The 72,089-nt window shown below is 31.7% G+C and overlaps 8 protein-coding genes and 2 pseudogenes across 21 annotated transcripts; 4 read left to right on the top strand and 6 right to left on the bottom strand.

The window, feature by feature from the left end:
- The first annotated feature begins 17,314 nt into the window (after window positions 1-17,314).
- Window positions 17,315-17,791, top strand: LOC25499252 (ethylene-responsive transcription factor ERF098). The gene has a single exon (XM_013594434.3). The coding sequence runs from the start codon at window positions 17,319-17,321 to the stop codon at window positions 17,703-17,705; it is 387 nt and encodes a 128-aa protein (XP_013449888.1). The 5' UTR covers window positions 17,315-17,318; the 3' UTR covers window positions 17,706-17,791.
- An 8,718-nt stretch (window positions 17,792-26,509) lies between these two features.
- On the bottom strand, window positions 26,510-27,332 carry LOC25499251 (ethylene-response factor C3). The gene has a single exon (XM_013594433.3). It carries the CDS (start codon window positions 27,212-27,214, stop codon window positions 26,510-26,512), a length of 705 nt encoding a protein of 234 aa, XP_013449887.1. The 5' UTR covers window positions 27,215-27,332.
- A 4,785-nt stretch (window positions 27,333-32,117) lies between these two features.
- Window positions 32,118-34,183, top strand: LOC120576912 (putative F-box protein At1g65770). The gene is given in 4 exon segments (XM_039827579.1): window positions 32,118-32,396; window positions 32,399-32,474; window positions 33,840-33,955; window positions 34,053-34,183. Coding segments are annotated over 3 exon segments (468 nt in total). The 3' UTR covers window positions 33,953-33,955; window positions 34,053-34,183.
- Window positions 34,184-34,500: 317 nt separating this feature from the next.
- LOC25499248 (ethylene-responsive transcription factor ERF098) lies at window positions 34,501-35,246 on the bottom strand. Its single transcript, XM_013594430.3, has one exon. The coding sequence runs from the start codon at window positions 35,016-35,018 to the stop codon at window positions 34,602-34,604; it is 417 nt and encodes a 138-aa protein (XP_013449884.1). The 5' UTR covers window positions 35,019-35,246; the 3' UTR covers window positions 34,501-34,601.
- Window positions 35,247-36,863: 1,617 nt separating this feature from the next.
- Window positions 36,864-40,715, bottom strand: LOC120577081 (G-type lectin S-receptor-like serine/threonine-protein kinase CES101; annotated as a pseudogene).
- Window positions 40,716-41,589: 874 nt separating this feature from the next.
- Window positions 41,590-44,931, top strand: LOC25499245 (F-box protein At4g35733). Of its 12 annotated transcripts, none has more exons than XM_013594427.3 (5): window positions 41,592-41,794; window positions 42,171-42,313; window positions 43,094-43,150; window positions 43,266-44,499; window positions 44,587-44,931. In XM_013594427.3, the coding sequence occupies exon 4, from the start codon at window positions 43,348-43,350 to the stop codon at window positions 44,494-44,496; it is 1,149 nt and encodes a 382-aa protein (XP_013449881.1). In that variant the 5' UTR covers window positions 41,592-41,794; window positions 42,171-42,313; window positions 43,094-43,150; window positions 43,266-43,347; the 3' UTR covers window positions 44,497-44,499; window positions 44,587-44,931. The 12 variants fall into 12 exon arrangements, with proteins under 12 accessions (XP_039683700.1, XP_013449881.1, XP_024626410.1 ...); XM_024770639.2 differs by having other exon boundaries at window positions 41,593-41,794; window positions 43,094-43,166; XM_039827767.1 differs by lacking the exon at window positions 42,171-42,313 and having other exon boundaries at window positions 41,598-41,794; window positions 43,094-43,166; window positions 43,266-43,371; window positions 43,467-44,499.
- A 446-nt stretch (window positions 44,932-45,377) lies between these two features.
- Window positions 45,378-45,901, bottom strand: LOC120576837 (ethylene-responsive transcription factor ERF096-like; annotated as a pseudogene).
- A 1,518-nt stretch (window positions 45,902-47,419) lies between these two features.
- Window positions 47,420-48,149, bottom strand: LOC25499243 (ethylene-responsive transcription factor ERF096). Its single transcript, XM_013594425.3, has one exon. It carries the CDS (start codon window positions 47,974-47,976, stop codon window positions 47,545-47,547), a length of 432 nt encoding a protein of 143 aa, XP_013449879.1. The 5' UTR covers window positions 47,977-48,149; the 3' UTR covers window positions 47,420-47,544.
- A 1,822-nt stretch (window positions 48,150-49,971) lies between these two features.
- Window positions 49,972-51,286, top strand: LOC25499242 (RING-H2 finger protein ATL16). 2 transcript variants are annotated; one of them, XM_039827336.1, is made up of 2 exons: window positions 50,340-50,471; window positions 50,566-51,286. In XM_039827336.1, exon 2 carries the CDS (start codon window positions 50,663-50,665, stop codon window positions 51,179-51,181), a length of 519 nt encoding a protein of 172 aa, XP_039683270.1. In that variant the 5' UTR covers window positions 50,340-50,471; window positions 50,566-50,662; the 3' UTR covers window positions 51,182-51,286. The 2 variants fall into 2 exon arrangements, with proteins under 2 accessions (XP_013449878.1, XP_039683270.1); XM_013594424.3 differs by having other exon boundaries at window positions 49,972-51,286.
- Window positions 51,287-51,793: 507 nt separating this feature from the next.
- LOC25499241 (autophagy-related protein 9) lies at window positions 51,794-58,352 on the bottom strand. Of its 2 annotated transcripts, XM_024769982.2 has the most exons (11): window positions 58,000-58,351; window positions 57,285-57,348; window positions 56,377-57,024; window positions 55,949-56,269; window positions 55,274-55,496; window positions 54,332-54,511; window positions 54,036-54,242; window positions 53,823-53,900; window positions 53,671-53,741; window positions 53,404-53,514; window positions 51,794-52,875 (listed from the first exon to the last, which is right to left on the bottom strand). In XM_024769982.2, exons 3-11 carry the CDS (start codon window positions 56,949-56,951, stop codon window positions 52,041-52,043), a joined length of 2,601 nt encoding a protein of 866 aa, XP_024625750.1. In that variant the 5' UTR covers window positions 56,952-57,024; window positions 57,285-57,348; window positions 58,000-58,351; the 3' UTR covers window positions 51,794-52,040. The 2 variants fall into 2 exon arrangements, with proteins under 2 accessions (XP_024625750.1, XP_013449877.1); XM_013594423.3 differs by having other exon boundaries at window positions 53,671-53,900; window positions 58,000-58,352.
- Between the last annotated feature and the right edge of the window lie 13,737 nt (window positions 58,353-72,089).

Below are 72,089 nucleotides of genomic sequence, written 5' to 3'. Positions count from 1 at the left end.
TGGCGGTTTTGGTGAAGACAAAATACTGGCCTCAAACTCCAAAAGATGAGATGCACTTGAAGACAATAGAAAGAAAGACATTTAAAGAGTAATTTCAACAACAAAAGGAAAAAAAAATCTCTTTTATTTGTGGCTAAACGAACTTTGGGATTAGAGTTTCTATGAATCTACAACATGCATTTGTGGATCACTATGATGAATTAGAGTACAACAAAAATCATATACTTTAGAAAGACGAATTATTTTAAACGTGAGTTTCTATTTTATTGCCCGCCTGGAAATCAACGACAAAATTCATTCTACTAAATCACACCATTGAAAGAGCTATGGCATTCAAATTCAACCCAACCATCTAGTAGTTATTGATAATGAAATTTCAGTACTTTTAGAAGAAGAAGTATCGAAGAAAATGAAGTTATGATTTCCTCGGCACTTAAGTGCCGAAAGATTAAATTGGACTTCGGCAGTTAACTGCCGAAGTTTTTCTCGATAGTTAAATGCAGCCGGTTCCCAACAAATTCGACAGTTAATTACTGAGGGGCATTTGAATAATTTACATGTGTTTTTCAGCCCTATCAAATGTGTCAACAACAATTTACCTGCCATTTTATAATTATTTCATATGTGATTTGATCTTTATTTTTTGAGTTTACAAAGTCAATTTGTTTACACCGATCATATATCTTATAAACTTCAATAATTAAATCAATCAATCAAATATAAATCAATTAAATCAATCAATCATACATATCTTTCTAACTTATAATGTTCTCAATTTTTAAACTAAACCTTATAATTTGATTTTTGTATCAAACTCTGTGATTTCCATAGAGGAAGGGGTCCTTGATAATTTGGAGTTTCAACCAAGAAATAAATATAGTATGGTGAAGAATATTGTTTCACCCATAAATCAAATTTGAGTTCTTCCAAGATTACAATTTATCTTTCAGTAAAGTTCATTAATCACATGTGTTCAATCCCTTAGTTTAAACCCTAGAATTTTAGTAGGTATAATAAAATCAATTTTACGATACCAAGAGTTTGCCCTTCCTAAACAGATTAATTATATTTTTAAGGGAAATGTTAATCAATATCCCTAAGGCGCTAGTAAAAAATATCAAATTAAAAAAATTGTATTGAAAACTATGAAAAAGTGAGTATTTAACATTTTAAAAGTCAAGAAGTTGTTGTTTTCAATAAAAAAAAAATCTATATTTTTTTTTCTTGACTTATTGTCCCAGGATATTAGTTAAAATCACCTATTTTTAAAAAGAGGTAGATGTTTAGCTCCATACCCATACATAGGAAAATGTATTTGTTTCATAAGTGATTTTACGGCTGCAAGGTAAAAAAAACACCTATAATAAACTTTTAATATGGTATTGGCTTTATAGTTCGTTTTGATGGGGAGAAAGTGACAATAGTTTTGTCAAAAAATTTGGATGTTAAATCGCGTTTTTTTAATACAAAAATCATGTTTTTTTTTCTTCTTCAAGTAGACAAGTGTTGAAACTGAGACATTTTAAATGTAAAGGAGTAAATAGTCTAGAGTTCAAACCTAATCCATGAATAATATTGTCGTTGCAACTATCAACTGGGTTGTGCTTACATAACAAAAATCATGTATTTTTAATCAGTCAGTAACAAACAAATAAAATTAAACATTAGCATTGGATTTTTTTACGGAGAACTTTGTAATTTTTTTTACTGATACAAAATGATGTCATTACAATAATAGTAACAGTCTTAATACAAGATGACATATGATCACGAATTCGAGAACTAACATAAGACAATAACACTTGGACTAACAAACGAGTGACATTATTTGTTTGTTTCCTAATAAATCTTGTCTTAAAATTTTGATAAATTCTAAGTGAAATGCTTACACGACGGTTTTCAAGGAATAAGGTTGTTATGGCATTGTGATGTGTATAAGAGGGAGGCAAGGCGAGTATATAAACGCTAGGACAATTTGGTTTCGAGGATTACCACAATCTCGTGAGGCGGAAGTAAGAGGGCTGAAGCAAATCATAAAGTGGTTTGATGGTATGAGTTTATCTAAGGTGTGTTTGAACTTGATTGCAAATAAGCAGTTGACAACATAGCGAAAAAAGTCAACATCAACCCTATATATGACGCTATTACATAGATTTGTAAAACTTCAATTAGAATTTATGAGAACTTTGTTATTTAAAGGTACATGTTGTAGATATTCGGTTCATAAAAAATAGCCTTGGACCGTTGGTCCCATGAGTAAGAAAAAAATAGGGTTGAATGCAGTGTATTTTTTCTATTCCAGTAACCTATCCCTATCTAGACTTGAAACAAGTGTCCACATCAGCCGCCAGCGTGTCCTCTACCTTGCAGATAAAATAACTCAAGTGCTCTAGCAACATTATATTTCTCGTTTGTAAGCCATTTTTGAAATTTGTTTTCTTCTAGAAAATAGTAGTTTATTATTTATCAAAGAGTCGAAGTCTCCCATTTTTTCAACTTATCTTTTTATAGTTTTTATTGGAATAATTTTATTCAAAAATATGTCGGATATTAGATGGTAATATCTCTTTTAATTAGAATTTAAATCTTTTTTTAGTGGAATAGAATTTAAATCTTGTTCGTTATGTTTAGGAGTTTCTATCTCCATTGGTTACTCAATAATAATAAATGCTAATTTCTTCTGCTAAAAAAACTATATATGACACTAACATGATTATATAATATTTACCTGTCCATTTTTTTTAATAAAATAATAATCCAAAATTTAGTGTAATTTAATTAGATGAAAAAAAAATTATAAACTAAATAGGTTAAACAACTGATAAAATTAGAAGGAAAAAATATTAGACAAAATTGTAGCAACTCTTTATATGTATCTACAAACTCACATATGCATCCATATGAAAAAGACTTTCTCAAAGTTACCTTTAGCTTAAACTTTAGGATAAGTTAGAAACCAGGTGCTTGATTTAATTAGTTCATAGGATAATCTTTTGATTTGACTGATACATAGGATAAGTTAGGTGCTTGATTCAAATATGATTTGAACATTTGACAATATATATGAAATGTACGAAATTATCCCATAGATACAATTAACATTTTAAAAAAAAACATTGTTGATTTGTTTTTATCCTCAAACAACATCGTGCTTGAAATCCATGACACTGCATTTAGACCACCTTCTAACTAGTACAGAGTAGTACATATTCAAGAATAACAAATTAAAAGTTCTCATACGTTACTAGATCGACTAAAATAACCGTGAAAATTAGTGCTACTTACATGTCAAGATAATTGTTAACAATACTTGCTCATAAAAAAATAATTTGTTGACAATATTTTATTCCTAGTCTGGAAAATAAATGCGGAAAAATCATAGTGGGTCATTAGAAATACCGTTATGATGACCAAAGATGATAAAGAAAATGAAGACAATAGCCTTAAATGATTAATACTTCAATAGATTGGCATTGTTATCAACTTGTGTACTATAATATTTTATTATTGTTTCTTTCGAGCAACTTGCTTGGTATTATTAATTGTAAATTATAGATACATGCATTATTACATGTAGATGTCGAAGTTCGAACTCCAGACACCCCATTTATTTATCTTGTAAAAGGTGAATTCTAACTATTAGACTACTTCCTTCAAAACAAAACAAAAATATCAGGCTACTTGACAAAAAAAAAAATTATTTATATTAATCTCGTATTTTTTTTGGTCAAGTCGTATTTTTTTATTAGGCTTAAGTCCCCTTATTTTCAAAATTTTTGAATTTTGATCCCTCTATTTCTAAATCAGCAATTTTGGTCCTCCTATTTTGTGAAATTTTGAAATTCAACTCATCCTTTACCACTTGTGTTGATGTGGCATATTAATATACTATGTGGCATTTTCTATTTTAAATAATTAGTGCCACATCGGAATATATTAAAAATAAAAATTGTATTATATTATTAATTATAGTATTCTATTTTTAATTATTGTTATATTATATTATTATTATTATTATTATTATGTTATTTATTCAAAACAATGAAACAACACAGCCCTTTCAAAACAATTAAACGCATAAACGTAAGTGAAAAAGTCATTATGTTAAACGCATAAACCCTCAAGAACCCTAAAATGCCAGAACTCAATTCTTGCGATTCTGAAACAAAAATCGTGTTTCTGATGCTTGCCCAACCTCAAGAGAGTGATTGAAAACGTAAATCTTCATCATCGATTTGTTTTTCCTCAAGTTGTTCTCCATAAACATCTTTCATTTTTCTGCGAATCATCATAAATTTTCCGTGATGAATTCATCTACGAAGGCGAAGGGGGTGGAGAAAGGAGAAGGGGGTCGAGATGCATCTTTGTGTTCATAAAAGATGTCTAATAGCTATATGTATTAAATAAAGACATACACCTTTACAGTAGTAATTGTGACTTTATTTGGAAATTTTGTTACTAATTTTGTATTTTTAGTGTTTGGCTTGATTGATTCTATTTCTGATTTTGCTTTGATATTGGTTTTTTATGCTACTAATTGTTCTTGCTCTATTTTATGTTGTTTATAAGCACATATTTGTCTGTTTGTTTTATACATATTCTCTGATTTTTTGGTATTTATTGCAATATTTATGGTTCTGATTTTTCTAGTATTTAGTGTAATATTTCTGGCAGTTTTCTCATTTTTCTGGCATTTATTTGATTTTTATGAAGTTTTTATTTTTATTTTTATAGCATTTTTCTGATTTTTGTAGCATATATTTGATTTTTCTGGTATTTTACTGGTTTATTGGATTTTATTGCTTTACCAAACTTTTTTTTTCTTCTGGTTTTTAGAATTATTTTTCTGATCTTTTTTTAGTTTTTTCTAAATAATTCCCTGATTTGTAAAATTATTTATATTTTAAATATATTTCGATGTGGCACTAATTATTTAAAATAGAAAATGTCACATCATATATTAACGTGCCACATCAGCACAAGTGGCAAATGATGAGTTAAATTTCAAAATTCCACAAAATAGGGGGACCAAAATTGCTGATTTAGAAATAAAGGGACCAAAATTCAGAAATTTTAAAAATAAGAGGATTAAAATCGCAATTAAGCCTTTTTATTATGTCAAAAAAGAATTGTCAAATATTTTGTAAAAAAAATTTCTATATATGAAAAAAGAAAAAGAAAAGTTTGCGGGACCTAAATCTAACTAAATAGAACAAATAAAAATAAAGATTTTTTTAAAAAAAATATTCTCAAATGAAGATGTCATTTCTACATTGTCAAATATAGTCATTCTGTCCTCGTCAGCTTAGCTCCGTTGATAGGAAAGTGCATAAAATATGTAAGGTCCGGAATTCAAACCCCAACCACCGAAAAAAAAAATATAGTCATTCTCATCACTACATTACTCCAGATCAAACTATACACAAACAAAATGTATTGCTATGTTGATCCTCAATTCATTTTTTGACATGATTCTTTATTAAATCTACAATACGAAGTTGCATTGGAGTCTGTGCATGAATAGTGATACTCCCTCCGTTTCAAAATACATGTCCAATTTTTCCAATGTGCACTATTCACTTGACTTACTTTGACCATACTTTTTAACTAATATATAAATACAAATATTAGCATGTAAGATATTGTTTGATTTGTCTCGACAAATATTTTCAAAATATTAAATTTTTATAATTTTTTACTTTAGAAAATTAAAGATATTAACAGTCAAAATTATGCATTGGCATATGTAAAGTGGTTGACTTGGACATGTATTTTGAAACGCAGGGAGTACATGATAAAGACTTTGACGAGACAAAATTTTAACCAATCTAATGGCTATGTGATCACTCTTTCCTTCATGCATAACATTCTTTTTACACGCCTTAAATCATACTAAAATTGAGGATTTCTACCTCTTGATTTATTAAAAACCCTAGTTTGAGAAACATTTATAAATTAATAACATGATAATTTATACAGTACACTCCAATAAATTAATAGTCAAAAATTTATTTTTAAAAATAAAAATATTTTATATCATTTACAATTTAATATAATTTATTTTTAATAAAATAATTTTTTTATTAATTGTGATATATTCGATAAATAACTTTTTATTCATGGTACATTTCAATTTAAGAATGTACCACAGATAATATACTAGTTTTTTTTTATTTTTTTTAGAGAAGCTACATATAAAAATAATAATATAGTTGTCCCCGTGAGCATATATCATTTGACAGAAATATGTATTTTTTTTTTTTGAAGAAGAAGCTAAATTAACCCACTCAATTAACAACAGAGAGAATCAAACATGAAACCTTGAGGAGAAGCACACTCACAGATTCCAAACCAATACCATTATACCAACCCAAATAGATTAGAACATACATTATTATATGCAGAGGACATAGCTCGAACCTGAGACACATCACTTGTTAACCTTGAAAATGGCATTTATTCACCTTCAAAATGGTGAATTCCCATTAGGCTACTCGAAGAAGAAAAAAATATAGTTGCACCTCTCAAAAACAATAATATAGCTATTGCTAGGTTTATGGGACCCGCGCGACGCCTCGTGCTTTTACGTGACTTGCAACATATACATGCATGTATCTTCGTAAGACTTTCTTTTATGGCAAGTATATCTTCATAGGTCCTTTTCAAAACGGAAGCACTTCTCCGTCCTATAATATTTGATACAGTTAATTTTATTATGCATGTTAATATATAATTTTGAGCTTAAATATCTTGAATAATATATTAGAAAAAATTATGAAAATTTGATATTTTTAAAATACTTATCGAAACAAATCTAACGACATCTTATATGATATTATTTATCTTTGTATATTAGTGGAAAAATATGGTCAAAGTAAGTTAGGTCAAAATTACACATTTTCAAATGGGTCATCTATTGTGGAACGGAGTGAATACCTATTTAACATCCAAAAAATATTTAAAGGGTCCTGTTAACTTGTGCCCTAAGGGTACAAATTAAGAATCTAAAAAAGAAATTAAGATTAAACATAATTTTTATATTAAAAAATAAGTTTTTAAACTTTCAAAACATTGAATGCACAATTTTTAACATAAAATTTCTACATTTGACTTCTAAATTCGTGCCTCAAGGACATAAGTTAACATATCCCGTATTTAAACTATCATGTTAACATATGATCTAGAGACATTGTTAAGGATTATATAAATAATAAGTATTAATTTTATTTTTTTTTAACTTTTTGAAAAATAAATGATACAATTTATTTTTGGTACACTAACACATACTTATTAGCATTTTCCTTATTTAAATACATAATATTTGGCTTATTCAGTAGTTAATTGGTCCATTACATCGTCTGGACTTTCTCTCAAAATTCAAAGTCAAGGGGAAGCTTTTGTTGAATAATATTATGGTATATTCGAAGTTGCTAGTGACAGCGCTGTTTGTTACGAAAACAAAACTGTTGAATTATGTTGCACGAATTAAGTATCTGTTGTTTTGTGCATATAATTCAGTTTGTAGAAATATTATAATTTAGTCTCCGTGAGTATAATTCAGTTGACATGAACATGTATTATTAGATGTAGGGGATGAAATTCGAACCCTGAACCCTCCACTTATTTATCTTAAAAAAATGAATTTTAACCACTAGACTATCTGACAAAAAAAAGGAATATTATGATTTCAAACTTTAGATTTTTTATTACAATGTATTTTCTCATCTGTTATTAGAGATAACTTGCTCAGTCAGTTATCCATTAGTGCAGTGATTCTCTAAGTGTTAGTTTACAATACTTAGCATGGAGAACATCACTTGTATAAATAATCTTGTATTGATTACTTTCATTCTAATGAAAACAAGAGATTCATTCATTTTCTCTCTTCTGATAATATGGTATCAGATTTCTCTCTCATGAGAGAGAAGTTCCGATCCTAACCGTTTTCTGTTACGGTTGTTTCCGCCGCATTCTTCATCTTCTACCTCTGTTTTTCTTCCTTCTTTCCACCATTGTTACTTGTAGAAGCTCTTCTCTTTGCTTCTCTACATTCTCTTTCTTGTTTCAATTGGTGATTTTCATCTCTTTTCTTCTCTTTCTTCTCCTTGAATTCTGCGTTTTTACGCATTGTTTTCTTTTGATTCTTCAATTGAATCATGCCTCCTCGTCAAGCTCCTATCATCATTCAAGCTGCACCGCAACAAGATGTAGAATCGGTTTTCTACGTTCATCTGAGCGAAGGACCGAATTCTGTTACGATCATTCCCAAACTCAATGGCTCCAATTACTTAGCTTGGAGTCGTTCGATGAAGCGCGCGTTGGGAGCGAAGAACAAACTCGCATTCATCAATGGCACTATTCAACAACCTGAAGCTTTGGATTTGAACAGAGCAGCGTGGGAACGGTGCAACCATCTAATTCATTCATGGATTATCAATTCAGTTTCTGATTCGATTGCTCAAACAATTGTTTTTCACGATTACGCTTCAGATGTTTGGGAGGACCTGAAAGAGAGATTTTCAAAAGCTGATAGAATCAGAATTTCTACTCTTCGTTCTTCCATCAACAATCTAAAGCAAGGAGGTAAAACTGTTTCTGAATACTTCACTGAAATGCGTTCACTTTGGGAAGAACTTAATTCACATAGACCTCTTCCTAATTGTTCCTGCGTTCATCAATGTCGCTGTGAAGCTTCAACTCTTGCTCATGTTTATCGAGTTGAAGATCAGATTATGCAGTTTCTTCTTGGTTTAAATGATCAATTTTATGTTGTTAAGACTCAGATCTTACTTATGGATCCTCTTCCTTCTTTAAACAAAGTGTACTCATTGGTGATTCAGGAAGAGAGTAATCATACACCCATTCTCTCTCTTCCTACTGAAGAATCCAACATTTTGGTTAATGCCACTAATTCTAAGAAATCTTATGGTCGTGGTAAAGGATATTATGGTAATCAAAAGAATTCCTCCAGACATTGCACTTTCTACAATCGTTCAAATCACACCATTGACACTTGTTATCTGAAGCATGGATTTCCTCATCCTAACAAATCAGCAAATTCCAATACACTTACTCATGGATCTACTAATAGTGTTACAGTTGAATCTGGAAATACAAGTAACACTCAGCAGGGGAATGGTGATTCAAGTGGTGATTCAAGTTTCAGTATTTCTCAAGACAGATATGAGCACCTTGTGAGTTTGCTTCAACAAGCAACTTTGTTGCCTACAGCTGTGTCTCCTTCTGTTTCCAACTCTAATCAACTCACTACTTCCCAATCCATTCCTCTTGCCACATATCAGTCAGGTATACACAGTGCTTTCTCTTGTTCTTTTCATGTTAATTCTATACCTTCTTGGATCATAGATTCAGGAGCCAATGATCATGTCTGTTTCTCTAAAACTCATTTTACTTCATTTTACAAGATCAAACCTGTTCTTGTTACTCTTCCTAATGGTACTTCAATTTATGTGCATTATGCTGGCAATGTACATTTTACTCCTTATCTTCATTTGACTCATGTTTTGTATTCCCCTGAGTTCAAAGTTAATTTGATTTCTGTTTCCAAAATTTGTGATTCTTTATCTTGCAGTGTCAATTTTGTTTCTAATAAATGTGTTATACAGGATGTGACATCTCAGAGGATGATTGGTTTGGGTGATAAATCAGATGGTCTCTACAAACTGTCTATGCATTTTGTCAATCAGCAATTGCAACTTCATAATAGTTTTAAGTCTTCACCAAATAAAGTGGCACATAGTGCTTGTAATATTTCTACTTCTAGTCTTTCTAAGTCTTCAACTGTTTTTGATAGCTCTAGAATACCTGAATCTGCCTTATGGCATTTCAGGCTTGGTCATTTGTCTAATCAAAGATTATCTACTATGAGTCGTTTGTATCCATCTATCATTGTTGATAATAAAGCTGCATGTGATATTTGTCACTTTGCAAGACATAAGAAATTGCCCTTTCCCCATAGTTCTTCTCATGCTAATAGTAAATTTCAATTACTTCACTTTGATATTTGGGGGCCCCTTGCTATCAATTCTGTTCATGGTCACAAGTATTTTCTCACCATAGTTGATGATCACACTAGATTCTTGTGGATCATATTACTTAAATCCAAAGCTGAAGTACCTATTCATATTAAAAATTTCATTGCCCTGATTGAAAATCAATTTCACATAACACCCAAAATTATCAGAACTGATAATGGTTCTGAATTTCTCCTTCATGATTTTTACGCCTCTAAAGGTATTTTACATCAAAGGTCTTGTGTTGAGACACCTCAACAAAATGGGAGAGTGGAAAGAAAACATCAACACATTTTGAATATAGGAAGAGCTTTACTGTACCAATCCAAATTACCTTTATCATTCTGGTCTTATGCTTTCTTACATGTTGTCTTTCTTATCAATAGGGTTCCTACACTTGTTCTTCAAAACCAATCACCTTACCAATTACTCTATGACAGTTCTCCAGATGTCACTACTTTTAAGGTTTTTGGTTGTCTTTGTTATGCTTCATCTCTTCAAAGTCACATGACTAAACTTGAAACTAGAGCCAGAAAGTCTGTTTTCTTGGGATACAAGTCAGGTTTCAAAGGCTCTGTTTTATATGATTTGCACACTAGAGAAATTTTTATTTCCAGACATGTTGTTTTTCATGAATGTGTCTTACCATATAAATCAAACTCTTCATCTCAGAGTCATGATTGGAAGTATTTCACATCCTTTTCAACTCCTCTTGACCTTCCTTCTGGTACTGATACTTCTCCACATTCAGCCATCACTGACATTGTTCCTTACACTTCACCCACTCCTACTTCCACTTCTTCTATCATTGATATTCCACCTCCTCTACCAACCAGACATTCTTCCAGAAATAAAACCCCTCCTTCTTATTTGAAGGATTTTATTTGTGCTAATAAATCATCTGCTTATGTCAATAGTTTGCATTCTATTTCCAATTTTGTTTCTTATCATAACATTTCTAACTCTCATTCTCATTTCATTTTGTCTCTTCATGCCCATACTGAACCTAAATCTTACACTGAGGCAAACAAGTTTGAGTGTTGGAGGCAAGCTATGCAAGTTGAGCTCACTGCACTTGAAAATACTGGAACTTGGAAAATCATTGATTTACCCTCCAATGCTAAATCTATAGGCTGTAGGTGAATTTACAAAGTTAAGCATCATGCAGATGGCACCATTGAGAGATACAAGGCTAGACTTGTTGCTAAAGGCTATAATCAAGTAGAGGGTTTGGACTATTTTGACACCTACTCACCTGTAGCCAAGCACACCACTATCAGATTGGTATTGGCACTTGCTTCCTTGAACAATTGGCATCTTCATCAACTTGATGTCAATAATGCTTTTCTGCATGGGGATCTTCAAGAAGATGTGTACATGGACATCCCTCCAGGAGTTTCCACCAATAAGCCTAATCAGTGCTGCAAGCTTCTTAAATCTTTGTATGGACTCAAACAAGCTAGTAGAAAATGGTATGAAAAACTGGCTTCTCTGCTAATTGATAATGGTTATAAACAGGCTTCAGCAGATCATTCTCTCTTCATCAAACACAGTGATCATCACTTCACTGCTCTTTTAGTGTATGTAGATGATATCATCTTGGCTGGTAACTCTTTGGATGAATTTACTTTCATTAAGAATACTCTTCACAATTCATTCAAAATAAAAGATTTGGGTCAGCTCAAATATTTTTTGGGTTTAGAGGTTGCTCATTCAAAATTGGGTATTTCTTTATGTCAAAGAAAATACTGTTTGGATTTGTTGTCTGATTCAGGTTTTTTGGATTCTAAACCTATGACCACCCCTTCAGATCCTTCAATCAAACTTTATCATGATGATTCACCTGCATATCCTGACATTCCTGCTTACAGAAGACTAGTTGGCAGGCTATTGTACTTGAATGCCACCAGACCAGACATCACTTTCATCACTCAACAATTGAGTCAATTTTTGTCTAAGCCAACTCAAACACACTACACAGCAGCTTTAAGAGTGCTTAAATACCTCAAAACATGTCCTGGTAAAGGTCTCTATTTTCCCAGATCTTCTCTTCCCTACATTCAAGGATATTCAGATGCAGACTGGGCAGGGTGCAGAGACACTAGAAGATCAGTTTCTGGACAATGTTTCTTTCTTGGTAATTCATTAATTTCATGGAGGACTAAGAAACAACTCACAGTTTCTAGATCTTCCTCTGAAGCTGAATATAGGGCACTTGGAGCAGCTACTTGTGAGCTTCAATGGCTATTATATCTTTTAAAGGACCTGCAAATTACTTGCACTAGAGTCCCTGCATTGTATTGTGATAATCAAAGTGCTTTACATATATCAGCTAATCCAGTCTTTCATGAAAGAACCAAACATTTAGAGATTGATTGTCACATTGTCAGAGAAAAGCTTGCAGCAGGAATCATGAAGCTTCTCCCTATTTCCTCACAAAATCAACTTGCAGATTTCTTCACCAAATCTCTTCTTCCTCAGCCTTTCAGCTCTTTATTGTTCAAGTTGGGTTTAGTTGATATATACAAACCTCCAACTTGAGGGGGACTATTACAATGTATTTTCTCATCTGTTATTAGAGATAACTTGCTCAGTCAGTTATCCATTAGTGCAGTGATTCTCTAAGTGTTAGTTTACAATACTTAGCATGGAGAACATCACTTGTATAAATAATCTTGTATTGATTACTTTCATTCTAATGAAAACAAGAGATTCATTCATTTTCTCTCTTCTGATAATATTTTTTGCTTATTCATTTTAATAGTGAAATTGTAGCAATCAACCTATTTGACTTATAAAACTACTTCTGTTTCGTGTTATCTAGTGTTTGTTTTGTTCAGCTGAGTTAGAACTTAGAGGCGCATGAGTGTTAATAAAAATACTTATAGATCTTTATTAAAGAGGTCTTCACATGGACATTATAAGTTAAACTCAATATGTTACAATTGAGTCAACTTATTACCAACCAAATTAATGCTCCTTGGTTAGGAAAAACAAATTAAAGTTAATTAGAAACTTGATTCACGATCTAGTAGTTAATTCTTCGTATCAATAACTTTATAAGGTATTTTCTATAAGCTGAAAATTAGTAGGAAAAACAAAGTTAATTATAGTTTGTTTTGAGCTATAATATTTGAAAGAAAAAAAAAGCATAAAGATTTTCAGATTCAACACATGTGTATATTTTCACACTTAGACGAATAACACATCATCATATTCGGACGATGAAATTACGAAGACAAGAACTTATAGATTTATATGAAAATCACTTATTTAGATTGAAAATGAATAAAAAGAAGATATAGATTGTTGATTTGAGTCAAAAATTGACATAAAATCACTCCTTCAATAAAGAAAATGGAAAAGAAAATCTAATGAAAGAATTAAGGCCTATTTGTTAGAGAGGGAGAAGCTTAGATAAGAGGGAGTATTGTTTAGCTATTTTAGTAGTTGGTAATAATCCACCACTAATTAATAAATAAAAAATTGTCACAACTTTGAAAGACAAATAATTTTGTTATTTAAGTTAGTATATAATCTATCAAAAGAAAAAATTAGTTTATATCATATTACGTCATTATAGTCTAATGCAATTAATTAATCTCAAACATTTGAAAGGACACTATATGCACATCAAACATTTATTTTGATAACAAGTGTTCATCAAACATTGATCTAATTATCATATTTTATTTGTATATATTGTAATTTTTTCTTTCAATTCACTGAAATAAGGGTTTAAGATAAAAAAAACTAAAAATAATAACTTTATTTAAGGCGACAACAAAATGAATCCCACAAGCAAATAGAAATTATGCGTCACCAAAATTAATTTTAAAAATTTGATTTTAGTTTTTTTTTTTGTTACAAAAAATTATTTTAGTTGAATGTAAATAAATTTATTGCTTTGTCAAAAAAAAATAAATTATATTTACATACATTCACGTGAAAATTCATTAAATACTAAATTTGAGCTTAGAAATCAATTGTAGAGTAGAGATAAAAATTGTAAACATAATTTCAAGCGATAATTAATTTTAAAGTCAAAATCAATTTGAGTAGAAAACATCTAATAAACATTTAAAAATCAATTTATACGTCTCCAAAATGTCCCTTAAAAAAATCTCTAAAATGTATTTTATTTCCTTCATTAATAGAACCTGCTAACATATACTAAACAAAATTATAAGCGGAATGTAATTTGCGGTAAAAATAATCATTATAAGCAACAAAATTTTTAGAGATTGTGGTCGAATCTAACACAATCCCACAAAATCGATTTGTGAGGTAAGGATTGCTCCCATCTGTAAACATATATTCATAACATATTTCCCCTACGACCATCACCATTGGACTTGATTCATGGACATAAACAATGGATGACACGATAACGAAAACCTGATAGCAGATGACTTGACTCGGTAGGTGGACATAAATGGTGGGTGACTCGATAGCAGATGACATAATGAATCTTGAAAAGACTCTGATACCATTGTAGAAAGTGAAAAGAGTCAATGAAACCCACAAAACCGATTTATGAGGTGATGATTGCCTCTATTTATAAACACATGTTCAAACCGTATCTTATTTAAGACTCCTTAACAATGATACATTCATATGAAATAGAGGGGGTACTTTCAATCATTACGAGAGAAGATTTAACAATTGTAAATAAGTAATGAGATCGTTGGCATAACATGTTGACTTCTAGCTTATTAAATTAAAAGAAATGCTAAATTGTGTCTAAGAGCTAAAAATGTTTTAAAAATGTAAAATTGAACATTTCTTAATTTATGTATTTAATGTTATAAAAATTTAAATATTTATCTTTTCTGTGTAAAATTGAACATTTCTTAATTTCATATTTTTGAATATTAATTTCATTTTTTTTAAAGGCTTGATTTCATTTTTAGCACTTGTGGCGCCAGACACCTACCCAACATATTTGGAAACTTGTGAAGTAACTATAGTATAAGGCTTAAATCAGGTCACTAACTCCCTCTTCAAATATACTAAAAAATGTTAGCAATTTGACCTCCAAGCAGTACCTACATGCGGTCTCTGTTTATTTTGAAGTACATGTAGTTGGTGGTATTGTCCCATAGAAAGTAATTATATGGTGGGGCAACTTTTGCTTTTTTTTTTTTTTTTTTTTTGTGGTGGCGGTATCCGAAACTCCGACTTTGCGTATATTAGACTAAATTGTATTTTTGATTCCTTAACTATTTAGGTAGCATCGCTTTGGTCCCTTAACTAAAATTCGATTTATTTTGGTCTCTAACTTCTACCCGTTACACATATTGGTCATTTCTGTTAGTTTTAATTCAAAAACGTTAGATTTTCTTCATCTTCTTCTCCTCTTTTTCATCTTCATATAATCTCCATCAATCTTCAACAACAAGAATCTCATAAAAATTCTAGAAGAAAACCTAACGTTTTTGAATTAAAATTAACAGAAAGGACCAAAATGTGTAACAGAGAGAAGTTAAGGATCAAAATAAATCGAATTTTAATTAAGGGACAAAATGACATTATCAAAATAGTTAAGGAACCAAAATTACAATTTAGTTTATCCTATATATTATGCATTGTCCATACCAACTGAGCTAAGCTCAAAATAACTTTTTCTTGTTTGTTTGAATGTGAGGTCATCGACCTCTCCAACTCACGATGCATGTCGGTGATTTGTAAAAGGTGAGAATAATTAGACCATATTCTTTATTGATGAGGTATTAAATATTTAAAATTCAATATTTATTAGGTAGCTCTATTGATTTAAGAATATCATGACATTTTAAGTTTTGGTATAAATTAATTTTACAATAAAATAAATTTTAAACAAAGTTTTTACCCATGAGATGTTAATATAATCAAATTTTAGGATACATAAGAATTCTCCAAAGCTACAAATTGTAGCTTCCAACTTTCAATTCGACATATACATAATTTACCCACGCCGAAACAAACACAAAAATAATTACCAATATTAATTTCTATAAAAATAATAATTATTGTTATATACTTCTTATAAAACTCAGTTTAGATTATTTGAAATTCAAAAAATATGTTAAGTATATTAATTAATTTTTTTTTCTTTTTAAATTTTTAATAGATAACTTTTACAATTTAGAGTATGAAATAAATATGTTATATTCCATAAAATAAAGTTATGTCATTAAATCTGTTATAAAATATCCCAAAACTAGAACAATTTTTTTTTTTTCATTTTATTGTTTACTAATTAATTTTTTTTTTGAACTACGCTAAGCTAATTTTTGTTTGATGGAAGTATTTTTTTTCTTTCTGACGAGGGAACAAAAAATAACGGAAGTTCTTCGTGCATGTGACGCAGTACCTACATGTGGTCTCTGTTTAAGCAACAATGTTAATGTTTGGGTTAGAAACATTGATAGCAGCAATGTTGCTACCCTCTTCGCGTCAATTATTTGGTGTTGGAAATAACATGGTACTACTTGAGACACAAGATGGTTACAACATATTTTTACTACATGATAATGCTAGCAAAATGATTTACAACATATTTATAACATGTTAAGTTGTGCTTCTACATGTATTAAAACATTTTAGAAATTGGTTTTTAGAAAGAAATTACTATTTCAATTTAGTTTTTGGAGTCTCGGTTGGGCCTCTGTTTCCTAAGTCTTTTTTGTTCAAGAGCCACAAGTCTTACAAAAAAAAAAAAAAGTATTTGAGCATCATCATCATCATGATGCGTGCACTGAACATGCATTACCACTTTCATTCGTCATGCATGAAGTTGTCTTTCTCAATTTAATATATTAATTCGTTCCTAGATTCTCACGATGTCAACTTGGATTAAAAAAAGCTTTTGTTAAAACAAAATTTTAGTTTTATTTTCTAAGTATTTTCTTATAATTGGTTTTAAAGAATTTGTTACTGTACTATTTAATATATATATAAAATCTATCGGAAAAAATCTAAAAATTTATCTCTAGCTACTTATATATGAAGAATTACTAGAGATTCTCCCTAACCTCAAGCCTCCTCTAATCAATATTTGTGTTATAAAAAAAAGTGTTGGCTGACAATTTTTCAGATATCAATTTGGGTTTTTACTCAATTTCTATTATATCTATATAAAAAATAATCAAGAGTTGAAATTCAAACCGTCACTTACGACCCTGTAGTAGGAGGTCAAGCCAAGCTTACCACAAACACTGCATGCAATATAAATACCGGTGGTTATTCTTAGTTTGTAGTACCTATATTCTTAATTACTACCACCTTATATAATTTGAATAAATGGAGGGAGAAGGAAATAAAAATGCAGAAGCACGATACAGAGGAATTCGTAGGAGACCATGGGGTAAGTTTGCAGCAGAAATTCGTGACCCAACTAGAAAAGGCTCTCGTATTTGGCTTGGAACATTTGAAACAGCAGAACAAGCTGCACGTGCTTATGATGCTGCTGCTTTTCATTTTCGTGGTCACAAAGCCATTCTCAATTTCCCAAATGATTTTTCTCATTCTAGTATTAATTATATTCCAAACACTACTTCAACCTCAAATTCATATCAACAACAAGGTGATGATACTTTTGATCAATTGGAATGCTTGGACAACAAGTTATTGGAAGAACTTCTTGGTCAGGTGCAAGATGATGGTGCAGGTGGCTCTAGATTTGCTTAAGAAGAATTAATTGATTAGCTTGCAAGCTATCTACATGCATATAAAAGAGACTGTCTTGCTTTATTTGCATGTAACTAAATTTGTGGTTTCTCTCCTGCAATATTGATTAATTAATAAAGTTTTTTTTACTTTTTGAATGCAAAAAAAAGTATTTTAGTTTCTGAAAAGATTTGCAAATCGAATGCATTTCATTAGAAAGACAAAATCAATATTTTGTCACTGAAAAACAATCGGGATAACTAAGAGTTGTTGGTCCATATTTAAACCACCGTTAGATTAGGTTCCTAACGAAAATTAAAAATCCGGGTTCTTCTTTTGTTCAAGCAACTACCATTCATTAGATAGAAGATCGACGGTTAGACATATAGATGTTATGGTGTACGGATGTGTAAGAGAAAACATGCATGTGTGGACTTGACTGAGATTTCATCATTGTGGGATTTGGGGTCGTGTCTTTTACGGAAGAACAGACAACTCTAAAAGTTGCGTAAAATAAAATCGTCAAACATGAGAAAGCATGTTATGTCAATCAACATGCATGTTTTTATATAATTTGCTTTTGACACTTTTGACTTCCTAACACGAGAGGTTGTTAGAGTTCAAAGGGTCATGCTCACTCATGCATAACAATGTCATGTTTATCAGGTCCATGAATGTTGTGTTTACGAAGATTGGTTTTACCATCCAAAAATGTCTAACGACGCAAATAAGATATGCCAAATAATTGTTGGGGGTTCAAAATACAAAATACAAGGAATTAAATCTCATAGCAACTTCGGTTGTATTAAAACCCTAATGTTGTTGACCTCGTCCAAAAGGATTAGAATGTACATCACAAATATGAAAATTTGATCATGGCTATTAAACACCTTCTTCGTAGAGATTGGTGGTTAAATTACGACATACTTTGCGTAAGGGTAACGTTGCAACAGATTTTCTTGCTAAAAAGGATGTTCTAAGTGATAGTAGCCTTGTTATTTTGAATGAAAACCCTCTTGACATGACCTCTATTCTCTTAATGCCATGGACATTGAGTTAGTTTGCGTCTTCTATTGTTCTTTCCTTTTGTTACCAAAAAAATTCTTCCAAATGAGTATCGAGGGACAAATCCATGTTAAGGCTATGTGGAGCTAAAGCCCCATATCCAACTTTCCTATTTTTTATTATTATAATTAGGGTAATAATTATTTTGGTCCCTGAATGTGTAACGAGTAGTCACAATATTCTATCAATGTATTAAAATTTTAAAATAGTCTCTGATTTTGCATTTTGTTAGTCAAAATAGCCCTGAAGAGACAACTGGTAAGTATATTAAAAGACTAACATGATAATATTAACAAATTATTTTAATATTAGGGACTATTTTGACTAGAAAAGTGCACAATCAAGGACTATTTTAAAATTTTAAACATCGATGGACTATTGTGGTTACTCCTTACACATTCAGGGGTCAAAATAATTATTACCGCTTATAAATAAAACACAATATGTTAAGAATAAGACCAACAAGTCAACAACCTTGTGCAAAACTTATGAAAACAAATAAGCGCAACACATTTGCAATGATTTATAAGCTTTTGAAGTTAGCTTTGCTTTGGTCGATAATAAATGCAAGTGTTAGCAACTTAGATTTTAGCCCCACATGTACCAAATGTCTGGATCAGCCCGTGTGAGCATCGTATACATACTCTAGCTGGAAAACGGGCTTTAGTGATAAATGTTGCCCAAAGGGAATAGATAGAGAAATGAGCAATTCTTTTTGGTCCTTTCAACGTCTCTTAGGCATTTAAAAAATTCGAAAGATAACTCTCAAAAAAAAATTCTTTTTTAAATTTTAACAGCTCTGGTAAATAACTCATGGAGGATACTTTTAAGGCAAGAGAGATATTAAAAGGAGGCTAAAAAGAAATCCTCCAAAGAAATTGGACCACGATTGGGAGAAATTTATCTGTCTAAAGCAAATAGGACTAAGAAGACTTTAGCAAGGTATCGAGATTTTGTTTAAGAGCTGAATATATATAACTATCAATAGTTTTTGAAGGAATATTGTCAATTTACATTCCGTAATTTCCCTTGTAATCAGGTACGTAGGTACGCATGGAAGAAGAAAAATTCCATAGTGTCCTAAATGAAAATTCATAAAGAAGAAAAAGGGTGCGGTTATGGTGCATAAGGAAATCCTTATGCACCTTGCATAAATCCAAAAATGGTTTTGGAGTATAATTCACAGAAACCATTTCCAAAGCAAAATGGTTTTGGCATAATTGAGATGAGATTTATGCAGAGTGCTGAAAACCATTAGGTACATCTAATGGTTTTGGAGTACAACTCACAGAAACCATTTCTGAATTTATGCAGGGTGCATAAGGATTTCCGTATGCACCATAAACGCAGTCAGTTTGAGATACAAAGAATGTACGAGGATTGAAAAATTCAGGAATACTCTAATAAAGTACTGTTATTGCTTACACTCAGTTTCCTTATTCCAGGATTGTAGGAAAAAAAAATCTTGCAACGGAAAGATTTTGAAAGAGTAATGATACATAGACACCCTTTATTTCCATACACCCTTGTACATCCCATGCATTAGGAAGAGAGAAGAGGAGAGAAAAGAGAAAGTGTGCTTGTGCGGGGTCCACGTGACTACGTGTCAGATTTTTGTGTAGGTGTACAAGGGTGTATTGCCACCTAAGGGTGTCTATGTATCATTACTCTTTTGAAAAAAGTGTTACATGTATTGCAGGCACTGGAACAAAGAAGAAGAACGATGGTGGAAAAAGCATGAAAAATGAATTATTCCAAGATTTTGAAAAGAACGTCACACGTATGATCCAGCAATAATAAATAACTGTGTTCTTACTGTAAAATAACAATCACCTACCAAAAAACATGTATGTTAACATTACTTACTGCAATGTCATGTTTTACAACCAATTAGTTATCAAAAGCTTGGCCTATATAGGTCAAGCTTTCATAAAATTGAATGTGGTTCCACAACTCATATGACTTATGACCAAGAGCTTTTCTATGAGTTCAACAAAACTGCTACTTCTAAAGACATTATAACAGTTGAAATTAAAAGCCATTCATGTTTGAAAATAATTCTAAATATGTTTTACATATTCACAAAATTGATCAATTTTTTTTTTTTAAATGTTGCTCAATAGTTGGAGATCAGAAAGGGTACAAAATGTTATTTTAACATAAAAGTTTTGCGATAAAAGAGCAAAATAACAAAGAAATGATCATAATTCCGATGAAAGAAACATGTTTTGCGCTATATTTCATGTAGATTGAACATATACATACTACTGTTAAAGAAGTGAATGGGGAGATGTATGCGAAGAACTACCTAACATCCATAAAAATTGTGATGTTTCTTCCATGTAGCATGCTAAAAAATGTTTTAGCGCAAATAATTTTTGCAAATGTGACAATTATTGTAAAACATTAAAGTGTATTTTTTTTTTTTGAGGTAAAAGTGTATGTTTTTATTGATAAAAGTAATAAAAGTTGTAATTTTTTTCAATTATTTAAAAAATTAAGGTCTGAACCTGTTTACACAAAAGAGAGAAAGGAAGCCAAAGGCTATCCTATAGCAACAAAACGAGTAGCCTGTCATGAAAACGAAGGGCTACATATACCCCAAAAGAATTCTCTAATCAGACATATCATATGTTATGCAAAATACATGAGTATCAAATCTTCCTAATCCTCTAATCACAATATTTGGGATTGCTTTTGATAACACCATTTTTGGAACGAGTTTGTATATGCTCACTACTTGTGCTTTTTGGTGAAACTTGTCTATTTGTCTACTTCTTTTGCTTTTTGTTTCTAGCTGCTGATGTACAAACAAGGCTAGACTCATGCTCCTCATTGGTATAATCGCCCCAAAACTTTTGTAAAATGTCTACACTTCTGAGCTGCAGAAGAACAAACAACTGCAGTATGCACTAGAGCCTTCAAAACAAGAAGCTTGTCTGTTGATAGAGAGGTGTGGTAAGTAGTGATAGGCTGAGGCATAGCACAACCAGAGACATGGTTCTTACCATAAGGGCTTTGAACAAAGCTTTTGACCAACCCTAAAGTCACATTCTTAGCAGACTGAACAACAGGTGTTAAGAAAGCTTCAACAAGATCACAAGCTGAGAGAGAGGACGCAGAGGCAACAACACTGAGGAAAGTACGCCTCTCAGTATTATTGCCCTGCAGAGAGGAAGATGATGATGGTCTAGAGAGTGTCAGCCTCTCAGAACCATGCATCAACACCTATTGTCTTGAATCAACACTAGCAAATTGAGGCTTCTTTTTCAATTCACTAGGTTTCTCGGTGTTGCTAGAGTGAGGTAGGTCAACATTCCCCTTTGAAACATTCACATCAAAGGCACTAAAAGCAACTATAGTATCTTCCTTATCCCCTATATCAGCCTCCCCAACAGGAATAACAATCTCCTCATCAAGAACAGTGAAAGAGTTATGCAGAGCCACAGTAGGATCCATGGACTGATCCTCCAAGATTGTTGTAAAAGCCTCATTATCAATGGCTCTTTCTTGCTTCTGAATCAAATTTAGAGACTCCCTCTCCAATGCTTCTGATTCTGAAATAAATTCATAAGACACTCTAGTGTTCTTGGTTGTCTGAGTATTGTTGGCCAAGACCTCAATGGGATGTTGTTGTGCAAGGGACACCTCAGTTGAAGTCTTCTTCACAATTTTTACGGGAAAATCCTTGTGTAGCTTCTTACAGTCCTGAGTGGAATGACCCAGCATTTTACAGTGAAGGCAAAAAAGAGGTTGTTTCTCATATTGCACACATATAGGTAAAGAAAAACCTTCACTTTCAACAACAACATAATCAAATAATTTTGAGGACATATCTACATCAACCAGAACTCGCGCAAATATACCAAACCTTCTTGAGAGAGTGGCCTCATCTATGGTCAGAGGGGTTCCCAAAGCAGAAGCAATTTCAAAGAGAGTCTTCCTTCTCCAATATTCCTGGGGTAGGTGCATCAGCCGGACCCAAATTTGCGCATGAGTTTGAGCTTGGTTGTGAATTTTGAATGCTCTTGTCCAGCAAGAGAAACGCAGTATGCCTGACTTCAATTTGACAACTCCCAGCGCCCAAATCTTTCTCATATCTTCAATTGAACCAAACTGAAATTCGAAAAAACCCATTCCCAAAGGTAGCACATGCCATTCTTTTAGAGTTGGCCATACGATGCATAACCTGTTCTTCAAAGCCTGAGTAGTTAATGGAGTACCCCCTTTAGCTAGAGTGATTCTTCCATGAAGATTCATTCGACAATCAGAGATACCAGAATCCAATTCTTCTTGTGTAATTTTGATTCGGACAGTGTCACCCATTACTACCTTTGGAGGGAGTTGAGTTAGTGGAATGTCACATGAATCTGATAGAACTTGAGCAAAAGATTTTCTAGGTGCAGATGGCTTCGGAATCGACGTGTCCAGAGAAGCCATAAACGACCAAGGACAGACCATCAGAGATGCAGCAACCACCGGCAAGAACCTAGAGAACAAAACAGGCTCGGAAAACGGAGAAACAACGAAGCTTGGAACAACGACGAGAAAACAAAAGAGCCCTTACCGAAGCATCACCGGAGAGTTGGTAATACGACAGAGAAGAGTCCAAATACAAATCAGAACACCAACAACAACGGAGAACTGAAAGGATCTGCAAAACCCAGCGAGAAAAAACGAAGAAAACGCTTGAACATCACCGGAGAGTAGGGAAAACGATGGAGAAGAGCGCAAACACTAAAAAAACATCAGCAACAACAGAGAAACGAGAGGATCTGCGAAAATCGGCGAGAAAAAGCGAAGAAAACACCCACCGGAGCTTCGCTGGAGAGTGGTTAGGCTACCGGAAAAGTACAGTTGAGGAGAGACAACAAAACATTCCAGCGAGGCATATTTTTTTTTATCTTTTCCCTCTTTATAACAAAAAAGCTTAAGTGAATGGTAAAATTGAAAGTAAAAATGTTAAAACTTAAAATTTATATTTATATATAGACACACCTTTGAAAGTTCTGATTAATTAATTAAAAAGCGTTGCTATTTACAGCGACACAATTTATCAAGAATTACTCACAAATCAATATTAACCAATCAAATGTCTTTTTTCTGGAAAACACGGCAGGTAAAGGGGTTAGAGTTTTATGCCTTCAGCTTACTTTGAACACTCGTGATGTTGTCGCGATGTCAAGCATTATCGTTAATTATTTTAGCGCAAATAATTTTTGCAAATCTGACAATTATTGTAAAACATTTCAGTGTATTTTTTTTTTTGAGGTAAAAGTGTATGTTTTTATTGATAAAAGTAATAAAAGTTGTAATTTTTTTTCAATTATTTAAAAAAATAAGTTATTTGATTGGTAAGAAAAGATAAAATTATAACAAAAAAGCTTAAGTGAATGGTAAAATTGAAAGTAAAAAAGTTAAAAGTTAAAATTTATATTTATATATAGACACATATTTGAAAGTTCTGATTAATTAATTAAAAAGCGTTGCGATTTACAAGGACACAATTTATCAAGAATTACTCACAAATCAATAATTATCCAATCAAATATCTTTTTTTCGGAAAACACGGCAGGTAAAGGGGTTAGAGTTTTATGCCTTCAGCTTACTTTGAACACTCGTGATGTTGTCGCGATCTGTAAATTTGCGATGTCAAGCATTATCGTTAATTAAAAGGAAAAATTAGAAAGAAAGAAGTCACACTTTCATCTTCCAAATGATGAAACTCCTTTGAGTTGGTCGAAAGATGTTGCCTTGAGATCTTGGAGTGTGCTATTCGTCTAGATCTCATGTTCGATGAGTGGGCCATTTTTTTTTTTATAAATAAAATCTTACTAATAATGAGTGGAAAACATTCTTGCGGCGGTAGTATGAACTAGAAACCTTTATCACGGCTCATTCCTATTACGTTCTTTTTTGGGTCAACATTACCGCTATTAATACCACTGTTTTAATTATTAGGACCATATGATCTAGTGAATTTGACCATGTCCCGTTGAGGGCATTCTTCTGCCATCACCTGCCATTTTTTACTTTCATAACAAGTAGTGTTGTTTTTTGCTAAAAGAAAACAAGTTGTGTCGTTTTAAATACAAAAAATGCATCATAATCCAGAGATGATGCAAGAAGAACATCCATGCATGAATCTAGCTACCATATATAATTAAATTATATATTATGATGGTAAACAAAACAATGCACACCCGTGCGAATTAGTAGACACATGCTTTACTTAATAAATAATCGGAAACTTTGGTCATAAGTATTGTGAAATTCATGGTTGAAGACAAGCGGGTTTTCATGGAATGATGCATTGTATATGGAGCAGCCTTTTAACGATCAATGGCGGTTTCTTATCCAATTGATTTAATTATATTTTACTATTACAAAAATATTACTAGCCAGCTACCAGTGTTTTTTTTAAGAAGAATACTAGCTACTAGTAGTTCATTGTATTCAACACTATGAAATACATATTCCTCTCAAAAACTATGAAATACATATTTATTGGATACATGACCAAACAAATGAATGATCAGTGTACCTCTTGTAATATCGTGTATTAGAATTTTTACAAAAAAATCAAAGATTTCATTATCTTTTTGGAACAGATAGTCATTTTCGTCTTTTAATAATAATGAGTAGTCAAAATAGTCTCTTTCATCCAAAAAGGTCTAGCGGCGCAGCTTGTTGCCCGCTTGCCTCCTATTCATATGTAAGTAATATTGATAGTAAATTTAGAATTTTGTTATATTGCAGGACTATTGTGATTGCTCGTTAAACATTCAAGACAGAAATGACTATTCGTATTTATCTTGTGGAATCATTTTTTTAATCTCAAATTGTATGTGTGTGTGTGTATATATATGTATGTATGTATGTATGTATGTATGTATATGTGTGCGTAAAATAAAGGTCATTCTTTTGGTCCTTTAAGTTTGACAAAAATACCGAATTAGTACTTTTAGTTTTTTAAGTTTTAAATAAATCCTTTTAAGTTTTTTTAAGTTTCAAATAGGTACTTAAGTTGTTAATTTAATGAACCTATTTGAATTTTTTTAAGTTTTTAAGCTTCAAACAAATCCTTAAAAGGATAACAATGCATTAAATTAACAACTTAAATGATCTGTTTAAAATTTTAAAAACTTAAAGTACTAACTCAGATTTTTTTGTCAAACTAAAATGATCAAGAGAGATATTTGGCCTAAAATAAAGTAAAAGGTGGTAAAAAATAAAACGAGGGAGATGGAAAGAAGATAATAGGGAGATGGAAAGAAAAAACCTAATATAGTAAATATCTTAGACTTGATGAATCATCCAAAAGAGCTAGGGTTTCATTACCCTCTCGTAAAAAATATGAAAAGACTCCAATAATTTACTCAAAACAACATTCTATACCACTCTAGCTTGTCTCTTTAATTGTGTTTCTCACTCAAATCACTAAGCCGCAATATATCTTGATGCTTGCAATTGTAGTTTGTGTAGTTCAGATTTAAACTAATTTTTTATTTAACTGATGAGATTTGAAAAAACTAAGACTCGTATAAATCAAATTGTCTATACTCGCTAATTAACTATATATGTGACTACAAAAATCATTTGATATTAAGGAATTACATATGAAGAGATAAAAATGTTTGCTATATTATTAACGTTCAACATTATGAACAAGAAATTTGCATGTTTATACAACTTAAAATGAATGAATTGTTCAATGAAACAACTTAAAGAATAAAAACAAATGTAATTTGTTTGAGTTGTTAGCTTTGTATAAAGACTTGATGATTTCCAACACCTTCAAGGGAAACAGAACTCATCAAAAGTTGCTCTAGATATTCAGAACCCAAATCTTCCAACACCAACACATTTTGAGCATTGTTCAACACCATGCTCTTGGAATCCCTTTTTCCCTTTTTACTAGGGTTCTTAGACCTTGTTCTCAACACATGCATCCTTTTTAGTTCTAATAAAGGTGAGCAACCTTGATTTAACAATGTCTTAAAATTCATGTTTTGAAGAGACTCCTTCACAACATGCTCAGAGAAGTTAAGGATAGCCCTATATCCTCGTGTTAAGAAAGCTGCTTGGTCATAAGCTAAAGCAGCTGCTTCAGCTGTATCAAATGTTCCAATCCACACACGAACACCATTTCTTGTTGTGTCCCTTATCTCTGCTGCGAATTTTCCCCACGGTCGTGTCCTCACTCCTCTATAGAGCCTCTTCTCTCGTTTTGTTGGATTCACGTGTGAATGGTTTGTACTTTTGCATGATGGTGGTTTTGGATTTAGGGTTTTTGGAGCAAGTGATGGTTGTGGTGAGTTTTCTTCTTCAACGTGGCCATTGTATGTGAGTTCTTGTAAATCCATTTCACCACTATATGATGAAGAATTGGAGTCAATGTTGTTGAACATAAACAATTCTTCCCATGAAATATCAAATAAATTTGCGGAAGAATAAAAATCCATTCAATAAATATCTTGATCAAAGTATTTTACAGATTTAAATGAATAAATATATTTTATTTAGTAAAAAGCAAAGAAATCTCTCTCTCTCGATTTATGTGTATGTGATAATTTTCGCTTTTTGCATGGAAGATTTGAATGATTTACGCTTGAGTATATATAGAAGGGGTGCATACGTATTGAGAGAGAATAACCAAATAGCTTATTATTAAATAAAACCGTTCAAAATGGAATGGAATTAACTAGGGAAAAAGTTGGTTAAGAATTGGAGAAATTAAAGAGGGTGGCTTTCAATTTTTATATTACAATGGTACTTTTTTTTTATTCTTTCTCTCTTATAATTAGCAACACATGTGTATAGATTATGACAAAAGTTTAAATTAAAATAAACGATTGGACCTATTCATATTTGATAGGATAGAAAGGATGCGCACGTGGAGTCAAACAATGTTTTTTCGAAGACTAATCGTTCATCAATCCCGGCCCAAGATTCAGAACACCAGTTTTAAGAAGCATTTTATATTTCTTGAGAAAAAGAAGAAGAAATTTATATTATTAATTAATTGATATATAATTTATTATTTTATAAAGATTTTCCTTTTTGAACAATTATAAGATTCCCTTCGAAAAAATTATAAAGATTTACTTATATAGTCATGTAAATACAACTCGGTTGATAGTGTTATGAACATTAATATATTAGGGTCAATGTTTGAACTTTGAATTTTACACTTCCTTTTTTTCTTGATTTTTTTTTTTTGGTTGAAGAAAGAAGGGTTGATGATGAAGAAGATGAGGATGTTCATCAATTTTTTAGGTTTTATTTTATTTTTTTAATTAAAGAAGTTCTAATAAATAGGATGATCATATGTGTAACGCCCCAATTTTATTTAATTCTTATTGGTTGATTTAAAGTCTTTTTTTATATATGATTTTATATAATTATGTTGATTATGTGGTGTGTTATATTTTATTAAATGAGTTATTTTACTATTTAATAGAATAAGTGGGAATTTAGAATATTTGGAGTTCAAGGGGCTGATTTAGAAATAAGGAGAGTTGTGTGGGATTAAGTGGAAATAGATGAAGTTGAATTAGGTTTAGAAAAGAAAAGGGAGAAGTTAGAAAGAGTCAGAGAAACTGTTTTCACGTACATCAATTTTGGGAGAAAACAAGAGAAAGCAAGAGAACCAAGGGAGAGCCAGGTGAAGAGAATCAAAATTGTAAAGCTTTGTTCATCTGAATTAAGGTAAGGGTGAGGTTTACTTTCAATAGTATAGATTGTAATTCTGATTTTGATTTAACATGTTTCTGGTAGAAATTGGGAAATTTGGGATTAGGTTTTGATTATTGATTTTTGAATGAAAAAGTGTAGAAACCATAGAATTGAATGGTAGAAAGAGTGGTTAATCAGGTAGGTTAGTGATGGGTTAACGTTTTAATGATAGGGTAATCATATGGTGATGATTATGGATGATTTTGGAGAGTTTAGGGTTAAGAAACGGAGCCAAGGAGGCTCCCATGGTAGAAAATCGCAGAAAATCTGTAATTTCAATATGTCTGATGCTGTCGAAATCATGAGGCGATCCCAGTGATCGTGAGGCGATTTTGACAGAAAATCTGTAATTTCAATATGTCTGATGCTGTCGAAATCGTGAGGCGATTTTGACAGAAAATCTGTAAATTTCAGTATGTCTGATGCATACCCTGTTTCATGTTCTTGCGTCTTTTTCACACGTTTCTGTTTTGAATTGGTCTTTGGTGTGAACATGAAAGTTGTAGATAATTTTGTTAGCTTTCCAATGACTTTGGTTTGACTTGAAAATGATTTTTAGTTTTTGAGATATGATGAAAATACTCCAAGGAGATTTTAATGAAAGTTTATTAAAATGTTGTTGATGTTCAGTGAGTCTGATAAAAGATGGTTGAGGTTGTTAATGTTATGGTAAATTTGCCAATGCATTATGTGGATTACGTATGATGTTTAAGTAGTGTTGATTATCATTTGGTATTGTCATATTTTGGGATGTCTATGTGCTACTAGTGTTGCTGTTGGATCTTAATTAAGATGTGAATGTTGGTTTAAATTGTAAGCGTGCTGGGTTGTACGTTGCCGAATGAGTCATAAGTAAGTTATGCAAATTGTCGATGTTGTTATCATTGTTGGTGTTGTTGTTGAAGTAGTAGTTGTATCCGTTGTTGGTGATTGATCATGTTAGATGTTTTATAAGAGGTGGTGTACTCTTACGTGTCGTCTTTATAAGTGGTGGTGTACTCTTACTTGTCGTTTTATAAGAGGTGGTGTACTCTTACTTGTTGTTTTTATAAGAGGTGGTGTACTCTTACGTGTCGTTTTTATAAGAGGTGGTGTACTCTTACTTTATCGTTCTTCTTAGAGGTGGCGTACTCTTACTTTGTTGTTGTCTATAAGAGGTGGTGTACTCTTACGTTGTTTATGTTGATGAGTATGATGAGGTTATGATGTTACCTATGAGTTGTTAAATGTACTCGAGGAGGGTTATGTTAAGTTGTCTTCTATTCATGAGCATTAAGGGGATGTTAAGAAGAATTATTATTGAGTGCATACGGTGTTGTCATGTCATTTGCATGAGTCGGTGTTGTTGGTTGTAAATGCCATATTGATGATGATGATGTTGTTTGATGGAGTATATATTTATACACATATAATGATGATTTGATTGATGAAGACTTGATTTGATGATGATGTGTTTTATGAAGTATATATTTATATACATATGGTGATGATCTGGTTATATTTAGGGTGTTAGATTCAATTGATGAATTTTAATATCTATATTTTATTGTTGTGAATCTCACCCCTTCTGCTTGAAAATGTTGCCCTTCCTATGGGTAACTTGTAGATGATCCTGAGTAGTTGGTGGTGGCTCAAAGTGTCTAGGGCTCTGATACGTACGGGATGGGATTTTCTTATTGTTTTTCATTCCTATGTATCAAGTTTTGAATATTGCTGACCTAGCCCTATGGTTGTTGAATTTATGTTGATAAGGCTTTTATGCCAAGATTTAATTATGGAGATTTAAACAGTTGTTGTTGTTGTTTTGATGCAAATTTTCTGCTGCAAAATTAATGATGATTTTGAAGGATTTTTATTAAATAGATTTTATATTCTATTTAACAAATTTTGAAAATGTAGTGTGACATGCCCGTTTGGGAATTACTCTGATGCATGTTTATTAATTAATTGATTTTGGGAAACGGGGTGTTACAATATGTGGTGTGAAAACTCAACGTTCTATGAATGAAAAAAAAAATTCAAAACAAAAAATGAATGAAAAATAATTTATTTTTGCAAGTTTTGAAAGATATAAGATTTGAATGAGAAAATAAGAAGGCTTAATTGCATTTTTCCCCCCTATAGTTTGTCAATTGTGCGATTTTGCACCTCATAGTTTTAAACGAACGGTTTTGCCCCCTATAGTTTTCCCCCTTTCTGATTTTATGATCCCCATGACATTTAGTGCTGATGTGTCTGTTTCTTTTATCAATTAATGTGTGTCACGTGTGTAATTCCATTTTTTAAAAAATAAAAAAAATGGTATTTTTCAGATTTTTTGGTAGCTTTGATTTTTCATCATATTGAAGAACGTGACTTGAAGGGAAAAATAAGTGCGTGTTGTGAATGTGATGAATATGAATAAGAACGAGGATTGTTCAAACTCATATCTTTCTGAAGAATTATGGGCAGGGCGGTTTCACCGCCCGGCGACCCCGGGCTCGATCGATAATTAATGGCGGATCTTCCTTAGAACCCATGGTACCGCAATGTTTCTATATATATTATATCGGGCATTTTATTTATATATTTTCCAGTTAGCGCAGTGGAGAAGCAGTTGTTATTTCTCTCAGACGTCGCGGGTTCGATTCTTCTTTCTTGTCCCTTTTTTATATTTCTGTATATATTTACTTTTTTGTCAAAAAAGTTCCATGGTGGGAATCAAACACACACCTCTGGGCCATACTCATGCAAATTAAACCACTACATCAGTTAACATTTTTTATTAATCTTTCAAACAGCTTAATATATATTTCATAGAATTTTGGTACCCTCGAGAAAATAACTCAAGATCCGCCACTGCCGATAAATCCTTCAAACAACTTAATATGACGATCCTTTTTTATTTTTATATATGACTATTTATCTATATATATATATATATATATATATATATATATATATATATTTTTTTTTTTTAAGGAAGGAATTTATATATATATTATGTCACATGTGAATTTGCGATAAATTTTTCGCCCAGACTCTATGTAATTCCTGGCTCCGCCACTGGGCAATTATATTAAAAAAACTGAAAACTACACTTGTTGTTCGATTCCGCAGTACTTGTAGTTCATGGCACTCTTTTCTTCCTCCTCCACCTCTCTCTCACGACCTTTCCATTCCACATCAAGGATTTGTTCTACTACAAACCAAAATATACCGCATTCAACCATCATTGTATGATCACGAACCATCAACTTCTTCTTGTTCTAATCAAGGGTGGCTCATTAAAGTTTTTCAGAAGCCAAATTCCTTCAAATTTTATCTCTTTGATCTTGTCACTAATAAGAGACTCCCATCCAAGGATGAAACTACACATAAAGTGTTGAATTTGATGAACATTCAAGTTGTGGAGTTGTTTGAACTATACACTCTATGTCATAACTTTGATTTTCGGTTTGAACCTGTTGGTAATATTCGCAAAGTAATCTTGTTTTCTGTTGAGGGTCGTCGCATGGTCTTTGCACTATATATTGATAAAAGTTGAAAGTGTCTAATATTGGAAAACAGAAAAATACCTTATTAAAGATGATGGTGGAGAAAACAAGTATTTTGATGATATAATACTTTACAAGGGATGTTGTGGATAAAATGGGAACAATTTTCTGGATAAATAATGCTTTATCCTTAAAGTTGGTTCAGTTTTCACCAAAAAACTTCTTTTGTGGTGAAAAGAGTAATATATGGAAGAATCATGTTGCATACAATAAACAATTAGTAGAGTTTGATGGAAATCTCTGTGTGGTTGATATGTATATTGACGATGAAAGGTTTTACAAATTGGGTCACTTCTTGAAGGCTATTCGTGTGAAAGTATATAAGCTTGATCAAGAATGGGGTAAATGGTTATATGTAAAAGATTTGGGTGATATGTTTCGTTTGTTTTGGGTAAAGACTCAAACTTTGCATTGTTGGCTCGAGATTATTACGGATGTGAAGGAAATTGCAATTTGGCCACGTTTAGCATGGGGCAATTGTAAAACTTCCCCATCTTAGACTCATCTAAATTGAATCATTGATTTAATATAAAATAATGAGGATGGTTGAGATCGTATTGTCTTTTTTACCTGCAACTTGTACGGCTCATCAACTTGAGTACATGGATTTTTAAAAAGTAGAATGGAACACTAATTTGAGGGAATTGGAATGCCTTTCTTTTTCTTTCTTTTATTGTACTTTTATTTTCAGAATTTTTCATAAATGTAATTTCCTTTGCCCACGACTATAACAAAAATATTTGATGATTTTACACCGATTAAAAAAATTATAAAATTAAAACAGAAAGAGTAATACTTTTTATGTATCAGCAATTGCTTTTTTTTTTTTTTTTTTTATCTCCGTGAGCTTAGCTCAGTTGATAGGGATATTGCGTATTATATGCAGGGGTCAAGGTTCGAACCCCGGACACTCTACCTCTCTGCAATTAAATTGTGAGCTTTAGCCACTAGGCTACCTGACAAAAAAAAAACAATTGTTTTTTTTTTTAATAAAATTTAATCATTGAATACTCTCATAATATGTATTTGGGCGTATTGATGCATGGTACGTATCACATACAGGTGTGTCATCAATTTTGAAGTATTTATGCTTCAGAGCAGGTCATACTTTATCATTTTTTTATCGATTTAATCCTTTATAATATAAAATATCAATATCCTTATCACTTTTTTTTTATCAAAAAATATTAAAAAAAAACTAAAAAAAAATCATCTGAAGTTCATAAACAGCCTCAAATCTTCATCATACATTTTTTTTTAGGAGATTCATTATACAAACTTAGAAACCCAAGTTTTATTGAAAAAAAATCTCATAAAAAAATACAATATTGACATGTTATAACATAAATAATAAAATCATAGAAAAAATATTAAAAATGAAAATATTACTTAAAATTAAGTTAAAAGAAATTAGCTAATATTATTACTTGGATGTATCCTATGAATTAATCTATTCTTGGGTTGATACCGAGTTTTTTTAAAAAAAATATACTTGAATATAGTGTAGATAATATTTTAAATAATTTTATAGTAGTTGATTGTTTTTAAAATTTGTTTGTTCTATAAATTTGCTTTTGCTTCTTTGACAAAATCTGGTGTAAATTATTTAGCAGCTAAATAAACTGTTCAGATTGACAAATAGGTTTTCCTTTTTAAAATAAAATAAAGACCCCTTCTTTATTGTTGACATTAACATAACCCAAAACAAACAAGCCGTATGAGTATTTTCTTTCAATTGGAATCATAGGTAACGGCCGGTAAGAAACAAATAAGCCTAAGATGGGGAAATTTCTCAATTTCCCGTTCTAAAACTCGCCCTACTTCTATTGTGAAGACAGGACTTATTGTTTCAACTTGGAGAATTTAGAGGCTAAGCCTGCTAACATTTTTTGGCCTTGTCCAACTTTGTTCCATTCTATCACGAGTTAATTTGTAAGTACCTTATTATAATCAAACTATTGAAAATTGCCATTGATTTTAGTGTCTTGTGGTTGTGTCTTATTTATTTATTTATTTATTTTTGATTCAGAAATGCACACCCTCATATAAGGTACGGAAGAACAACCAAAGTTATTGATGATAAGTCGCAATAGAGGTTCGACCATCAGTACCACCGCAATTGATAGCAATGACTCATTCTGAAGCCCACTTTTAAATAATTGGTATGGAATAAGATTTTGTGAACTGACATGTATTTTGTTCACTTATTGAGTTAATTTTGAACAACGATGACATCTTCTGTCTTGTAGTTTGATGCTTAATTAGGTAACAGTTGACCATGTTATGTCAAACATGTCTTGCTTTGTATGGAAAAACAGATTTTATTTTATTTTATTTTCATCACACTTATTACACTCGTATTTTACCACCTCACTCGTGTTGTGTGAATCAACATTATTATTCAAACATTGTGGTTCAAATGAAAGCCAAAAAAAAAATAAAAAATAAGACCTTATGTAAGTCATGAATAAACACTGTAACAACAAAACAATTTTATTACAAAGTACTAAGTCGACATTAAGTACTAATTTAGGATAAAAAGTAGAACAAGAATACTCCTCCCTAAGTCAAGTAACTCCTACTTGAACCAGTTGTTATTGATGGTATTCTCAGGATCCAAGAGTTCCTCTAATAATTTTTCATCCAAATACTCAAACTCTATAATTTGTTCACCAAGCTCCGATTTAACCGTTGAAGATGATGATGAGGTTGAATTGGATGAAGAAGAGGGATTAGAAGCCACATTGCTTGGAAAATGTTCTTGAGGAAAATTGAGAATAGCAGAAGAACCTCTCATATCAAAAGCAGCGCGATCATAAGCTCTTGCAGCTTCCTCAGCAGTGTTAAATGTACCAAGCCAAACTCGAGCACCATGCCTAGCCGAATCTCGAATCTCTGCAGCAAATTTTCCCCATGGCCTTATCCTCACTCCTCTATACTTAATTTGCTTTGGTAATTCACATTCACTCACCTTTTTCTTTCTTTCATTTTCCATTGTGTGTACAAGAATGTTAACATAATAACTTAGCCTTTTATACTGTGCTACAAAAAATGCACTTATTTGGAAATTTATTCAAGGTTCAATGGATTAGTGAAAATTACCAAATGATTGAGATTGGTAATAGAATTCAATGTATGTTGATCACATACTCTGCTCAATGCTATAAGCCAAGGATTAATTTTTGTTTGGATTATTATTATTATTCATAAAGAAAATCACCTAGTTGGTATATATTTCTAACGACACAGACTATGAGGTCAGAAGGATCATGCATCCAGAGGTTATTTGGATATAGAAAAAAGAATTATTTGTCCTACCAGTGCCACTTGTTTGTCTAAACTGATGGTCCGTTTAGTCAAGTACTAACGATAAGATTATTAATTGATTAAAGGACCAAGACATTATAATACAATCTTATTATTATATGAAATTCATCACGTGGTTGATAGTATCTTCAGGTAGGAAGGTGAAACATTGAACTTCAACAGTTTATCCATATTGTCTTACGTCATGGTTCTTAGATACTGAAATAGAACTTTGGTGGCTTTTTAAATTTTGCAATCTTTGTTATTGATGTCAATTGGAATATTCTTCTAAGATGCATATTTATTATATTTACAAAGTCAAACAAAGAAATTATATTGAGATGAAAATATTGCACTATGATGTACATCTTCATTTTTCTGTCCCTTGTGCCGAATACTTATGTTCTTTTTGAGAATGATTTGTGGAGTGTTTTTAGCACAAACATGTAAAACTATGGAAAATGTTAATAAGTATATCTCAAATGGCAATGTACTATTTAAGGAACCAAATATGCGATATCTTAAAAGTATAAAAAATATTCTTTTTAATATTTATACATTAGTCATTGTTGAATACTTATCTTCTTAATTAGAACTTGTGTAGTCAACATTTCTAAAGTGTAAAAAATATTCTTTTCAATACAAAATTTACTTTATGTTCTTAACAAATATTATCGCAGCACTAGTTAACATTGTCTTAAAACTAATTGAATTTTTGTATGCATTTTTTTTGTTAATCTTTCTCGCTTTTGAACTAGGAGAAAGTCTTGGTTGGGCACAAACCTAACACCTCAATTTTGGGCACACACAAAAGCAATAAAAAGTTAATAGAAAATAAAATTATAATATATCAATTGATATGACTAAATACTTTTTATTTAATTTTGTTAGTTTTATGTGAGTATGTGCTCAAAATTAAGGTGTTGGGTATGTGTCCAAGCAAGACTTTCTCTTGAACCAGATTGTTTAATCGATATAGACACTTTAGGTTCTAGATGCATGACAGCCGTAAAGATAGACACAATTGACTGAATTTTATGAGCAAATATTGTGCATTCTTTATTTGCATTTTGGCATTTTAAGCTTCCTAGTACAATTGGTCAAACAAAAGTTTTACAATATAATATCTTTCTAAACAAAAAATTCGGCATAACTACTCCACTTTTTAATTTTTACAGTTTTTTTTTTTGTGTAGGTTCGAACCCCGAACATTAAATATATTATGCACTGTTTCTGCCAACTGAGCTAAGTTCAAGAGGACACAATTTACACATACAAAAAGGGAAAATATATTTCAGAAATAACAAAAATATTAACTTTGCATTCTCAAAATTTCTAAAAATATTGTAACTATTTCCAGAAGTTGTAAAAGAAAATAGTGTTGACGTAACCTTATATTTCATTAATTAAAGTGAAAATTAAAAACATAAAACATATATGAGAAGTGAATCTGTGCAAAAAAAACCTCGAGCTTCCATTGATAGTCAGGAACACTTTTTCTTTTTTTAAGAACCTTCTAGCGGAACTCATATGCCTAACATAGAAGTGAATCAACTTCTAACATAGAAGGTCTATCTTCCGAGTTCTCTTGAACGCACAAAAGAGCTACTTGCATGCATCTCATGATTTTACAATGCGATGTTGAATCATCCAATGAAGGATCAACAAACTCCATTCATCTCCCTTCCATCCACAGCTCATATGCCTGAAAAATGAAATAAAAAATTGGTTATATGTTTTAACATCAAGAAAATTAGTAAAGATCTTGTGCAAGATTGCACATATATATATATATATATATATATATATATATATATATATATATATATATATATATATATATATATATATATATTATGTGTGTGTATTTTTTTTTAAAAAAACGGAAGTGTGAACGATAACTTACATATTCCAAAAGGTTCATATTTTCATGTGGGCCGTAATATTGTGAAGTTCTCTTTCCGTTTATGATTTGCAAGAGAAGGACTCCAAAACTATAAACATCATACTTCGGTGAGTATATGCCTTTTTTGACATAACCGGGAGGCACATACCCACTACAAAAGGCAATACACGTGGTTAGAGTCATCCAAGGAGCAACGATAACACATTATTAATTAAAATTTACTTACTACGTTCCCACGATCCTGCTTGTATTTACTTCAAGTTCATACTTCTCAAAAAGTTTAGCCATACCGAAATCTAATATCTTTGGATTCATCGCATGGTCTAACAAAACATTACTAGCTTTAACATCTCGGTGGACTATAGTAAAATTTGAGTACTCTTAGAGATAAAGAAGGCCTTCAGTAATCCCTTCAATGACATTCACACGCTTCCTCCAATCAAGCAAAATTGATTTCCTTGGATCTGCATTAAATTCAATTCTGGAAGAAAACTTAATAGGGACAAAGTAATGTTACAAACCAATGAGAAAATGATCTAAGCTTTTATTTGGGAGGTAGTCATAAATTAGAAGCTTCTCGTTCCTTTTTGTGCAGTAACCCAAAAGTCTAACTAAATTAACATGCTGTAGTTTTGATGTAAGTGTGATCTCATTTTTAAACTCTTCAAGTCCTTGTTTTGAGGTTTTTGAGAGTCGTTTAACAGCTATTTCTACTCCATTACGTAATTTCCCCCGACAAAAACAAAATCATAACATTGTCATCAGAGAATTACATATTTCATATTTATGGTCCATAAATATCTACAGTCCTTCCTTCCTCTGAGGTTAAAGTTGTTTGCAAAGTGGAGATATTTCAAATTTTGATAAATTTGCATGATTGAAGAGGAAATTCTTAGAAAACAACTAGACACTACATAACAGAAAACATGGCATAACTAACAACTCTGCATCCATTAAAGTTCAAATACTACAGTGTTGAGAGCAAGCATATCCTCTTAGATTTGGGGTTGAGTCTAATACACCACCTCACACCGAGGACTAAAGTAACATGATGGCGGGTAACTTACAACTACAAAGCCAGTTTATAAGATGATGGATAGCTCAAACTCCCACATTGAATGATTGTCAAGGCTATGGTTATGAAAATTTATCAATATTAAATTAATAGATGTTTTTTCTTGCAAAACTTCACCTGCATAAGATGGAGGTCTGATACATGCACCGATGTTAAATTAAATTAGTTTTTAATGTTAAATTTGCTGGATGACTCGAATGACACTGATTGACGCCCAAGACCTATTCGAGGTCAAGGTAGATATCTATCAGGTCATGGCGGTCCTTCACCCCAACGGCGATTGGATTGGACAGGCCGACACTGACATTGAGAGACGAAAGCTAGGGGAGCGAATGGGATTAGAGACCCCAGTAGTCCTAGCCGTAAACGATGGATACTAGGCGGCTGTGCGTATCATCCCGTGCAATGTTGTAGCTAACGCGTTAAGTATCCCACCTGGGGAGTACGTCCGCAAGAATGAAACTCAAAGGAATTGACGGGGGCCCGCATAAGCGATGGAGCATGTGGTTTAATTCGATGCAAAGCGAAGAACCTTACCAAGGCTTGACATGCCGCGAATCCTCTTGAAAAAGAGGAGTGCCTTCGGGAACACTTGTAGGAATGACATAATGCTAATCCATGTTCCACACACACGGCCAAGGAAGAATAAAAAAAACAAGAAAAGTCTTGCTTGCTTTTTTTTTTTTATAATAGTGGCTCGTTCGTTCATAAATGAACTCGACCACTTGTTAGTCTTGCTACACGACACGAGTCTAGGGTGAAGTTGAAGCAGACACGGTCAAGTAAAGTCGACTTTACAAGTGATTCAACATACCATATCTACGGATGGAAATAAAAAAGGAGAACTCCGTGCCTCTTTACCATCTTATTGATGCACATCTCGGCGAGTTTCGCGAAAGTCGTGCGGGTCTTGAATGGGATTAGGAATCTATTTTAGTATTAACTGAATTTCGGAGGGAGTTCCAATTCATATCCGAGCGTTGGTGCACTTCCCATCTGTTCCCGGGCTTTGACGTAAGGCACTGGACATCATGTAATTAATAGAGTTTTGGGGCTAAAACGAGATTAAAATATCTCAGCAATTTATTTAATGCATAGAAATTGACATAAAAGAATACATCATAACTATCCTTGCCAGTTACCACAGTAATTCCTTTTAAAAAAAAAAGTTACCAGTGTAATTCTCAACTTTGTTAATCTTGAATTTACATTTCACAGTTTCTATTTAGCATGAAATATTTCAGAAACACGTGAATTTCCAAATGTTACCTTGTACACTGCACCAAATCCACCCTCTCCAACCTTATTTTCTTTTGAGAAGTAACTTGTTGCAAGTTTTATTGTGAGATAATCAAATACTATCAAATCAGAACCATTTCTATTGAGATCTTCTTCAGGTGCTGATAAATGTATCCCCAATCTGTACATCATTCTTGTAATAGTAATCACTGTTCCTACCAAACGGTGTGAGATAAATAAAAAGTGAAAATTGTGCACATGTCAATATCTTTATTTATTATTCAATTTTATCACTCTAGAGTGAAAGTTAATTATATTATCCTTACCTTTGTGGTAGTAGCAAATTACCATTCCCAAGAGAACGGTAGAAGTCAAAGTAGTAACTAGAACAATTATCAGCCACTTTCTGTTATGATGATCTTCATTTACTTCATAAGCTGAAGAAAGTGATACAAATGTTAATCTAGATTTAAAACAACATATAAATATGTTGATGTGTCCACCTAAACCAACTATTCTTTATTTATAGGTCAAGAACATGGTATTTAATTTAAATTACTCAAATTAATATCTGAAATTTGACTGGGGAACAAGGGTAGAGAAAGGTCTTATTTGTTCAAAAGTAAGAAGATACAAAAAAAAAAAAAAATAATAAACATACAAGTACCACAAAATGTTTGATCACGAGTTTGGCCAATTGTACTTATCTCTCCGACCAATGCGGCAGCAGTATTTTTCTATTAATCAAGCTTATTGGTATTTTAATACTACAGTAATTTAAAAGATTACAATGAACCTTATTTGTAACTATGAGTCATAACCAAATATCTTTAGCATTTCAAAATCAGTCAGTTGTGTCATATTTTCAGGTTAGATATTTAAATTGAAAAACAATTCAAAGAGGGTACAACAAATTTACCTGCCGTTGAAAGGACCCAATTGTCATCATTCCCAACTTGGAAAACATTGTAACCAAGTAATTCATTTTTCTTTGCATAACAAACTTTTTCTTTAATAGCTTCCACATCATCAAAATTAACCCATGTACTAGTGGATGCAACAGTGAAATAATTCACCACAAAAGCGTCATTATAACATGAAACTACTCCATCACCAGAGCTTCTAATGTAACTTTTCATATACTTATAAGCCACTGAACCATCCATTGTAAAAGCAGGACCAGAAATTGTTTCTAAAATTAAAATTTAGATAATTTGATCAAGCATGTGAGCATTTGATGAATTGATGAGAGACATCAGATTAAAGTTAGATTAATAGTTATGATTTGGTGTCAAATTTGATGGTGTCATTTGATCCTATCCCATTTTTCTATGAGAACCTATTTCTATTATATTTTACAATGATATATTTTAATAGGTTTAAATATGACTTTAGTCCTTGCACTTTCATCAGATTTTGGCATTGGTTCCTATACTTTTTTTTGTTTGGAATTGGTCCCTGCACTTTGTAAAAATATTGGTATTGGTCCCTCTGTTAACTTTCTGTTAAAAAAAACACAAAACTATTGGTATTGGTCCCTGCACTTTGTAAAAATATTGGTATTGGTCCCTGCACTTTGTAAAAATATTGATATTGGTGCCACGCGTGAAATGATTGGACCACGTGGCACTCCGTTGGTTGTTTTTTTTTTAACAGAAAGTTAACAGATGGACCAATACCAATATTTTTACAAAGTGCAGGGACTAATGCCAAACAAAAAAAAGTGCAGGGACCAATTCCAAAATCTGATGAAAGTGCAGGGACCAATGACACATTTAAACCTATTTTAATATGTCAAAAATTAATGTAACTTAATGAAAAAAAAATCGTAAAAAAATGTTTAACACAAGTATAAAATCTAATATGATAATAATAATATTAATGATAATTGTATAAAAATTATTTTGATGTTTACTTAAGTAGGCCAATTTAAAAGTGGATTTTAGGATGAGGGATTAATTAAGCCCCTCACTAGTGAAGCACTAACAAATTACAGTTTGATTTAATTAATGGATCATATTTGTTAGAAAATAAAAATGAGAAAATTGTTCAAACTTCAAAGGAAGAAATCTTGTTCAAAGGAACAAATAATACCAAATATATGAATAAATACATGTCATGTTACAAAATCTTGTTCAAAGGAACAAATAATACCAATTATTAAAAAGTAGGCTCTAGAAGAAAATTGTTATTCTTCATCGGTCAACGGTGGTTCGTACGGCGGTGAACGACGTTCCTTTTTCAGGTACGTATTTGATTCCTTTTTCTTCATCTCAATCGTTTTTCGTTCTTCTATGCTTCTGTTCCTTTTACATTTGGTAGTATTCAAAACTTCAAATGTTAATCGGTTCTTACTTGCTCTGTGGTTGTTGTTTACTACTTGTTTTTGACAATAATTGCTCACACAAACCTCAAATTATCAAAAGTACTCAATGGCAATTAATTGCCCTTTGCATCACTTTTAATTCAGTATAATCACTTTTTAAATCGGTTAAACCAATTTAAAATATGATGAACCGTAAGTGCTTGTGAGTAATTGTCAGGTAACTAAGGAGCAATCCTCTTTGTTTTTTTTTTTTTTTTGGCTAAATTGCATTCTTGGCGCCCATTCTTTGCAAAAGTGGCGTCGCTTGATTGGCCAGGGCATACATGGACACTAAATTTAATGACTAAAATGCCACATGTGTATTATATTGATCGGCTTAATTGCACTTTTGCCCGACCAACTTGCACAAACCGGCGATAAGGTATACACAAATATGAGGTATGAGGTATTATATTGTTCGGCTTAGATTCATTCATTAAATGATGTATGTGGTCCATAATAAGGATTAATTGAATGAATTTAAAATGTAAATTTGATTATAATAGTGACCGGAGGGTGTATATCTTTATTTGACTAGTAGACGTGGTATTTATTAAAAGTATCCTTAATACCTCAACATGGCGCCCTACTTTGGAGAATTGAGTTAAGTTAAACACTCATGGTGTTGCTTATCATTTTACGGGACACGGGCGACGTGTGGGGGCCTGACAGAGCTTTTCGTAAGGGTTTTTAGTGCTAGTTTTTGCTTGTGTTCTACTGTGGTTCTAAGCTTTAGGGTATATATCTAGGTCTGAAGCTTGCGCGTAAAAGAAGATTCTATCACATTATTGAGAGTGACTCTCTTACTGCTATCCACTCTTTAAGTTAGGGTTGTTGAGTGAGTCACCCTTATTATCCCTTTGTCGTATTTTAGCCTTATCTAGAGTCGGTTGTAAGGTTCATTGGAATCATATATTAAGAGAAGCATGGTTTATTCTCTCCTTGCTTTTTCATTCTTTTGATGTTATTCATGCTTTTCTTTGTATCCCCCCTAATGGCTCTGACGTTGAGGGACTTTTCGTTAGCTTTTTCTGTTCGAGCGTCTACCTGTTTATTCATAAAAAAAACATATAATTTAGCACCACATCTTATTTTAATTTTCGAATATTTTAAGTTTCAAAAATACTAGAGATTACTCATACTAGTTTCATATTAAGTATTATTTTTATCCTTTGGAAGGCAACTGATAAAATAGTCGAAGAAGAACGAATGTTGGAGACTTAATAGGAGACAAAAGTATGTATACATAAAGGTGCACAACCCATTTTATTATAATTTTAATTTAAAATTGTATTATGAATTTTCTTTATGTAGAGAGGTTGGTTTATATTATATAATCCATGAATAGCAGATACCAGAAAAGGTGTAAGGGACTAAGTGGAGAATTGAAGAACAAGACTTGAAGAAGAAGTAGAAAAATTAAAGAGTGTGCTATGAATGTGATGGATATGAATAAGGTAGTGGAGTGTTCAAACTCAAATCTTCTTGAAGATTTGTGGGTAATTATATCCAAAAAACTGAACACTACGATTGATGTTGTTCGATTCCGTAGTATTTGTAGATTTTGGCGCTCTCTTCTTCCTCCTCCACCTGCCTCTCACAACCTTTGCATTCCACATCAAAATTATTTTCTACTCCAAACCAAAATATACCACATTGAACCCTCACCACATGATCACAACCCTTCAACTTCTTGTTCTAATCAAGGTGGGATCATTAAAGTTTTTCAAAATTCAAATTCCTCCAAACTTTATCTCTTTGATCTCTTCACTAATACGAGAATTCGAGCCGAGGAAAATACCGAAAAAGTTTTGGATTTGATGAACTTTCGAGTTGTTGAGTTGTCTGAAGTATATACTCGAAGTCATCATGAAGATAAAATTGGTTTTAAGTGTGCATCCCGTAATAATGTTTGCAATGTTTGCAATATTTGCAAAGTAATCTTGTTTTCTATTGAGGGTCGTTGCATGGTCTTTGCACTGCATAATGATAAAGAGTTGACTGTTTCCAATATTGGAGAAAAGGAAAATATCATGTTAAATGATGATTGTAGAGAAAACAAATATTTTGATGATATAATACATTACAAGGGACAACTTTATGTTGTGGATAAAATGGGAACAATTTTCTGGATCAATGCTCTTTCCTTGAAGTTGGTTCAATTTTCACCAAAAAACATGTACCATTGTGCTGAAAATAGGCATATAAGGGTGAATTCTAACATAAACAAGAAGCAATTAGTAGAGTATGATGGAGGTCTATATGTGGTTGATTTATATATCAATGATGAAAGGTATTACAAAAGGGGTTACTTCTTGAAGGCCGTTTTTGTGGAAGTTTATAAGCTTGATCAAGAATGGGGTAAATGGTTAAAAGTAAAAGATTTGGGTGATGTTTCGTTTGTTTTGGATAAAGACACAAATTTTGCATTGTTGGCTCGAGATTACTATGGGTGTGAAGAAAACTGCATCTACTTCTATTATGAAAGCAGGGCATCTTGTTTCAACTTGAAGAGTTTAGAGTCTAAACCTGCTGACAAATTTTGGATTGGTCCAACTTTGTTCCATCCAGTGATCAATTAATTTGTAAGTATAATTATGCACATAAATATTAAATATGATATGTGATTTAATGTCTTGTAGTCGTGACTTTTTTTTAAAATTTACATTCAGGAAGGCGCACCCTCATGCAAGGATACAGAAAACCACCAAATTCATTGAAGATTTGTATTTAAATTTATGGATAACCTATCCGTTGCAGAATTATAGAATTGAACTTAGGTCACAGTAGATGTGAGCATATGTCTGACCATCTCTGCCAATTGTAATTGGTAGTAGTAATCCTAGTTTTTAATTATTGGTATGATTTGTTCCTTTGGATATGATTTTGTTTCAATATTAGGTGACATGACGTATTTGTTCAGTAATAGTAATTTTGAAACTGAACTTGGTGAATTTTTAAACCTAAACGGTTGAGGACTTCATTGGTAGAAATTTTTGCCACACTACTATATCTTATGTTTGAGCCTTTGTCACAATTTTTGGTTATGTGTTGAGTATGGAACCCCCTTTGTATTTGAAACATATACCTTCAAGTTTGGATACATAGCAGTAAATGTCAATTACTTTACCTCCATCAAATGTGAACTAATTACAAACCTCAATGTTTGTTTACTTTTTTGAGTAATTTATTTAATGCCATTTAAAAGGACATGGATACTGCATCCACAGACAACACTTACTGTTACTGAGAGCAGTTTAAAACCATGCTGGCATTACATGAATTGCACTTGTCACAACAAAACTTGGTTCTCATTATATTTTACACCCTCCGTCTTATATTTATATAAGCATCATTTTCACCCGCAGAATGGATCCTTATAAAAAGGGACCGAAGGAGTAGGTTTTAGCTTATTTATCAAATTGGAATAAACATTGTGTATCAACAAACTCCTCTCTTATAAAGTACTTAATTGGCATTAAGTACTAAACATATATTTCGGGGTAAAAACAGAACAAGATCACTCATGCTTAAATCAAGTAACTCCTCCTTGAACAAGTTTTGGTTGAGGATGCTCTCAAAATCCAAGAGTTCCTCTAACAATGTTTCATCCCAATACTCAAAATCTAGAACTTGTTCACCAAGCTCTGATTTAATCCATGATGGTGGTGGTGATGCCGATGATAATGATGGCGTTGAATTGGATGAAGAAGATGACTTAGAAGAATTATAAACCACATTGCAAGGAAAATGTTCATGTGGAAAGTTGAGAATGGCCAAAGAACCTCTCATTTCAAAAGCAGCATGATCATAAGCCCTTGTTTTGCAGCTTCCTTACTAGTATTAAATGTACCAAGCCAAACTCGAGCACCATGCCTAGCCGAATCTCTAATCTTAGGGGGAAATTTTGGCCATGGCCGGATCCTTTCTCCTCTATACTTGATTTGCATTGTTAATTCCTCTTCATTCACCTTTCCCTCTACGTCGTTTTCCATTGTGTGTACAAGAATGTTATTGGCATGATAACTTAGCTTTTTATATTGAGCTACAAAAAATGCATTTATTTGGAAATTTATTCAATGTTCAATGGATTGGTAAAAATTATCAAACTTGCTGAATGATATATCCGTATATGTCTGGGATTGGTTATAGAATTCAATGTTGGATTATTATTATTCATAAAGAAAATCACCTAGTTGAATTATTATTCTTTTTCAGTTTTACTTTATCATATTAATCCATATGTTTATTCAATTCATGAGTGTGTGCTTGTAACCTTAAACCTATCAAAACCCTTTAAGACATTAATAGTTGCACATAAAATCATTTCCTTGCCTAGAAGGCAAACGTTTCCTTCACTACATATTTACTTAACTACATTATTTTCATGTTTTTCTCAAATCCATAATTTCCTCAAACTTGTTATATATATGACTTGTGAGGGTTGCTAATTTCGACCAATATAAAAACATTAACGTATAAGTTAACAAGTGTGCGCATTTTTATTTGGACATAAAAATCTCTTACCACTAGTTTAAGTTAGTTATAACTAGTTCTAATTTAATGTTTTTAGGTTGGTCTAAGTTAGACCTCAGTATATATGTTGAACTCATATTCTAATTGATCGAACAAACTTACCCTTACTATCTCCCTAAAAAATAAAAACTTTCCCTCTTTAGGAAAGTTTCCAATATTTGAGAAAAAGAAAATACCATATATATTAAAGGATGATGGTGGAGTAAACATTTTTTTTTATGATATAATACTTTATAATGGACAACTTTATGTTATGGATGATAAATGAACAATTTTCTAGATAAATGCTTTGTCCTTGAAGTTGGTTCAATTTTCACCAAAAAACTTGTCCTGTTGTGACAAAAAGAGGCATATAAGGGTGAACTGTGATACAAAAAACAAGAAATTAGTAGAGTACAATGAAAGTCTTTATGTGGTTGATTTGTATATTAATGATGAAAGGTATTAAAAATGCACATAAATATGACAGATGATTTTTTTATTTCATATATAAATGTAGATTTGGAAAGACACGCACTCGGATAAATTCAAGGCCGAAAATTTATAACTGAATTTACGTATAACTTATCAATTGTAGAATTCAAAATGTGAATCTAAATCGCAACAAGTACGAGGAAAACGTCAAACCATATATGCCAACCGCAGTTGGTAGTCATGAATCACTGGAATCCTACTTTTAATTATTATTATGATTTGTTCTTTTGGATATGATTTTGTTTCACTATTAAGTGACATGACATGCATTTCTTCACTTAAAGAGTTAATAAGAATTTTCAATTATGATGTCTTTTGTCTTATAGCTTAGTTGACATGCTTAGGTACTTGATGACCACCTTAGCAATGTGAAACATGTCTTGCTCTGTATGGAAAACATGTCTTGTTTTGATTTCATCACACGTTCTCTCTTATTTTACTACTCACATGGGTGAATCGACATTATTATTCAAACATTCAAATGAAAGCCAAAAGAACAAAAACATATGTAAATAATGATAAACGTTGTGTAACAACAAAACAACTCGTTGACATAGTAATAAACAAAGATTTAGGATTAAAAACAGAACAAAATCACTCATGCTTAAATCAAGTAACTCCTACTTGAACAAGTCCTGGTTGATGATGCTCTCAAAATCCAAGAGTTCCTCTAATAATTTTTCATCCAAATACTCAAACTCTATAACTTGTTCAACAAGTTCCGATTTAACCTTTGAAGATGATGATGATGAGGTTGAATTGGAGGAAGAAGACGGCTTAGAAGGGTTATATACCACACTGCAAGGAAAATAATGTTCATGAGGAAAGTTAAGAATAGCTGAAGAACCTCTCATTTCAAAAGCAGCACGATCATAAGCTCTTGCAGCTTCCTCAGCAGTGTTAAATGTACCAAGCCAAACTCGAGCTCCATGTCTAGCCGAATCTCGAATCTCTGCTGCACATTTTCCCCATGGCCTTATCCTTACTCCTCTATACTTTATTTTCTTTGGTAATTCATCTTGTTTCACCTTTTCCTTTAACTCATCTTCCATTATTTGTGTAAGAATAATGTCATTAGCATAATTTACAAGGCCTTTTATATTGAGCTTCAAAAAATGCACTTAAGTGAAAATTTATTCAAGGTTCAATGGATTTGTAAAAATTACCAAACGTGCTAAAAGACACATCTATGATTGAGATTGGTTATAGAATTCAATGTATGTGGATCACATAATGTGCTCAGTGCCTTTGGAAGGCCACCACATAATTCAAGGACTAATTTTTGTTTGGATTATTATTATTCATAAAGAAAATCACCCTAGTTGGTATATAGTTCTAACGAGACAGATTATGAGGTCAGAAGGATCATGCATATCAAGAGGTTTTACCAAATGCTAATTTAATCATTATTTATAGTAATCTAAGAGAAATTTGGATATAGAAAAATAACCATTTGTCCTACCGGTGCCACTTGTTTGTCTAAACTAATGGTCAATATAGGAGTATATATATATAGTACATCACGTTGTTAATAGTATCTTAACCTAGTGAGGTGAAACATTGAACCTCAACAGCTATATATATATATAGTTCTTAGATTGAAACAGAATTTGATGGCTTTTTTGATTTTGCAATATTTTCTATTGATGTTAATTGGAATATTCTCCTAAGATGCATATTTATAAATTAAGTCAAACAAAAAACTATAATAAAATGAAAGTGTAGCAATGTGTATGATGTTCCATTTAAATGTATGATGTCCATATCAGCCTAATTTGTAAATTACATATAAATGTGACTGATACAATTAAAAGAATCTTGATATTGCAACAAAACTTGGTCCTCAGTGTATTCTAACAAAGAATCAGCATGGTTTGCCAAAATATAGAACGAGAGCATTGAGCACAAACCAAATTGAAGGAAGATAATCTTCCTTGAATGTATGTGCTGAATAGAAAATTCCGTGGACAATAACAATTTCCAACTAATTATGATCTTTTGTTACAGTCAACTACAATTGTTGGAACTTGAAAGTAGAAGGAAACAAAAGGAAAAGTTGAAAAAAAGAGACAAACTGGTACCATAACCAAGTAAACAATTCCTTAAACAAAAATATTATATTATCATCTGTCCAGAAGCTAGCATCATATCATGTTTTTGGAATCATGTATTGTAAGACATCTGTGTTCCATTCCATGAATCTTGAGATTTCAAATTTCTTAGGACAATTGGTCAAACCAAAGTTTCTTTTTTTGGTACAAAAACCAAAGTTTCTTATTACTACAACACAGTTTCTTAGACAAAAAAAGTCAGTACAACAATTTTTTAGTAATCATAATTTCTATTTTTTAGTTAACATGGTTTTTTATACAATAATTAACATGGTTATATATTGTTTTTCCATGTTATTTACTTCAGCTAGGTTTTTTTTTTTCCTGATAGAAATTGTTGCAATCCGAGTTTGTTATGAAATAGGATTCCATGCTATCACTTTTTTCATTATAGTAAAAGGTTTTTGGATTTTGTAGTAAAGATAGTAGATCATATGAAGGATAGTCATATCACTGGATGCAAAGAAAAATTCAGAAAAATTTGAGAAAAACTTCATAAAAGATTATTGAGTTAAAATGAAATATAATTTATGATAAAATATTATAATGTAATTTGATCTATGCAGCCGATCTCATATACAGATTTGGTTGTTGTAAGGGACTTTTGAGGTGTGAGAAGTTGATATCACAAAGCATATATTAGATTCAAAAAAATACAAACCGAACCGAGCCAATATTTTTGGATTCGACCGACTCAAGTTATCTGGTTGACCATGATCCATGGCAGTCACTAAGGGACGTCACTAGTTTCAGCTAGTAGGACCATCCAAGACACACTTATCAGTTATGAGCTCACTACTAGTAAAGATGGGGACAAGGGCCAAGACAACATTCATTCATTCATTCATTCAAGACAAAGTAAATGCCAAAAATGACATACTGCAAAGATTTGTTTTTTCAAAAGAAAAAGATAACCCTCTTTGTAAAGTCAAACACCGACCCCTCGTGCTTCTCTATGTGTAGTTCCTTTTGTGACAAATACATGTGCCTGTTCCTTACAACTTAATAATCCAAATGCATTCATTTTATTGGTTTTCCACTTTCATCACTATTTTATTCTCCTTTCTTTCCAAGACAATATCTTTCTTTCCTTCACATTGCTATTAAACAAATCAATCTCTTAAAAGGTAAGAACATCTTAAATATCATATCTAACATTCGTAGTTTTCAAATGGCACAATCTTCTTCACACTATGCTTTACTCATATTTGTCATTGTTGTACTAAGTATCTTGGTTACTACTTTCATATTTATCACCTACTTGATTTTTGTGACCAAATGCTGCTTAAATTGGCACCCATTGAGATGGATTTCCATCCTGCCACCTCCACAAAATGAAGAACCCTTCATAGCATTCTCTCCAAGGATTTGGACTCGCGGCGTCGATGAATCCGTCATCCAAGGAATACCAACATTTCAATTCACAAAAGGAGAAGGTGATGATGATAATCATCAAAGTGTAAAGGGTTGTGTTGTTTGTTTGAATTCTTTCCAAGAACATGATATGCTAAAAGTACTTCCTAACTGCAGCCACCACTTTCACTTGGATTGCATTAACATTTGGCTTCAAACAAATGCAAACTGCCCTCTTTGTAGAACAAGCATTTCAGGTAACACACAATTTCCAATGAACCGTATCATAGCTGCACCAAGCTCTTCTCCACAGGATTCTCAGTTACTCTCTAACATGGGTAGTGATGAAGATTTTGTGGTCATTGAATTATGGGGAGATGGAGAGAATCGGGGATCACGGTCTCAGGTTCAGCAAGATCGAAATGAGTCAAGGGAAAGACTAGAAACGCTGAGTAGAACTCACTCTACAACTAGGAAAACGGAGGAGAAGAAGAAGGCAGTGCAGTTGAAACCATGGAAGTGCCACCATGGTACCATAATGGATGATGAGTGTATTGATGTTAGAAAAAAAGATGATCAGTTTTCAATTCAGCCTATCAGAAGATCCTTCTCATTGGATTCTGCAAGTGATAGAAAAGCTTATGTAGATGTTCAACACATCATCCAACAGAATAATAGGCATCAAAATGAGGATTGTGGAATCAACAGTGAGGGCTGTAACTATGAAGATTGTAATAGCAGTAGTAACAGGGGTCGAAGATCTTTCTTTCCATTTCGTTATGGTAGGGTATAAAAAACTGCATTACATCCTCAAGAACAGTGTTTAATAATAAATACGTATAATGTAAACTTGTAATGTGAAGTGATGTGATAATTTGATTTTGATTATTTTTTCTTTCTGTTGCGTTCAAAATTTCCATTCCAGTTATGTCAGTAAGGAGTGACAGAAACGATATGAGGAAAATAAGAGATACTGCTTTCATATGTGATATTGTCAAAAAAATAAGATGCATTGCTTTTAGTCTGTCATTACTTAAAATCACAAATGAAAGCCAATGATTACTTGTACGCACGCAGCTTTCATTCATGTTCAATTCATGGTCCCTCTGTTCTTTACTTTGAGTGTCACTTGGGCCAATGGATTTTGAAGGGGCAAGGAGTGAAGAAAGCAGGGTAGGTAATCATTGGAAGGCAGAGCACAGAGGGACAAAGAGAATGAGAAGCCACTAGGAAATTATATCAATGTTTTCTTTGGCCTCACCGCAAATCACAGCAATAAGTATGGTTTTACTTTTCTTTTTTTATTTTTCTTTTTGAAGCCATCTTGGTATGGTTTTTGTTTTAATTCTTTAAGAAGACCCGAGGGATCCTGAAAACAAGAAATTGGGTTAATGAATTAGGACAATTGCCAGACTATTTTGCTGGGGTCTTTACATCTGAAAATGGAAGGCATCATTAAGACGTTTTTAAATTCCAAAAACTGAGGTTCATTTAACAGTCTAACTCACCAAATGAATCTATGTACAGCAAATAATAGAATTTCCAAATAACAATTAGAAAGGGACAATCATGACTTGGAAATTCATGCATTCCATTTAATTGAAAGCACCTCCCAAACAAAAAATGTGGGAGAGGGACAAAGCTATTATTACTCAAAAGCTACCAGTGCTGGTATTTATAGTGGGAGTTTCTGGAGGTCTGTTATAAACATCACCAAAATGTAGATTAAATTCTCCTTCCTCTAAGTCATCTGTCATTGTTGTTCTAGATAATTTGTTGTGATGATCTCTCCAGTAAAAGTGTTGTTCTTGGTCTTGATCCTCTGACCCTCTATCAGAAAACTTGTCATGATAATTATATGTTGTTTGGTCATTGAAATCTGGAGGCTCGTAAAAGCTTGCCTGAGCTTGTCCACTCTGTAGGCGACTTCTAGCCCACCAATGGCTTCTGGTAGCATGGGGCAGTTCATTATAATTTTGGTCCTGAATAAAGCTCTCCCTAAAGATGGGAGCTGATGTGGAAGCCCCAAGTTGAGATGCAGCCCGATCCTCATGGGACTCATTTGAGTATTCTTCTTCATACTCGGGTTCATTCTGTGTCAAGTTGGAAGGCATCGAATAGTCTCTGGAATAATGTTCTTTTATTCCGTATGGTTCTAATGGAACATCTCTTGAAGTTGCATCATGAGGTCGAGCTGTGTAGTACCAATCAAGAAGATAGGGGTGATGGTTCTGGTTGGCTTCAATCAACCACAAAGAATCCAAGTGATTGCCAGTTGCAAAAGTACTGTACGGCATTTCCCTGGATATAAACCTGTTTTTGTCTTCATCGCCTGCCGTATTGGGACTACCCCTCCACATTCTAGGAGGGGAAGATGTGTGTATGTTTCCATGTACTGATAACTTCCGCTCTCTGAATGTTCTAAGATTTTGCAAAAACTGCTTCCCCTGAGTATTTGGTTCCCATGATGGATAACTACTCTGGAAGCTGTAATGACAACAGAATATAAATTAAACGAAAATACATATAAGCCTATGAAGCACGGACACCGGACACGACACGCCGACACGGATAATAATTTCAGAAAATGACATAATCCAGGGTAATCATAGGTGTCGTGTTGGTGTCGGACACCGACGTGTGTCCGACGCCGGGACATGCCTAATCCGAGGAGTGTATGTGCTTCATAGAATTATAAGCACAAGTGCTCCAAAACAATTATTTTAGTGGCACATGAATTCTGAGAAAAGAGTTGCCCGTGGTGCTATTTTTACATAAAAACTAAATTCCAACTAAGAGTATAAACACTGTTTTACTTTTTTTTTATGACCAAAAAATTAAAAAACATGCACACACAGAGGTTTCAGAATATTCATAATAGTAATGGAAATAATTCTAAAATTCAAAAGATATATATGGGTAACTGATGAAAATTTTGCCTTCCTGACGCTAAATTAGATCACAAATTACAATGAATTTTGTCTTATGAGTATAACAAGTTTTCCAAGACCATACCTCAACAATGATTTCTCCATCTTCCCCTGTGAACTCCTTCTGCTACGAGAGGCATTATATGGGGAACCATAATGAGAGTTTCCATGCTCTTGAAAATCAAAGGTGCTAAAACTGCGACAAATATAACAAAATATAATCAATATTTTCTGCCATTAGCTATGGAATTGAGACACTGCCTTCCTCCATCACAAACTCAGAAGTCCCAGAGAATGACCACGGTTAGAGATGTACATCATAAAAGAAGAAAGGAAAAAAGTCCATGCTAACCTGCAAACATGCCCAACACCTTCAACATTTACAGTGAAATCGGCAATGTACTGCAAGATATCATCAACTCGCTGCAAAATGAAAGAAAACAAATTACTGTGAAATACAGTATACTTGGCCCATATAAATAAATCTCCAAGTACGAAAATGACCTTTGGGACAATAAACAGAAGTAAATATGGAGTGAGGAAAATTGAAGCCATCTCCTCAAGTAACATCATTACAGTATACTGCACCATACAAAGAAAAACATGAGCATGAGAAGTATTAAAACCTATTCCATGGTGTAAATAAATAATAAATAACAAATAACGGTCATTCTAACATAATGTGAATGTATTAAACGGACACCTCAGGTAGAATACCTGGAATAATGTTTCAAACTCAATGCGGACCACTTCAGTAATTTCTTTGCCACGCCATCTCTTTGGCATATAATGTGTATGCTGAACCACCATAGATATTGTTCCCTCGGGATCTAAGACCAGAAGCTCATCTGCAATTGCAGCCCGGCTAATAGCAGTTATAGTTCCAAAAACAGCAGCATACCAAAACAAGTTCCGACCAAATATCTGCAATGATATTTTAGAAAAAATAAATAAAATCCTTTAATGACTGCCATGACATTATGTAAACTCAGTAATTAACAGAAGTTCATTACATGGCCCTCTAGCAGAGACTCCTCGAGAAAAGCAATAATGATCAGAATTGCAGCAAAGCCACCCGATACAAAAGATATGAATTTTGCAATGATAGATATGATAGGTGAAGGAAATTGCTTGAGATAATCAGAAGCATGTGATACACTGTTATTAATCCGATGCCTGAAGATATGGTCCACCTATAACACAAGTTATTGATAAGCTTTAGCAATAAAAGTAAAAGAATAGAAGTGAGATAAGTCTAAAAATGATAACCAGGTACAACAGAAGACGTATACTGATACAACATAAAAATCAATCTCAAAGTAGATTTCAGAATGTCATATGCAACCTACATGCTATTGTTTGGTAGTATAAAGGTTTTTTTTCGAACAACATAAATGTTAACCAAGTCAAATAACTATGTTACAAAAACTTAAAATTCAAGTCACTCATTAATATGCAACCTGTTTAAAAAAAAAATATGCAAGAATAAGCCGCTAATGCTAGGTGACTAGAATGATACCATAATGTGGTCACTCATAAATCGCTATTAAAATATCATCAACTAGTTAAGCATTGAATTTTCCTATACTAAAAATAAATTATCAAAAATTCCTTTATTGTAATTTCCATAAATTTTCCAATAAGATTTTTCATGAATAGTTGTTTACAACTTCAAATCTTTCTTTCACGGTGATTTTTTCTAAGATATTCACAGAGAATGCATGGATGGATTATATACACAACCACTGATGGGCCTCCAACAAAGCTTTTTGGATAACTGTTGCATGTTTGCTACCAATTATTTACTGAAAATAAACTGAATAAAATATGCACTTGGTCTTTGACATAGTGTAGAAGTGTCTAAGGACAGTACGAAAGCAATAAAGTATTAATTAGAACCATGAAAGCAACAGAAGAGAAGATAAAATGGAAGACCAAGAAAATGAATATGATACCTCATTGAATTCCCTAAAAATCCACCTAGACAAATTTGACCATCTTCGAGATGATGCTGTGCTTGGGTGATTATAAAATTGCTCAGCATGCCTCAGAAAGAGATATGCCAGCATGAATATTACAAGGAATGGAGAAAGTAAAAGCATTGCAAACCCAACTACCATAAGCCTTTTCTGTAATGTTTTTGGATTTGACACAAAATCCCTTCTGACGCAAAAGTTCCTGCAGCAAAAGTCATGTTCAAAGGAGAATAAAAATATGTAAGAGCTAATTATATGAAAATTCTCATATTAATTAATTGACCGAATCACCACATAGGTCAATCTAAATTCATTCATATTAAAGACAAATACAGAATAAAACGACCAACTCCTATACAACTATGAAATTATAAGCAGTGTCCAGAATAACATGAAAATTTGAAAGGTATATCTTAAGCACCAGGTATAAATTGTATCCTCATATAAGGTACCATGGAGCATCTAAATAGTCCTAATATCCTTCAAATAAACAAACAAACCAATTTCACAAAATGGTTAAAAGGGAAAATTGGACGAGCACACCTCAAAAGACAACACCGATCAAACATGATATGTAGGATGCACCAAATTTATACAGGAACAAATGATATTAAACACTCTGATTGTACAACTAAAGGCATTAGTACAACATACCGATCAAACATGCTATGTAGGATGCACCAATTTAAAGTCCATTCAAGGGTCTTGCTAAGTACTAAACGATATTGTGCTCCATCAGGACTAGATTGAACAGTAGGACCAGCCCCTGGAAACCATTGTGAAATGGGGAAAGCAAGCACACCCTTGTTGAGCATTCCAATTAAGTAGTTCTCCTTCCGCATCAGTCTCATGACTATATCATGGGCAGAAAGATCCTTCAGCACACATAGTTTCCGAGTATTTTGAACGAGAACAACTTTGTCAACAATTTTGGCCCAGGGCATAGTTTGAATTTCATTGTCAGTGACATGAAGACTGTAAAACATTCATGGTATGTTAAGACAAAAACATGTGAACTGTGGAAAATTAACCAACTGCTTCAATGCATTTTAGTTGTTTATCGTTCAAACAATCAAACTTACCTGCTGTAGTAAAACTGGCGGATTTCGAGAATATCCTTTAGTTGAGCAAAGAATCGCAGGAAGCAAAACATCCAATAGAAGGAAAAAATTCCCAAGTATCCAACAATAATAGCTTTGGTAAGTGTGAGTGGGGTTAAAGGGTGTTGATTAAGAGCTTCTTTGCCAAGATCACAGGGCTTAATTCCAGATTCAACAGCATCCATCCCACATTTTGCATTACGGAGCCCATTCCAATCAACAAATAATAAAAAAAATCCTGAAAAGCATATGGTGAACCCCAGACTTAGAAGTTCAACAATCCACTTTGTAACAATACACCATAACCCTTTCTCACAGTAGTAGCCATAAAGTCTTTCAAAGAAGAGATCCAAATCAGCAATTGGTTCTACATATACACTTTCTCCATTGAGGAAATCGGAAGGGCTCTCACTTCCTGGACTTGGGATCCTTCCGTAATTAGACAATTCGATCTCCGGCGAATCATCATGAAGTAAACCTCTTGTCAAAGATGACGCACCTTTCTGTTTCCATTTGAATATACTAAAAGCGCCAGAACCACTTGGTCTGCTAAACATTGTTCACAGACACTAATAGTAGGTGTAAACAGCCAGTCCATTCCCCAAAGACCAAAACGGTTATAACAAGGGTCTACAAACGTTACCATATTAATATTAGAATCTTACAAAAGGCAAACAATCAAACAGATATTATAAGCAAACAAGCAAATAGCAATCCTATTTGGCAACCCAAATAAACAACAGAAAAATAAAAGATAAGGCAAAGTATGAATTGCCAGCCAAATATGGGCAACTTGAACAGGTCTTGCATCACGTGCGTGAGTACGCAACACAAATTTTTTGTCATTAATATTTAGACCAAAGATTTCTACTGGTTTATGAAAACCATACCTGATCATGAGAGAAAAGTCATACAAAACTGTCAACGCCAAAGTCCCAAAGGGGCAAGCTGAACCTAAAACATCATCCTAAAATGTCAGCATGCAATCATTTTTCAAAAGCATAAAAAAATTAAAGTTTGAGAGAAAAAGTTAGGCAATCCTAAGTGTTGAATAATAATTAAAATCAGTAATGTTGCACAAATTCACATTGCCAATTTGGAACAACCCAATGGAGCAATTATCATAGCATAGGTAAATGCAATATGAGTCAAATTAGCACAGCATTTTTAACTATTCATTGGTTGCAACTGACTTCATTGACATAAACAATTTGCACAGAAATTTTGCCTCAGATACTAACTAACTTACATAAATGTCATACCCAAAAAAGAAAAAATTCAGTTATATTTCTTCTCATTCATACAAGTCTACACAACACATTCAAATATGAGTCAGTGACACCGACGTGGAAATAAATGATTATGTTGAATTATGTTATTTTATCAAATTAGTGCAAAAATGCAAACTATGCAAACACTACAAAAATGAATTCAACTAAACAAAATATTAACAAAAAAAAAAGGTATAAAAATATATTGCAACGTCACACAAATACACAAACGTGGTTCTTTAATCTTTATCAACACGGAAATCATCCATATCATATGGAAAAACAAATAAAAAAAAAAATAAAAAAAAAAACGAATAGAGATAAAATTATGTACCTTGAAGTAAACAGAAGAGTTTGTAGATGATGAAACAGTAACGAGAGAATCGAGTTAAACAATGAATTTCGATTATTATGAGAAAAACAAGAACAACGCAAAGGGAAAGAAGAAAAAGAAGAAGAAGGATTTTTGTTTATAGTTGCGTGGAGGAAGATGAAATGAAAAAACAGCGACAAATAATAATATTTTAATTAGAATTATTTTAATATAGAGTTTGCGTTTGGAAGGAGATGAGCATAGGTTTTTGGAGTTTGTTCTTGCTTCTTTCTTTAATCGCGCTTCGTCTTCTCCTTCTCCTTCCCTGCAAGATTTCCCAACTTAAACGCCGCGTTTTGCTCTACTTTTTTAAACAAACCCCCCTTCTTACTTCTTAATTTAAAATTAACCATTTTTAAGTGCAATTATGTAAGGGAAAAATAAAATCTAAGTAAAAGCAATATTTAAAAAATCAAACCGGATTGGCTGGTTCAACCTATTGAACATAAAAATCGGCTGATTGTTTTTTTTTTGACAAATCGATAGATTACGTCATGTACAAACATCGTTAAAAACGTACAAGGTGAATCTGCGAACAAACTCACAACATCCAAGTTAATAGCATAAGACGGCAAAATGCCTACAAATAATATGATAAAATCTAAGTCACCGAAATTCACATGCTTCCGGATCTTCAATGTTGACGCCCAAATCATTGGTTGAATTTGTAATTGACTGATGCCGATCTTTCAATAGGAAATAAACAAACACTGCGACAAAACGCAAAATCAAACGCCGCACAAGACGACGAACAACACAACGTCGTACTTAGACGACAAAATAAAAATAAAAATAAAAAACTTAATATGTTTGAAAACCACTTATTTAAATTGAAAGAAAAAGGAAAAGAGATGTAGATGGGTGATTCTATGTCAAAGAATGACCTAAAACCATCCCTCGATGAACGAATGAGAAAGAAAGTTCAGACAGAAGTTGGAGTTTCTCACTAGAAAACTAGGGCCGGCTGATTAGTATTTAGATTTATCTTCATTTTGATATAATATGGTTAAACTAAATTGAACCATAATAATTGTAACCAAAAAAAAATAAAATTGAACCATAATTGAATCACCGTCAATCATAATTGGTTCAATTAATTCTTACTCTTTTACCTTTTAAACGGTTATTATTTATTTTATATGGATTTTTCTAACATGTGCAAATTTGCACATGTTAAGGATACTAAAAGAAGCAACTTTTTATTGAAAATCACACTTGTTATAAAAAAGAATATATATTTAATGTAAAATACACAAGTTCCAATATAAACTTACTACTTTAGTATCCTTAACATGTGCAAATTTGCACATGTTAGAAAAATCCATTTTATATTTTAGGGAATTTGCTTTTTTTATTTGTTCAACTGTGGTTATATATAAATATTACAATGGCTTGGAAGTTGATTTATTTGAGTCTGATTATTAAAAAATCCAAAACAAATATTAGGTATGTATTTTCTAACATAATATGATATTCACTCTTTTATTGGTTGAAATGTATAAAAAAAAATTATTAAATTTATGAAAGACTCAGATTAATTAATCATATTAATTTGAGTTTCAATCATTCATTAAAAAGATATATGTGTGTGTTTTTTTTATACAATAAGAGAAGTGTGTGTTTTTTTTTATACAATAACAGAAGTGTGTGTTAGACAATATTTGGCACATCTAGAAATCTCAAAAATAAATAATATAAACACATTTTGTTTCAAATTAATTGTCTTAAATAAAATTGTTATAATAGTTCCGGTGAATATAGTTCAATTAGTAAGGACAGTGTATTGTTATATATAGGGGCCGGAATTTGAATCCTGAACACTCCATTTATTTACTTTAAAAAGTAAATTCTAACCACCATAGATCACATAGGTTTATCGAGATCATGATAGACTTCGAAACTTAAAAAGATATATGATTTCTTTGATGATAACCTAAAACTTTCCTTGTAAAAAATAAACTTGTTCTTATTAAAGTTTTTTTACAGGTTGTTCTTATTAAAGTTATTGTCCTATATATGATTTTTATAATAAATTCTAAATATTTACGATAAATATTTATCACATACTATTAAGCATTAATGACAAATATTTACCCAACGTTTCTTTTATATTTATCAATGACAATTATTTATCCTCTTTTAAAAAAATGACAATTATTTATCTAATTTTATATATGCATCATTGATAAATATTATTCTAATTTTTTTATATATCAGTAACAAATATGTGTCTCATATTTTTCTATATTTATAAATGGCAACTATTTATCGTCTATTATATATATATATATATATATATATATATATATATATATATATATATATATATATGGATTTGCTAGAACACACCCACTTGTTTTTATGTGGAAGTGTTTTAGCAAGTTACACCTTAGGGTGTAATTAACTATTTTTTTAGTTATAACTTGTTAAAACACACCTTTTAAAAAATAAGCGGGTGTATTCTAGCAAATGTCTATAGGAGTTGCTAACATACACCCACTTATTTTTTTAGAATGAATGCTTTAGCAACATTCATCTTAAGGTGTATTTAACAACTTTTTAGTTATATCTTTGCTAAAACACATCTTAATAAAAACTAATGAGTGTATATGGGGGCTGCTAACTTACACCCACCTAAAAACATTAAGGTGCAAGTTAGCAAACTACACCCCACTTGTTTTTTACTAAAAAGCCAACACTTTCTTTCTAACAACAACTTAATTGTAGGGCTATTAGTGTAATTTGATATATTAATTTTATTTAAATATAGCAACAAAACGGAAATGCTGATGCTCTTCCTCGTACAATGTCGGAAGTCTTCATTAAGGTATAATTAATTGAAAAATAGCGACGGCATCAAAATATCACCATGATTCAATTTGTTCAATTTCTTTTAATCTTTTTTTCTTTAACAGACTTTATTTCTGCCACCACTATTTTTCACATGGATTATGTTTATGTCACGTTAAATTAAAATAAAGGACGGTTGATTTCAATTAAACAAGTTTCTCTGGAAATTTAGACTTTTCGTCTCTATGGCAAAACGAGGACTAGAGAATATAGACAATATTTGCAAAAATTAAGAAAACAATTATCTGGGACAAAAGGAAAAGAAAATAGATATGTGTGTTTAAAGATAAATTTACACAACTAACCTTTAGTTTATACTAGTTCAAAATAGTGGATAACGGCTTTTTAGTAAAAAATAAATGGGTGTAGCTTCCTAACTTGTACCTTAGTATTTTTAGGTTGCGTTTGATCCTACTTTTTTGAGGTCTAAAAGTTACTTTTAGAATAAAGTTGAAAATTAAAACTTTTAAGTTAAAGTTAAAGTTGTTTGATAATTATTATTTTTTGCAACTTAATTAGTATTTTTAAGTTTATTTTTTGACAAAAATTAGTATTTTTAAGTTGAAATTTGTTTGTTAAAATACTTTTTTATAAATCTTTGAGATTTTATTATAAATTATCATAAATGAAATAAAAGAATTTTCTTTATATAAAACTAAATTATGTAAAGACCTGATTATATAAAACATTGTTATAAAATAAATTGAAAGATTCTGTCAAAAAAGAAAATGAAAGAGTTTGGAAAATAATCCATTGTTAGAAACATAATTCATTATCTATTAAAAAGATACACAAGAACAGGTTTGATTAATTGAGGATCATTTGTTTTTCTATTTGTATGAGTTTTTCTTTTCGTACTGGTTTGGTTATGATCCAATAAAATATGAGCAATCGCAAGGTACTAAAGAAAATGCAACGAATATATGCAACGAATAGGATTCAGTAAAATAAAGTTTTGGTAAGTTTCCTTAAAAAAAATAGTGGGAATAATAAAATAAAAGAAAAAATGGTTTATGTGGGAATTGATGGGTGGGAGTCCAACAGTAGCTCTGAAGAAGTTATGCAAAAGTTCAATTTTATATCTTATTTTGGAAGTCACTTTTATTTGATTTCATTCTTTAAAAAAAAGATACTTCTATTATTAAGAACTTTATTAAAATTATGTTTGGCCCTACTTCTCCTTAGAAGTAGAAGAGAAGTGGAAAATAAGGAGGGCCAAACATGCTTAGGTGGGTGTAAGTTAAGTGACAAATATTTGTACCGTATTTTTCCTATATTTATCTTAAATCTTTTTAATATTTTATGAAGTCCTTACATTGTTTTATAACGTGATTTTAATTGTGGTTCCTGGTCAATGTACACAGTTGACATCATTATCGAATCATATATGAACATGTTATTAAAAAAATAAGTTGATAGAAGAAAAAAAAACTTTTTGAATGATAAGATCTTAGCCATAATAAGTAGGAAATGGTACAAACTTTTAATCTGCTCTTTTATCCCAGTTTACAATAAGTAGATATAACGAATATCATGTAATAACATGAAAATAACATGATATAAATCATATATCATATATAATCATGCAAAATTTAACATGGGAAGCTCCAAATATATATTTTTTTTCAGGGATTTTTTTTTTTTTATGAAATCGCACACGAGTAGGTAGGGTTAAGAGTTTGTGCCTTCATCATGCAGTGAGAACAAAAGAACAACTGCAGTAGAGGAAAGAAAGGAAAAAAAAATCAACAACAAAGAGATGGCAAAAAATTAATTGCTAGCTTCCTTAGCTCTTTTAAAATTTTCCCACTTAAGCATTTTGATACAATTTTCATTGCACTTCAATCCGAAATTGTTGCATTTATCGGTTCATCCAATGTCACCTGTTATTTAAAATCTCTTTTGAATGGCATGTTCATATACATTTACAGAATGGGATTTTTTCTACTTAGAATCAACAATTTGTATTTATATATTAAATTTGGCTCTTTTTTAAAATATTTGTTTGTTTGAGATAGTAAAAATAAGACATCTTGATTATTAATAATATAATTGAAATGAATTTTTAATTTTTCACAGTATTCATGCATAAATAATATGTGCTTAAATTAATTAACGTGAGTTTATGGTTTCGAGTAAAACGAGAGCTCATATATATGTTAAATTTTCGCCACCCTTAATAATTTTTTCAAGCATCGTCTCTGTGCATAGTCTTTCTCTTCGTCTCCTATACTCTCAATCTCACAATTATCTCTTGATTTAACTTTATTATCGAAAAAGAAATGTTAAATGAAATAGATTATGATAATTTATTAACCATTTTGCATCTCAAAAAACCTAAAAAATAAAATTTACATAAAATATTAATTTTATCAAAAAATTAGAGTTCGCCTTAGGCCTCAATATCGGTTAAGACTACCCCTATTACAGTTGTTTTAATGAAGATAACTAGACCAACAAAATAAAAAAAGTCTAGTTAATTTCTTCTTAATAGTCTCTTGCCAGTATATATTCATAACTAAATACTCAAGATAAATCATCATATCTTGATAGAGGAGGTAACCAAAAACAAATAGAATGGCTTCCCCTTATTCTATGTGTCCAAACAAAATTTGGAAACTACATAAACATGGATATAAATTGTGAAGTGGAACACATATTTATTCTTTGAACTTGTAAGAGTATCCTTTGATTATAAAAGTTTAAATAAACCAACGTCTTTATAACTCACTGCCATTATTCGCTGAGTTTAGTGCAAATATCCTATATAATTACAAGGAAACGTAGAAGCTCAAATCATTGAAAAGCCTATATAAATCGTTCTTGTCTTTCTTCCAAACAAAAGCAAAATAGTACAATGCAATGAGCAAAACTATGTGTGAAATAAACAAGAACTTTGTTTGTAGCACTAAGTTGGACATTGACAATGACATCATTCAACTATTAAATTACTTTCCTAAATAAGCTATTATTAAATGACAAAGTGACACCATTAAAGCTCTGAGTGTCACAAACAAAATTTTAAGTTTTCATATCAATCCTCCGACCTAATCCTTGATATCTCCATGACATTACCCCGATTAAGATTATTCTGCATGATTGGTTAAATAAATATAACGGGATTATCCAACAATTAAATTTTAAATTATATAAAATATTAGTATTTTATTATTGGGTAAAGGGTTGTACTATTGTATAAGAAGATACCAAGGGGTCCGTCCAATACAATGGTGAAGAATAAAATGGAGGACACTTCAAAAATGAAGCAAAGACAAAGAGAAGTAATGTTGGAATTTAGAACACCTCAACACCCATCTTTAGGCACAAATAATTGGGGAGGTGCATCACCTTTGTTAGCAAGGAACATACCCGAGGAATCACTTGAACAAAAGTATACAAATCTCAACACTACACGGACCCGCGATGAGATCTTTCCGGCAAAATCCAATGATTTGTACTATCTCAAGCAGGGTCGTAGTGCCAATAGATCATACAACAGAGGCATCGCACGGGTCAGAGATCTAGTTATATTTAAGCTAATGTTTTCGCGTAAAGAGAAGAGAACAACTACGTTGGGTTCCAATTCAAAGAAGATATGGCTTCCAAGATTGGATTTTAAAAATAGGTGGCCACAGGGTTGGTGTTAATTGAGTATTGAGTATATTGTTTATGTTATTAATGTGAAAATTGCTGCTACTACTCCCTTGTGATCTGAAAATGGTATATGAATGTTAAGACGTTTCATGCATCTAATACCATAAATGTTTCTTTCTTCTTTCTTTGATTAAAGGTTGAAGCTGCTATTAATTTCTATGATAATTTTGCTTCAACCCTATTTTTGCAGCACACTTAATTAATTAGTAGAACATTTTTGAAAATAAAATAAAAATCTTGCACGTCCTGCTTGAGGTGTTTCTATTGGTTTATGAGGGAGGCCGAAATATTATCATATTGAACTTTGAACATCATACACGTAAAATTAGATACTGCATCTTAACTCAAAAAACTTAAAGCATTATATAAACAGATAATCCCAGGTAATATTCACTCTTCTATTCAATAAAACTTCTAACTCACACATTACATACCAACATTTTCTTCTATCAAGAGTTACAACATATAATAGACTTTGATCATATATCATATGCACATGGTCCGACTCAAGACTAAAGCTACCAAAAGATTCAGTTTATTTTATTTTATTTTGGTCATGTAGCCAGCCTAGTGGCTAGAATTCACCTTATAAGGTGAATAAGTAGGGTGTCCGGGGTTCAAACTCTGACCCCTGCATATAATAATGCATTGTCTTACCAACTGAATCATGCTCACAGACCTCCAAAAAAAATATAACTTCTATTTAGTAAAAAGGCCTCATATAATCATGTCATGAGTTCAAGGCCTCATATAACCATGCGAATTCTACTCATTACTCAAATGGTTTCACTCATTCTCAAAGTAAAAGTCTAAAATACCCCTACACTTGATAACATGCGTAGCGTGACTTAAGTTGCGCTAGTTATAAGAGAAATGTAACTTAAGTCACGCAGCATGACTTAACTTCGTGACTTATTTACTTTATTCTAAAAAAAAAAAATTTACTTTATTCTAAATTATTTTATTAACTTTAATCTATATTATTTTGTTTACATTAATCTAAATTATTTTACTTACATTAATCTAAATTATTTTACTTACTATATTCAAACTATTTGATTTACTTTATCCTAATTTATTTATGCACTTAAAATAAATATTGATTCGATATTATTCATTAAATAAATACAAATATAAATAAAAGTAAATGAACTAAATTAATATTTATTCGTTAAATACAAAATTAGAATATAAAAGCAAATATAAATAAAATAAAAAGGAATGAACAAAATTGAGGCATATAACAATATCTCATTTTATTAATAATTCATACAATACAATAATTCTTACAATAATTTATTCAAATTCACTACTTATTTTCTCCTTCTTGGGGTAAAAAGTGAACAATCTTCATGGGGTAAAATAGTGAGCAGCCTTCTTGGGGAAAATACATCATAAACCCTTGGGCTAAATTTAAATATGGTTTTTTTTACCCCAAGAAGTTCTTTTTACCCACGGTAAAAAGTTTCTGGGGTTAAAAAAAGCAGTTTTAAACTTATCCCAAGGGTCGATCACTTCCCCAAGTCAGCAACTCACTATTTTACCTCGACGAAGATTGATCACTTTTGCCCCCAAAGAGAATATTGAAAAAGAAAGAAAGAAGATAAATAGAGGGAGGGAGTGAGGAGGGGGAGAAAGTGATATGGTGTGAGGAATTAGGGAAGTATGGAGGGATATTTATAGGTGAGAATTAGGTAGTATAGGTTGTAAACATCATTAATGTGGTAAAAAAACGTGTAAAATAGTGTTAAAAACGTGTGGATTGAATGTTGAAAAACTGACCACAGACCAAAAAAACGTTTGTTCTTCAGTTCTACACCAGCCAACTAGCGTGACTCACGCTCAGAATACACTAGCGCAAGTTAAGTCACGCTACGTGACTTAACTTAGGTACAAAATACACTAGCGCATGTTAAGTCACGCTGCATGTTAACATGCGTAGGGGTATTTTGGACTTTTACTTTGGAAAATGAGCGAAACCATTTGGATAATGAGCAGAATTCTAACCATGCCATGAGTTCATGACCCATTATATTATACACTTCTACTATTTTCAAAACTAAAATGAGTAAATTACATTCTCCTCCCCTCAAAGATGTTTGAATTACACTCCCCTCTCCTCTTATATTAAAATATACACGTCCCTCCCCTCTTATTCAAAACATATTAGAAAATATTTAACTCCCCTCCCTTGAGAGAAGCTTGAATTACATTTCCCTCACTTTTTATGTTAAAATCTACGCTTTACTCCCTCAATAATTTTATTTTTTTTATAATAATTTAGCAAAAAAATGGTCTAACACACTTTGAAGAAAAATAGTATTACATGTTCATTTTAATAAAATCAAAATTTGAATACATGTTTTTTTTCGTTCTATTTTTTATTCACATTTTCATTAATATGTAGTTTTAAACCCTATTATAACATATGAAACAACCCAAAATAAAATTAAAATATGTGAAAAATAACTAAAGTCAATTAAGTAATGCTTATTTAAATGTGAATTTTATACTCCAAATTATAAAATTAATAACAAAATATTTAATCTTGATTATAACTGACATTTAAATTATAAAAAAATGAATTTTTGTTTTTTAAATTGTGATTCAAAATATATTATAAAAATATTTAATTATGTTAAAATAGATTGAAGTGTAGTGTATATTTAATTATTAAGGGAGGGGGTTGAAATTCAAGCTTCTCATAAGGGAGGGGAGTATCAACTTTACTTTTCAAAGGAGATGAGTGTATATTTTAACATAAGAGGGGAGGGGAGTGTAATTCAAGCATCTTTGAGGGGAGGGGATTGTAATTTACTCAACTAAAATTAATATCAATTGAAAAAAGTATTAAACAAAATTAATTACAATAATTTAATAAATGGTTTTGCCTTCAAAAACAAATTAGATCTCATCTGTGAACATAAAATAAATTAGAGTTTGTCTGCTATGTAGTAGGGACATATGTGGACGGTGTATCGGTTGAATTTTAGTTGAGTAAATTACAATCCCCTTTCCTTAAATATGCTTGGTCAGCCTCATCCTTAAAGGATGGTTTTGGGAGTAGATTGATACTTATTTACCATATTCAAACCCATTAAATATAGTACTGGAATTAGACTTTGTACACTGTATATGAATTGTAGTCGGATCCTTGGGCATGGGAGTGGTGTTAAATATTAATTTAAACCATTTATAAGTTTGTAAATGTAGTTAATGAAAAATTAGTTTATAAAGAAATAATTTTCGATAGTAAGAACTTATAAATTTTGCTCATTTATTTACATAAATTGTTTTACATAAACTCAAAATTATACTAATCCAAACAGCCCCTAGTAGTACAAAACATCCACTATAAAGCAGGATCTCTCATTCAATCTCACTCTCTAGTCTCTATGTTACGAGTACTTCGGTGGAAATATTATTAACAAGCTTTCTCACACACATACACATAGAGTTATAGAGATACGCATAGGTATATGTATTAAAAAAATATTATTGGATATATGAATTGACTGAATCTAGAAATATATCCAGCATGGACATCCGTGCTTCTAGAATTCTATCAAATTTAAAGGAGATGATATTGTGATGTAGCAAAAGTCAGTTAAAGTTCAACATTAGATGAAAGAGTGCAGGTTGAACATCAAAAGAGTGAAAAAATCATACTTAAGCATTAAATTTTTTGATGAAATTGTAGTCTCATTTTCACTTTGTGGTTGCCCTTTCTCCAATTTGTCGATCCACATTAATGTTGGCTCCTCTAGAAAGTTCAATTATGGTATGATATCCTGGTTCAACGTTGTAGGGGAGCGGGAGTGTTCTAGGTGGTGGATCACAAACACGGAGAGTCTGACACTTAATGGAGAGATGTTAATGTGTTAAGTGTAAGTTAAAATTTCACATTGTATGCAAGAGTAGATATGAGCAACATATAAATAATATGATCCATATCGTAATGCCTTGAGACTTTGGATGAAGGTGTGATGTTAAGTTAACAAATTACATGCTTATCAGACATTTAAAAATGATGTGATATTTTTTTAATCAATTCATATAAGTGAAACGACTCATATACTTGCATCTAAAGATTTTGGATAAAAAAATGGTGACAATCTCATTTGTGTGATTTCTTTTAGTCTAATATTGAACACAATTCAATGTAAGCTCCATAGGAAGTCCCAACATTGCGATGATTTATTTTTATTAACTTTTAGGTGTCATTTGTGTTTTTTTTTTTTATATTACATTTTAAACTTCTGATGTCATTCACTTTAATGAAATTATTTTTTGGTGAAAGCAATATTTTAAATTCCTTCACTTTAGGTCTTTGGAGGATCTGCAAAAGAAAAAATGTAGATTTGTGTGACATTTTCTTAATGATTCTAATATTAGGTAGAAAAATTACCCAATAATTTCTAACTCCATCAACAAACTCATAAATTATCAAAAACTCGTTATTTTCCTTTATCATCTCTCTCATGTTTAAATTTCTTTTTCATCTTCTTTCTTTTTATATTTTACTTACGCTCTATTCATGAAAGAAATGAGTAAAAACGTCCCTCTATAAAAGTGTCACCAACCCATCATTTTTACAGGTTGTGTCTTGAACCTTATTTGGATATTTCGTCAAATCATAGACTTCAAGTTTCTCCCACTTAGAGAGAACAAGTTAATGTGACATGTGTGAGTTAACCTTTTACATTTGACGCAAAAGTAAATATTGAGCAACATATAACTGAGATGTCCAATATACCTGATGTCTTAAAATTTTGAATGAAGATGTGGTGTCAATCTCATTTGTGGAGTTTCTCTTAGACAAAAGTAGTGATCCAACTCATTGTAGACTTTCTCATAGCTCTGAACTCTATGATGTATTGTTTTGATTGTGGAGGTATCCATTATCATTTCTCTCATGTTCAATTTTTTTTATCATCTTTCATTTCCTAATTTACTTCTCTTTTCTCATGAAAGAAATGAACATAAATGAGATGATCCATATTGAATGCATCAGTAGACGAATAGAAACATATAAATGAGATGATCCATATATCTAATGTCTTAAGGATTTGGACGAAGATGTAGTCTCAAATAATGTGGTTGTTCTTAACCTACAGTGATTATACAACTTAGTTCATGTTAGCTCTTTTCTTGGATTCAATATCTTTAAGGATTTAGACGAAGATGTAGTATCAAATAATGTGGTTTGTTCTTAACCTACTGTGATTATACAATTAGTTCATGTTAGCTCTTTTCTTGGATTCAATTTACGTCCCTATAAATGCCAATTTTTTATTATATTAGGTTACGTCTCCTAGTTTTTTTTTTTTTCTCCATAAATTTTTATCTTAAGAAAACTTGTTAGAAAAGATCCTTAAAATATCAATTATTTTCTATTTTCAATTTAAAAGATGTCTAGAATACTATTTAAAATGAAAGACATGAGATTTTATTGATCATCATAGATTAAAAGCTATATATTTAATGTATTTAATTAAGAAAAAAGATATCCTATTAAACAAAGGCATTTTTAATGGAAAATTTTAGTACTTAGTGTAGGAAAAAATAGGACATAGAATTATCATTAAATATTAAATCAAAAATAAATATTTATACAAATAAATTGAATCTGAATAAAATTAACCAGAGAAAAGAAACTTATCGGATTTGACTGAGGCGTGCAAAATGCACTGGACTTAAGAGTATTTCGTCACCCTGGATTGATTATCCGATGCAGTAGGTCATAGTTAGTACTCTCCAGGATACAACAGTCACATCTTGCTAGCACCGCATGTGAATTAACAAAGTCTCAGAAACCACTTTTAGATGCTCTGGGAAACTTAATATATATTTGTTATAAAATGTAGTGATGAAAATGGCTAATATATATGTTCCATGCACTCTGTACATTGTGCACCCAAACCCACCTCTTATATTATTATTATACACATAAAAGAAGGCTCCTATTTAAGTGGAAATTGAAACCGTAAGTGCAGTTATGAGTATTGACTTGGTAATGCAACGTTAAAATATGAATGAAAGAAAAACGTTTTTGGCTGCAAAGTGACCAAGTCAATATATATATAATAATAAACTTTTTAAATGAATAACTAATAATCATTAACTTTAAAATAAATTCCAAATAAAATACAACACTTAGCTTTTAGATTAGTTTTTCTTTCTTTCTCAAAACAATTTTTTTTTTCTTCATCCGAGTTTGTACCAAGAACCTTTAACATCATACAAAAAACACAATCAAAGAAAACCAATAAACACATTGAATTAGAAAATTGATATTTCATTAAATTCTAAGATGATTTTGCATCTTTTATAGAAAAATAAAATGATACTGTTCATAGCATTATAATGAAATCAACTATATAATCAGACATATTTTTAGAGTCCATTTTCTTTTATCAAAACAAATTGACCAAAAATAATTTGAATTAATTCAAAGTATGATCAGAGGACAGATCACAGTAGAGTCTAGTTTAGAGTCTTATTGTCCGCTGTATTTTTAAAGGTGTCTTTTATGTAAATGTAAATATTTTGTAAATCTTTCTTATAAATAAAGTTATTCAAAGTCATTTATATGAAGTTTTAAGTTGAAATCTTAAAATAAAACTCGATTTGAGTTGAAAAAGTTTTATATTCTTAATACTCAAATTGGGATGTTACACATACTCATTATGTTATATCATATACTCGTACTCAATGGTCCTTGCATTTTAGAAGCAATTCAATGATCCTTGTAATGACATCAATTGTACGTTTCAGATTTGAGAAACGAAAAAAATTAAAATTAAAGTTCAAGAAAAAATATCGCGTCAACATGCTATTCTTCGAGACCCATATTGCGTGTGAGGATAAGTATCAGTTACATTAGTATTCTAATATTCTTCAACGTTTTTATCCTTTAAGAATTAAGATGGTTTCTGTAACGCTCCTATTTCTATTAAAGCAATTAAACATGCGAATAATACATTTATTCAAGAAATAGAGATTACGTCTTATTCAAAATTCAAAAACCGATAGACATGTATGTAAACCTCAACAGTTACAGCGGATACAGCGGAATATAAATCAGAGTGATCAAATATATACATGCCATGAGCAAATAAATCATATCCAAAAGATAAATCTCAAAACCCAAACATCGGGTAGTCATCAACAAAATAATAATCCCAACGAAAATATAAACAACCTAATCTAGACCGACACGACAAGCCTAGATCAGAGCCGACACGACACCGATATCGGAGGAAGCTCCCGATATCCCAAGCAAAGACTCACCGAGACTACTCCTGCACAACGTCTACTCACCCATACAGGCAAGTAGGCGGTTAAAACCACTGGGGGTAAGCATTACATTATCATAATCCAGATAATAATCAAATCAAATAATATCATGTACTTGAATAATAATAGTCATGCATAAATACTTATATCACAACTTGATAGTTCATATCCACAGATATCAATCACATGAATAATTATCCAATCATAAATATTCATTCACAACATCAATCACAAACAATCATTATCAA

Source organism: Medicago truncatula, chromosome 7, assembly GCF_003473485.1.
Source record: "Medicago truncatula cultivar Jemalong A17 chromosome 7, MtrunA17r5.0-ANR, whole genome shotgun sequence".
Taxonomy (NCBI): Eukaryota; Viridiplantae; Streptophyta; class Magnoliopsida; order Fabales; family Fabaceae; genus Medicago; species Medicago truncatula.
The sequence above is the reverse complement of the archived record's forward strand: the minus strand, read 5'-3'. Positions and strand labels throughout refer to the sequence as shown.

Bases quoted from the DNA above. Each gene is read 5' to 3' on its own strand.
- LOC25499248 (XM_013594430.3), bottom strand. From the start codon at position 35,018: ATGGAAAATGAAAGAAAGAAAAAGGTGAGTGAATGTGAATTACCAAAG.
- LOC25499243 (XM_013594425.3), bottom strand. From the start codon at position 47,976: ATGGAAGATGAGTTAAAGGAAAAGGTGAAACAAGATGAATTACCAAAG.
- LOC25499252 (XM_013594434.3), top strand. From the start codon at position 17,319: ATGGAGGGAGAAGGAAATAAAAATGCAGAAGCACGATACAGAGGAATT.
- LOC25499251 (XM_013594433.3), bottom strand. From the start codon at position 27,214: ATGGATTTTTATTCTTCCGCAAATTTATTTGATATTTCATGGGAAGAA.
- LOC25499245 (XM_039827766.1), top strand. From the start codon at position 43,348: ATGAATGTGATGGATATGAATAAGGTAGTGGAGTGTTCAAACTCAAAT.
- LOC25499241 (XM_013594423.3), bottom strand. From the start codon at position 56,951: ATGTTTAGCAGACCAAGTGGTTCTGGCGCTTTTAGTATATTCAAATGG. The intron at 54,512-55,273 runs GTATCATATTCA...CTTGTGTTATAG, and splicing joins TTTTTAGGGAATTCAATGAG to GTGGACCATATCTTCAGGCA. The intron at 52,876-53,403 runs GTATGGTCTTGG...TTGTCATTACAG, and splicing joins ATGGAGAAATCATTGTTGAG to CTTCCAGAGTAGTTATCCAT.
- LOC25499242 (XM_013594424.3), top strand. From the start codon at position 50,207: ATGGCACAATCTTCTTCACACTATGCTTTACTCATATTTGTCATTGTT.